The sequence below is a fragment of the Capra hircus genome, chromosome 5 (genome assembly GCF_001704415.2).
Source record: "Capra hircus breed San Clemente chromosome 5, ASM170441v1, whole genome shotgun sequence".
Classification (NCBI taxonomy): Eukaryota; Metazoa; Chordata; class Mammalia; order Artiodactyla; family Bovidae; genus Capra; species Capra hircus.
The window spans coordinates 100,369,548-100,435,149 of NC_030812.1; the positions used below are offsets into that span (position 1 = coordinate 100,369,548).

The window sequence follows — 65,602 nt, forward strand, 5'->3', positions numbered from 1 at the left end:
ATATATCATCTATATAATGAATAATAAGAAAATCAGGAAATTGTTTTTTCATAGGCTCAAGGGCTTTAGTTATGTAGTACTGACACATGGTGGGAGAATTTATCATTTTTTGAGGCAGTACAGTCTATTGATATCATTTATGAGGCCTGATGTGATTAGGAAGAGGGAGGGAGAAAGCGAATTTTTCTCAGTCTAAAGCGTGTAGAGGCATATTAAAAAAGCAATCTTGTAAACCAATAACAACAATGTGTCAGTCTTGAGGAATAGTGGTAGGTGATGGGATCTCTGGTTTTAATGTACCCATTGGTTTCATAGATGCACTAACTTTCCTAAGGTCTGTTAAGAGACACCATTTGTTGGATTTCTTTTTTATAACAAAAATTGAGTTCCAAGGAGAGTAAGATTTCTCAATATGTTTTAATTCTAATTGTGCTTCCCTGGTGGCTCAGAGGTTAAAGTGTCTGCCTGCAATGCGGAAGACCTGGGTTTGATCCCTGGGTTGGGAAGATCCCCTGGAGAAGGAAATGGCAACCCTCTCCAGTATTCTTGCCTTGAGAATCCCATGGACAGAAGAGCCTGGTGGGCTACAGTCCATGGGATCACAAAGAGTCAGATACAACTGAGTGACTTCACTCACTCACTCACTCACTCAAGTTCTTTAGCAGCCTGTAATTTTTCTTTTGTAAGGGGCCATTGCTCTGTCCAAATAGGCTTGTCATTCTTTCAAGTTATTTTAATAATTATTTTGTTTGTTAAATGAAACAAGGAAAAATGTGGAATGTATATCTAAGTTTGTCATTGTATAAGTAAATCCCTTTTTATTAGATTAAGGGGTGTATCTATCACATAAGGTTGTAATGTAGCAGGCTGGCCTTCTGGTCCCTCATAAGGATAAATTTGAATACTTTGATAAACTTCTTGTAGTTTGGTTTGAGAAACTCCTATAATTTGGCAAGAAATTTTCTGTATAGGCCAAGATTTGGGCCATAAGTGTTTTGAAATAATAGGGATGTCAGATCCAGTATCAAGGCGACCAGAAAATCTTTTATCATTAAGTTTGAAATTTATATTTGGTTGGGTATATTCAGATGCCAATGATGTTCATAAGGACTGTTTTGATCTGTATTACTTGATCCATCTGTCTGTATATCATGAGAGGAGTTAATAGCAGTATAAGGTAAAAGAAGTAATTGAGCAATTTTGTCCCCCTTTTTGAATTGCTGTAGAATCTGAGATGACATCATAATTTGAATTTTTCCTTTATAATCTGAATCAATTATTCCAAGGTGAACAGTAATTCCTTTAGAAGTCAAACTAGATCGGCCAAGTATAAGGCTGAAAGTTTGTGGAGGTAGGGGTCCAAAAAGTCCAGTAGGTGTTTTAGAAGGGATTGTTTGAGGGAAAAAGAGAAAATCATTTAGAGCTGATATATGGATGCCAGTACTGCTGGATGTTGAGGGTTTGAGGGAAAAGATGGAGTTTGTCCCTGATTTTTGTTGAAGGGGACCCGGGGAGTCCCCTGCTTGAAGTTTCCCGAAATAAGTTTTCTTTCAACATCATATTTAGATTGGCAATCTTTAGCCCAATTCATCTCTTTAAGGCAGAGATGGCAAAGTTTTGAAAACCTTTATTATTTTTATTTTTCTCTGTATGTTTCTTAGGGCAATCTCTTATATGGGTCTTATCCCCACATGTAAAATAGCCTTCATTTCTCTTTTTAAAAGCAGCAGCCATTGTTTCAGCTAACCTTTGCATTTTCTATGTCTTAGACCCCAGATTGTGGCAAGCCTTCAAATAATCAATAACAGTCCCGGTCTCACATATTGGAGTGATAGCTCTTTGACATTCTTGATTTGCATTCTCAAATGCAAGCTATTTTCCTAGTTGTATATTGGCTTCTTTTCCAATCACAGTATGGGAAATAGCAGTTTCTAGTCAAGCTAGAAAATCAGCATATGTTTCATTAGGTTCTTGTAATATCTTAGTGTAAGTACCTTTACGTTCTCCTTGAGGAGTAATTTGATCCCAGGCTTCAAGGGTAACTTCTATCAATTATTCATGCAACAAAGGAGGGCATAGTATTTGAGCTTCTATTGCCTCAAAGGACAGAGAAAGCTTCAGTCATAGATATCAAAAAGGGGGTAGAAAGAGTATTTATCTCATTAGTTTAAGTGGAGCCTTATATATTTTTCAATTAGTTGTTGAGACTAGGTAAAAAGAATACCTCAGTGTTGTAAAAGTTCTGTTAGGCCCTTTCTCAAGACATTCATCTGGTGGTAACTTTGGCACAACATTAGCCAGGGAGAACAGATTCCAGATAATGTCTCTGGGCAAGATATTTTGTTGTTGTGTAATCAGGGGTGCAAGTCTTGAGATACAAGTTCTTAGGCAAGATTTGTTACAATTATAATCATTAACATCAGTTCAGTTCAGTTCAGTCGCTTAGGTGAGTCCAACTCTTTGCGACCCCATGAATTGCAGCATGCCAGGCCTCCCTGTCCATCACCAACTCCCAGAGTTCACTCAGACTCACGTTCATCGAGTCAGTGATGCCATCCAGCCATTACATAGAGCCTAAGAAAAGCATTGCCATGAGTAAGACATTGTGCTGTATAATCATTAGTTCTGGACGGAAAGAAAGGTCAGTTTTCCAGCAAGATACATTGTTGCACAGGGCCTAAGGAACGCATGAGTGAGAATGTTTGTTTCCTCTTTATAGGGCCCTGGACTGTCTGCTTAAGTTTTGAGTCTTTCATTTTCTCCTGATTTTAGGAGAATATTGTTGTCAGGCGGAGAAGGCAATGGCACCCCACTCCAGTACTCTTGCCTGGAAAATCCCATGGGTGGAGAAGCCTGGTAGGCTGCAGTCCATGGGGTTGCGAAGAGTTGGACATGACTGAGTGACTTCACTTTCACTTTTCACTTTCATGCACTGGAGAAGGAAATGGCAACCCACTCCAGTGTTCTTGCTTGGAGAATCCCAGGGATGGGGAGCCTGGTGGGCTGCCATCTATGGGGTTGCACAGAGTCAGACACGACTGAAGCGACTTAGCAGCAGCAGCAGTAGCAGCATGGTTGTCAGGGAAAGGGGTGGAGAAATCATTCTGTAACCTCTTCCTGCTGGGAAGGGGCATAGGCCTTAAATTGTTGAGGCAATATATTCTCCTCATCTTTATATGGAGGGTTTCTGATCTAGGGGTCCTGAGTAATAGCTAGAGGAGGCAGTGGAAACTGCAGGAGCATGAATAATCATTTGTAACCTAAGCCATTTAGATATAAAAATCATTATATAGTTACAGATATAAAAAGCAAACAGCAAGAATAAGATGACTACAATTATTACAGTCAAGATAGTTTTCCACCATTTGGAGATAAGTCTCTATTTGCTGATGCGAAACCAAACCATCCCTGAACTTTATTAAAAAAAAATTTTTTTTTTATTTTTAAATTTTTATTTTCACTTTACAATACTGTATTGGTTGGATTCACGTCCCTGAACTTTAAACAAACGGTGAAGTAAACTAGAGAAACGATGGCGCTTTCCAGCCATTTGACCCATGTCTTAGTACTTACTGGCCTCAATAGGTCCCGAGTCACTCCGTCCAAAATGCCACGTGTACCAGGTCCCTGTTCGGGCGCCACCTGTTGGGGTCCTTTAATGGACCGGAACCTGGTGGTCTGGAGTTGATGATAAGAAAGCAAGAGAAAGAGGCTAGTATTCCCTGGGTTACAGAGAGAACCAATAAAGCCCTAGGACAGGGCTTGTACCACTCACGGAGGCACAGGGCGTCCTCTTGAAGAGGTCTTGAAAGTCTGGGCAGCAACGTGAGCTCGGCAGGTTTCTACGGTCCAGAGAATTAGCCAGAGGGAGAGAGAAAGAAAGAATGACACGAGGACCCAAGTCTCTAGTGGAACAAGGGTATTTTATTAGCAGAAATGCAGGCTTATATATCTTTTGTAAAATGATTACTCAGCCATTACAAAGCATGAAATTCCATCAATTGCAACAAAAGGGATTGTCTAATAGATACAAGGTCGCTGATGCTGAAAAGAGTCATTGAAGGGAGCTACTGAAAAGAATCCAAGCAGGTACCCTTTCCCATGATCTCAGTCCTGAGAACTGTGTGTGGCTCTGCTTGTTCCCAGAATAGGGACTGATAAGGAACAGAGAATCCTTGAGAAATGGCACACAAAGGAAGAAAAGTGCAACATATTGGATTCCTTAAATTTGAAAGTCCCCTGAACAATTCATATAACTAGGTCCTTCCCACACTCCCAGTGTTGCACCAGAATGGTGACAAGTGTAGAAAGAAGGTATTAAGAGCATTACAGATACTAGACCTTGTGACTCTGGGAATTTGAAGATGAAACAAACCATTCTTACATAGAACCCCGAGAAAACACTTTCTGCGACAAGCAGATAACTGTGTAAATGCCAAAATTAATATTTGATTTTATATCTTAGGGAGCAAACTCCCATGACGTGCATTCTTGAGAGTAGCTCCATAAGCTTTCTCTCTTTTTTTGCCTCATAGTCTTCTATTACAAGTTTTAGTATTGTCCCTTGAAATCACTGCTATAATTTGCTAAATCATTCCACTATCCTTAGACATTTAGATTTATTTCTATTACTATAAATTATAGAGCATTTAACATTTTATTTGTACTTATTTTTCCTTCTTTGGGGTTATGTTTGTGCTAATTTCTAAGGAATAGAAATGTTAAATCAAAAAGAATGTGCATTTTAGAGTTTATATACATGATCACACAATTTGTGATAAGTTGAAACTTGACTGTAGTTATTTTGATTTCCAGGCAAGTGGTTTTTATTTGTATCCAGTGGATACTGCACGTTCTTATTTATTGCCAGTATGTTTATTCCTATACCAGCTTTCTGGGGTGCTCTGCTTGGGAATGGGAAAATAGGTTAAGAGCATTAAAACAATATTAAAAATCTCTTTAGAAAAGTATTGGTGGTGGTTTAGTTGCTAAGTCGTGTCCGACTCCTGTGACCCCACAGACTGTAGCCCGCCAGGCTCCTCTGTCCATAGGATTCTCCAGGCAAGAATACTGGAGTGGATTGCCATTTCCTTCTCCAGGAGAAATACAAAAAGCATTACATTCTCATTACAGGAATTAGAGAAACTATCAGAGCATATAAAATAAAATAAAATCACTAATAATTTTATAACATGATGATCATCACTATTACTATTTTGACATATTTTTGCTTTTTTGTACTGACTTTACTACAAGTACTTCACTACTGCTGCTGCTGCTGCTAAGTCACTTCAGTCATGTCCGATTCTGTGCGACCCCATAGATGGCAGCCCACCAGGTTCCCCCATCCCTGGGATTCTCCAGGCAAGAACACTGGAGTGAGTTGCCATGTCTTTTTCCAATGCATGAAAGTGAAAAGTGAAAGTGAAGTTGCTCAGTCGTGTTCGACTCTTAGTGACCCCATGGACTGCAGCCCACCAGGCTCCTCCATCCATGGGATTTTCCAGGCAAAAGTACTGCAGTGGGGTGCCATTGCCTTCTCCGACAAGTAGTTCACTAAGAGTCTTTAAATATAAAGTACATTAAAATATTAAATTTAAGTTAATTTTTTGAACTGAATTGTGGTTGCGCATATACAATTTATCCAATTATGTTTGACACTTTTTTACACTTAGTGTAATATCTAAAATCAACATTTATTTCATTAAATATTCTTCTATAGTGCAAATGTATTTTTTATGTCACTAAAAAATCAAATGCTTTTGGATTTATTAGTCCAAATAGTTATCCTACAGAGCTCTCTCATTTTAAGCTATCTTCACTATGAATTTCTTTAAGAAGTTCAAAATATATCATGGATACTTACATCTACAGTATCATTTACCTAAAATTTAAATTTGAAAGTGAGGCCCAAATAAGCAGAATTATTTTCTCAATTACCAAATTAAAGGTTATCAAATAAAGGAGTCAAAACTAGAACTTAAATGCCTTACTTTATAGATTTTTGCCTGTCATGCTATCAATCTTACACTATCAGACTATGGGATAACTACCATTTTAAAATACAAAATTGGTGTGAAAAATCTGTTATTTTCCAAATGAAAAAAATATCATTCTTGGTATACATTGTATACAACATAGTTAATATGAAGTAATGTCCTATCCTTGAACAAATTATCAACCTAAACTGATCACTTTTCCAATTATGACAGGTTTCAAAGCACTTGTGAGGTGTCAGTTATTTTCATTTAAGTTTTATTTATCTCAATTTTGAATAAATAATACATCATATGGTTCAAAATTCAAAAAGTACAGAAGAAAAAATAAAAAGTCTTTCTCCCATCTCTGTCCCCATTGACCTGTTTCCCCTCCCCAAGGCAAGCAACCTTATCAGATGCATGTGTCTATTATCAGAAATGCCTATTAGCATACACTGTTTCACGACGACTGTTTTATTAACTGTTTTTCTTATCTATAGTCCTTGAAAAATCACTCCATATCTATAAAAAAAGCTTGTCTCTGTTTTTTTCTTATAAACTGCATATTGACTTTATGGCTACGTTAAAATGTGTTTGACTCATCTTTTATTGATAGACAGGTTGAATTTAGTCTTTTTCTCCTACAAATATTGTTGCTATGAGTGGCCTGAAAAATATGACGTTTTATACATGTGTGAGTGTCTGCAGGAAACATTTCTTGAAGAGAAATTGCTGAGTCAAAATGTAAATTAATGCCTTTGTGATTTTGGGACACAGCCAAACTGCTATCCAAAGAACTTGTTCCAATTTATAGTCTCACCACTAAAGCATGAGACTGTGCAAGCCACAGTTTCAAAACAAAAAGCATCTTTCACTGGATAAGTAAAATATGTTCCTTGATAAGTTAATGGTGGCCACTCTCAGCTTCAGAGCATGGCCCTGACAGATCTAGGAAAGGAAACTTTAAGGCCTGGATTGCAATTCCAACCAGGCCAAATTGCTTCCAGATCCCAGCTATCATTCCCTGACCTTTTCTCCTTCGACTTTTATTCTGACTCAGAATATTTGTTTGGATTCTATTTTTGCAGCTTCTTCCTCGAGATGCCCTTGCTCTTACCATGTGGCAATAGCTTTGGGGCTTCTGTCCACCATTCTAGCAAGTATGCTGCTATTGCAATGGATTCTGTACCGGGGTAAGTGCTAACTTAAACCAAAATTTGTGTATAAAAGCAATATAACGTTACGGAAACCTTGAAAAATAGTCCCAGCAAAATAAATCACCAACATACACAAGAGTATCTCCCAGGCATAGTCTTCTAGCTTTTGAGTACATGCATTTGTGTTAAGTATTTATTTTTAAATAAGGCGGGGTATGATTCTGATCACAATATGCTTATAAGTTTGCATATTGCTTTTTGGTTTGATATTGTGTCATAAACATTTTCCTACCTACTATCATATTTAGCATGAAAATCAAATTATAATTTTAATATTATGTTTAACTTTTCATATGAGATATACTGTAATTTAATTAAGCATATTCTAATTTTTCCCATTTTAGTGAGCTTTCCCATTTTCTAAAATGAACTTTCCTAGATTTAGTTCTACATCCTTATATATGATGATCCAGAGAGCCTTCGGTTTTTGTTTCACAATCCAGAGTTCTAACTTAGGTTTCTGTTATCTGAGCATGATTGTTAGTGACAGGCTATTGCTGTTGTTGTTTTGTCACTAAGTTGTGTCTGACTCTTTCTGAGACCCTGTGGGCTGTAGTCTGCCAGACTCCTCTGTCGATGGGATTTCCCAGGCAAGAATACTAGAGTGGATAACCATTCCCTTCTCCAGGGGATCTTCCAAATCCAGGGATAGAACCCAGGTCTCCTGCATTTCAGGTAGATTCTTTACTGAGCCATTAGAGAAGCCCCAAGTGACAGGTTCAGTTCAGTTCAGTTCAGTCGCTCAGTCGTGTCCGACTCTTTGCGACCCCATGAATCGCAGCACACCAGGCCTCCCTGTCCATCACCAACTCCCGGAGTTCACTCAGACTCATGTCCATCAAGTCCGTGATGCCATCCAGCCATCTCATCCTGGGTCGTCCCCTTCTCCTCCAGTCCCCAATCCCTCCCAGAATCAGAGTCTTTTCCAATGAGTCAACTCTTCACATGAGGTGGCCAAAGTACTGGAGTTTCAGCTTTAGCATCATTCCTTCCAAAGAAATCCCAGGGCTGATCTCCTTCAGAATGGACTGGTTGGATCTTCTTGCAGTCCAAGGGACTCTCAAGAGTCTTCTCCAACAGCAGAGTTCAAAAGCATCAATCCTTTGGCACTCAGCCTTCTTCACAGTCCAACTCTCAAATCCACAGACAGACTTTATTAATTGGGATCCTAAGGGTTCAGTCCTAGGACCTCTACATCAGATCCAAGTCCTACTTTTGACAGAAGGGGACTCCTAGGCAAGTCAGGAATTTTTCCTTCAGGAAGGTACCATCAGTTGTATGGAAAAAGCACAAATGATAAGGTGTCGACTTCATAGCTCAATCTCCAGAACCCTATGTTAGTCCCATGCCAGGCCTTCCTACAGAAAGTTTGTCTATATGTTGACTACTTTGCCCACATTTTAACTTCAAATCTGGAGTAGATATATAATCTACTCTTCAATTATGTATCCACACATATGCTCACTTGATATAATGGTTCATACTTGAGATTGTGAGATTGTGTTTATGGTGGGTTTATATAAATATGTCTTGTGGAAGTAGAAAATCAATAGAATTTTGGAATTTTCATCGAAATCACCGTGAAAGCTTATTCAGTTCCCTTTCATTTTCACAGATCTATAGCCCAACCAATTTAAAGGAATGAAAGTGTCTGAATATAAAAGAGCTCAGTGAGGAGAATGGCATGACTTTTCGCTTTAGCAGCTGATATCCTTCTCTGTCAGAAAATCTTTTTTAAATATCTAGAATGAATTCTTTTTTGGTGATGTATATCTTTTATCCAATTTCTAAGGAATTTTTACCGCATTTTGTGATTAAAAAAGAAACAAAACAAAACACCCAAACAGTCTTTCATTCTAGATAAGTTTGTTCTTTCTAGTTTCTGTCCTTTTCTTTTGCACTATTATGGAGTGTCAGACTGAGGTTGCATATTCTGAAAGATTCTGCCTGAGTTAAGCAATGTGCATTATGCAGTTACACAATGCATGCTCTGAGCCTATATAAATAGCACAGAGATGCATTCATGCAGATACACTATTATGTTACCTGTTGTGTACATGTCACACGTGCATACTGATGTCTAGCACCAGCAAGGGACTCTCCTCCCAGTCCTCAGCCAGCTTGTATCCATTTCCTTCCCTGCCCCTTCACATCCTTGCTTAACAGAATGTTCAGTAGTAGTAATAGAGTTGGACATTGTGAGGTATTTAATTTGAGACCGTGCATTGTGGTACATTTCTCTAAACCTTAATCTGAAAGGCAGAGGGCAGGAAAGACAGTTTATCCCCAATTTCATTGCCAAGACCAAGTGATCCGTAAACATGTGACCCAAACCTCTTCTTTTCCAGGCTCCAAGTTGCCCACTTGTGCCGGCTCTCCTCACTGCCCAGACCTCTGGATGGGGCATGGTGACCACTGTTATTACTTTTCAGTGGAAAAAAAGAGCTGGAATTCTAGCCCGGAATTCTAGCCTGGAATTCTGCTTAGCCAAAGATGCGCATCTCCTTATGTTTAAAGACAGCAAGGAAATGGTAAATGCAAACATTTAGTAAATGTAGGCAGTTTTGTTGGAGAATGCTGTTCATATGTATTGTGTATCCTCTTTAGAGGAGCAAAAGGAATGTTCTTTCCTTTCCCTCCCCCAACAACTCTCATTTATATACCTAGATGCTCCAATTGGTATGTACACGTGTGTGTGTGTGTGTGTGTGTGTGTGTGTGTGTGTGTGTATTGGAGGTGGCAGGATGGTGAGTATTACGGGGAAGAATTAGACCGTAAATACAGGGCTTCCATTGTGGCTCAGCTGGTAAAGAGTCCGCCTGCAATGCTGGAGACCTGGGTTCGATCCTTGGGTTGGGAAGATTCCCTGGAGAAGGGAAAGGCTACCCAATCCAGTATTCTGGCATGGAGAATTCCAGGGACTGTATAGTCCATGGGGTCTCAAAGACTCGACATGACTGAGTGACTTTCACTTTCACTTCACTTTCACAAATCTAATAAAAGAAAACATTAGATCCAGACACATATGAGTGTAACAGTAAAGAGGCACTTTACTCACTTTACAAGTTTCACGAGCTCTCTCTCACCAGTAAGAGCTGGTGGAACTTGGGATGGAGGGAAAGAGGTAGCTTGGGGACTTAATGCCTTCTTCATAATATTTTGCCTTCATTCATTTGAATTCAGAAAGGTCTAGACTAGGAATCAGTTGGGGTTGTGCTGAAGGCATGAGGAAGAAGCAGTTTCAGAAACTTGAGAAAGAAGGAAGGGAAGTGTGTGTGTGTGTGTGAGTGTGACTTTACACTCCTTGCAGAGTTGAACTGCTGGGCTCCTCTTCCTACTGGCCTCTCAGATCCTTCCTGTCCACCTAACTGTCAGGAAACGAGTTCTTTATGAATCCTGGAGTATCTCAAAGTAACACAAGGAGTTGACATCCTGAGGTTACCTGGTATGAAAATCAATCAAATTCTAACTAGTCAACTTAAATAATATTTGCAAAGAAAATAAGGAATCCTCCTTAGGTTTCTGTGCTAATTTCATACTAAGTTTTGTGTTTTGATATTGTTTTACATCTTTTTCTTGGGGTAAATCCACAGATAAGAGTTTATTAAGAATTCAACTATATTAAACATCCCTTGGGGGAAATTCTGACAGGCAATGAATTACTCTAAAGGAGTTGGAGAAAACATACGGTCTATAGAGTCTGTAATTTCCTATTTTAAGAGAAGACTAAAGCGTCTGGATTCCTGCTGTTTGTCAAAAGAATACTCATTCCTTTGAAATTCTGCATGCACTCTAACCTCAAATCAGTCCACTTTTGTGACTTTCTTTTCCTTTATCCTTCCATAAATTAGGTGACAGAATGCACTGGGGTGTATTCTTTAGACTTATTGAATTGTGGTTTTATGGCACCTAGTAATAATCTTGCTTTCTGGACGTTTTTGTAGCAACTCCTCTTCTCATTCTGATACAACTGCATCTGAGTTCTTAGGCTAAGTGAAATCAATAGCAGAAGTGAGCAGACAGCTTGAAATACTGTTGAGCAAACAATGATAAACAGAGTAGTGAATCATAATACAAGACAGTGCCTTGGAGAATTGCAGAGAGGCAGCTACCATAATTGCAGTGTGATAATGACGGCTTCAGCCCAGGATAGCTGGGAGGTGGGCGTGGTTCTGTTTCTCTGAGGTCCCCTGGAAGAATGGATGAGTGTTAAAGGGTTTCATCTTTCCATTCTTTCTCTACTTACTGTAAATCCTGATCTACTGCTAAGTAAGCTGAACAGAGTTAGACTGGCTGCATTTCCAGAACTGGTTTATTTCCTTTTAAGGACCCTTGATTCAGACCAGTCCTGAAAAGGATATTCTATGCTCTCAGTAGAATATCCCTGAGTGACTGCATAGCAACTACGGATAAATCTTACTTCTGACGTTCCTGTGGAATTTTGCTTGGTTCTCTGGCCTGATTCTTTTTCTTGCCCTTAGCTTTTGTAAGATCTTGTAAAACCAACTTGATTTATATCTAGTCTGACTTTGTTGTACTAGTGTCATTATTCTTTTATTCTCATGACAATATTTATATGTTATTTTAAGATAAATGCTTGCTTTTCCTAGGATTGCACATGATAAGTTGCTTCAGTCATGTCCTACTCTTTGGCACCCTAGGGACCGTAGCCTGCCAGGCTCCACTATCCATGGAATTCTTCAGGCAAGAATACTGAAGTAGGTTGCCATGCCTTCCTCCAGGGGATCTTCTCAACCCAGGGATCAGACCTTCATCTCTTGGGTCTCTTGGATTGGCAGGCAGATTCTTTACCGCTAGCACTACATAGGTCTAAACTGCTACCAAAAGAGATAAAGATCTATGAAAACCAAAGTTTTCTGACATTCCAGTGGTGGAGAATACTGCTAGGGAATTAGTTTGCTCTATGCTAGAGGCTCCAAGGCTATCAGAAATGTCCCTCTTACACTGGTAAATAGTTATCTTTCAGGAAGATATATAACTACAGTGCACCTCTTAGATCAGTTATAGATAGCAAATCTTATAATGAAAATAATAAAAATTGAAACTACTGTGTATTGAGCACCTGCTATGTGATAGGAATTCAATTCTATTTTATTATTAATCTTCACAGCATATCCTATGAAGTAGAATTCAATCTCTCCATTTCATTGAGTGAATAAAATTCAGAAGAGTTAGTGAGCAAGTCCAAGGCTACAAATCTGACAGAGCCAAACTTTCTTTTCAGAGCCAGATTTTAAACTCCATACCAACCCACCTTTAGAGTCTTACAGAAATACTGTGTTTGACAGCTTTCAGAATCTATCTTGTGCACACTGAAAAATGAAATCACTTTTCCAGTTGTTTGTTTTCTGGTTCCTTTTCTTTGATGTACATGTTTAAAATACTATTTGAATTTGAATCTGGGATGTATATTTTATGGCCCTTGGGATTTAAATATTTTTAAATAGTGAGGTGTTCACTTTTTTTTTTTGCTATCCTTAGAAATATTTACATGAAAATTATATGCTGAGAGTGTCATTTATTATCTTTTTTTTGTGCCTTGGACTTCAAGACTTATTTTATTTTTGAGAAAATAAAAGAAGTAAAGTTGAATTGTTCTATTATTTCCTCAGTGTTCTGTTTACCTTGTGGCAACTACTCTTTTTTGCTCTTCTTGCTCTTTGAATTTATCCTTAGATCTTTAGATATGTTAAAATTCTTAATTTTAGTTGTTATTTTTTTCTCCATATAGATAAGTTTATTTTGATTGTTAACTTTTGTTTCTTATAGTTTTTGGTGTGTTATTTTAAAATATATGTTGACTAAATAATTCCCTGTGGAAATACTTTGGTTTCTTTTTTTTAAAAAATTTTTATTTTTACTTAATTTTACTTTACAATACTGTATTGGTTTTGCCATACATTGACATGAATCCACCACGGGTGTACATGCGATCCCAAACATGAACCCCCCTCCCACCTCCCTCCCCACAGCATCCCTCTGGGTCATCCCCATGCACCAGCCCCAAGCATGCTGTATCCTGCATCAGACATAGACCGGTGATTCAATTCTTACATGATAGTATACATGTTTCAATGCCATTCTCCCAAATCATCCCACCCGCTCACTCTCCCTCTGAGTCCAAAGGTCCGCTATACACATCTGTGTCTTTTTTGCTGTCTTGCATACAGGGTCATCATTGCCATCTTTCTAAATTCCATATATATGTGTTAGTATACTGTATTGGTGTTTTTCTTTCTGGCTTACTTCACTCTGTATAATCGGCTCCAGTTTCATCCATCTCATCAGAACTGATTCAAATGTATTCTTTTTAATGGCTGAGCAATACTCCATTGTGTATATGTACCACAGCTTTCTTATCCATTCATCTGCTGATGGACATCTAGGTTGTTTCCATGTCCTGGCTATTATAAACAGTGCTGCGATGAACATTGGGGTACCTGTGTCTCTTTCAATTCTGGTTTCCTTGGTGTGTATGCCCAGCAGTGGGATTGCTGGGTCATATGGCAGTTCTATTTGCAGTTTTTTAAGGAATCTCCACACTGTTCTCCATAGTGGTTGTACTAGTTTGCATTCCCACCAACAGTGTAGGAGGGTTCCCTTTTCTCCACACCCTCTCCAGCATTTATTGCTTGCAGATTTTTGGATCACAGACATTCTGACTGGTGTGAAGTGGTACCTCATTGTGGTTTTGATTTGCATTTCTCTAATAGTGAGTGATGTTGAGCATCTTTTCATGTGTTTGTTAGCCATCCGTATGTCTTTGGAGAAATGTCTATTTAGTTCTTTGGCCCATTTTTTGATTGGGTCGTTTATTTTTCTGGAATTGAGTTGCATAAGTTACTTGTATATTTTTGAGATTAGTTGTTTGTCGGTTGTTTCATTTGCTATTATTTTCTCCCATTCCGAAGGCTGTCTTTTCACCTTGCTTATATTTTCCTTTGTTGTGCAGAAGCTTTTAATTTTAATTAGGTCCCATTTGTTTATTTTTGCTTTTATTTCCAGAATTCTGGGAGGTGGATCATAGAAGATCCTGCTGTGATTTATGTCTGAGAGTGTTTTGCCTATGTTCTCCTCTAGGAGTTTTATAGTTTCTGGTCTTACATTTAGATCTTTAATCCATTTTGAGTTTATTTTTGTGTGCGGTGGTAGAAAGTGATCTAGTTTCATTCTTTTACAAATGGTTGACCAGTTTTCCCAGCACCACTTGTTAAAGAGATTGTCTTTACTCCATTGTATATTCTTGCCTCCTTTGTCAAAGATAAGGTGTCCATATGTGTGTGGATTGATCTCTGGGCTTTCTATTTTGTTCCATTGATCTATATTTCTGTCTTTGTGCCAGTACCATACTGTCTTGATGACTGTGGCTTTGTAGTAGAGCCTGAGGTCAGGAAAGTTGATTCCTCCAGTTCCATTCTTCTTTCTCAAGATTGCTTTGGCTATTCGAGGTTTTTTGTATTTCCATACAAATCTTGAAATTATTTGTTCTAGTTCTGTGAAAAATATGGCTGGTAGCTTGATAGGGATTGCGTTGAATTTGTAAATTGCTTTGGGTAGTATACTCATTTTCACTATATTGATTCTTCCGATTCATGAACATGGTATATTTCTCCATCTATTAGTGTCCTCTTTGATTTCTTTCATCAGTGTTTTATAGTTTTCTATATATAGGTCTTAAGTTTCTTTGGGTAGATATATTCCTAAGTATTTTATTCTTTTCGTTGCAATGGTGAATGGAATTGTTTCCTTAATTTCTTTTTCTCCTTTCTCATTATTAGTGTATAGGAATGCAAGGGATTTCTGAGTGTTGATTTTATATCCTGCAACTTTACTATATTCATTGATTAGCTCTAGTAATTTTCTGGTGGAGTCTTTAGGGTTTTCTATGTAGAGCATCATGTCATCTGCAAACAGTGAGAGTTTTACTTCTTCTTTTCCCATTTGGATTCCTTTAATTTCTTTTTCTGCTCTGATTGCTGTGGCCAAAACTTCCAGAACCATGTTGAATAGTAGCGGTGAAAGTGGGCACCCTTGTCTTGTTCCTGACTTTAGGGGAAATGCTTTCAATTTTTCACCATTGAGGATAATGTTTGCTGTGGGTTTGTCATATATAGCTTTTATTATGTTGAGGTATGTTCCTTCTATTCCCGCTTTCTGGAGAGTTTTTATCATAAATGGATGCTAAATTTTGTCAAAGGCCTTCTCTGCATCTATTGAGATAATCATATGGTTTTTATTTTTCAATTTGTTAATGTGGTGAATTCCATTGATTGATTTGTGGATATTGAAGAATCCTTGCATCCCTGGGATAAAGCCCACTTGATCATGGTGTATGATCTTTTTAATGTGTTGTTGGATTCTGATTGCTAGAATTTTATTGAGGATTTTTGCATCTATGTTCATCAGTGATATTGGCCTGTAGTTTTCTTTTTTTGTAGTATATTTGTCAGGTTTTGGTGTTAGGGTGATGGTGGCCTCATAGAATGAGTTTGGAAGTTTACCTTCCTCTGCAATTTTCTGGAAGAGTTTCAGTAGGATAGGTGTTAGCTCTTCTCTAAATTTTTGGTAGAATTCAGCTGTGAAGCCATCTGGACCTGGGCTTTTGTTTGCTGGAAGATTTCTGATTACAGTTTCAATTTCTGTGCTTTTGATAGGTCTGTTAAGATTTTCTATTTCTTCCTGGTTCAGTTTTGGAAAATTGTACTTTTCTAAGAATTTGTCCATTTCTTCCACGTTGTCCATTTTATTGGCATATAATTGCTGATAGTAGTCTCTTATGATCCTTTGTATCTCTGTGTTGTCTGTTGTGATCTCTCCATTTTCATTCCTAATTTTATTGATTTTATTTTTCTCTCTTTGCTTCTTGATGAGTCTGGCTAATGGTTTGTCAATTTTATTTATCCTTTCAAAGAACCAGCTTTTGGTTTTGTTGATTTTTGCTATGGTCTCTTTTGTTTCTTAATTTTGTTTCCTAATTTTTAAGATATCTTTCCTTCTACTAACTCTGGGGTTCTCCAATTCTTCCTTTTCTAGTTGCTTTAGGTGTAGAGTTAGGTTATTTATTTGACTTTTTTCTTGTTTCTTGAGGTATGCCTGTAGTGCTATGAACTTTCCTCTTAGCACTGCTTTTATAGTGTCCCACAGGTTTTGGGCTGTTGTGTTTTCATTTTCATTAGTTTCTATGCATATTTTGATTTCTTTTTTGATTTCTTCTGTGATTTGTTGGTTATTCAGAAGTGTGTTGATCAACCTCCATATGTTGGAATTTTTAATAGTTTTTCTTCTGTAATTGAGATCTAATCTTAATGCATTATGGTCAGAAAAGATGGTTGGAACGATTTCGATTTTTTAAAAATTTATCACGGTTAGATTTATGGCCCAGGATGTGATCTATCCTGGAAAAGGTTGCATGAGCACTTGAGAAAAAGGTGAAATTCATTGTTTTGTGGTGAAATGTCCTATAGATATCAATTAGGTCTAACTGGTCTAATGTATCATTTAAAGTTTGCATTTCTTTGTTAATTTTCTGTTTAGTTCATCTGTCCATAGGTGTGAGTGAGGTATTAAAGTCTCCGACTATTATTGTGTTATTGTTAATTTCCCCTTTCATACTTGTTAGCATTTGTCTTACATATTGCGGTGTTCCTATATTGGGTGCATATATATTTATAATTGTTATATCTTCTTCTTGGATTGATCCTTTGATCATTATGTAGTGGCCTTCTTTATCTCTTTTCACAGCCTTTGTTTTAAAGTCTATTTTATCGGATATGAGTATTGCCACTCCTGCTTTCTTTTGGTCTCTATTTGCATGGAATATCTTTTTCCAGCCCTTCACTTTCAATCTGTATGTGTCCCTTGTTTTGAGGTGGGTCTCTTGTAAGCAGCATATAGAGGGGTCTTGTTTTTGTATCCATTTGGCCAATCTTTGTCTTTTGGTTGGCGCATTCAACCCATTTATGTTTAAGGTAATTATTGATAAGTATGATCTCGTTACCATTTACTTTATTGTTTTGGGTTCGGGTTTATACACCCTTTTTGTGTTTCCTGTCTAGAGAATATCTTAGAATTTGTTGGAGAGCTGGTTTGGTGGTGCTGAATTCTCTCAGCTTTTGCTTGTCTGTAAAGCTTTCGATTTCTCCTTCGTATTTGAATGAGATCCTTGCTGGGTACAGTAATCTGGGCTGTAGGTTATTTTCTTTCATCACTTTAAGTATGTCTTGCCATTCCCTCCTGGCCTGAAGAGTTTCTATTGAAAGATCAGCTGTTTTCCTTATGGGAATCCCCTTGTGTGTTATTTGTTGTTTTTCCCTTGCTGCTTTTAATATTTGTTCTTTGTGTTTGATCTTTGTTAATTTGATTAATATGTGTCTTGGGGTGTTTCACCTTGGGTTTATCCTATTTGGAACTCTCTGTGTTTCTTGGACTTGGGTGATTATTTCCTCCCCCATTTTAGGGAAGTTTTCAACTATTATCTCCTCAAGGATTTTCTCACGGTCTTTCTTTTTGTCTTCTTCTTCTGGGACTCCTATAATTCGAATGTTGGAGCGTTTCATGTTGTCCTGGAGGTCTCTGAGATTGTCCTCGTTTCTTTTAATTCGTTTTTCTTTTTTCCTCTCTGATTCATTTATTTCTACCATTCTATCTTCTATTTCACTAATCTTATCTTCTGCCTCCATTATTCTACTATTTATTGCCTCCCGAGTGTTTCTGATCTCATTTATTGCATTATTCATTATATATTGACTCTTTTTTATTTCTTCTAGGTCCTTGTTAAACCTTTCTTGCATCTTCTCAATCCTTGTCTCTAGGCTATTTATCTGTGATTCCATTTTGATTTCAAGATTTTGAATCATTTTCACTATCAATATTCGGAATTCTTTCTCAGATAGATTCCCTATCTCTTCCTCTTTTGTTTGGTTTGGTGGGCATTTTTCCTGTTCCTTAACCTGCTGAGTATTCCTCTGTCTCTTCATCTTTGTTATATTGCTGCGTTTGGGGTGACCTTTTAATATTCTGGTAATTTGTGGAGTTCTCTTTATTATGGAGCTTCCTCACTGTGGGTGGGGTTGTATCAGTGGCTTGTCAAGGTTTCCTGGTTAGGGAGGCTTGTGTTGGAGTTCTGGTGGGTGGAGCTGGGCTTCTTCTCTCTGGAGTACAGTGGAGTGACCAGTAATGGGTTATGAGACATCAAAGGTTTTGGAGTAGCTTTGAGCTGCCTGTATATTGAAGCTCAGGGGTGTGTTCCTGTGTTGCTGGAGAATTTGCGTGGTATGTCTTGCTGTGGAACTTGTTGGCCCTTGGGTGGAGCTTGGTTTCAGTGTAGGTATGGAGGTGTTTGATGAGCTCCTATTGATTAATGTTCCCTGAATTCAGGAGTTCTCTGATGTTCTCAAGCTTTGGACTTAAGCCTCCTGTTTCTGGTTTTCAGTTTTATTTTTACAGTAGCCTCTAGATTTCTCCATCTATATAGCACCGATGATAAAACATCTAGGTTAAAGATGAAAAGTTTCTCCACATTGAGGCACTCCCAGAGAGGTTCACTGAGTTACATGGAGAAGAGAAGAGAGAGGGGGTAGTTAGAGGTGACTGGAATGAGATGTGGTGAGATCAAAAGAGGAGAGAGCAAGCTAGCCAGTAGTCACTTCCTTATGTGCGCTCCATAGTCTGGACCGCTCAGAGGTATTTACGGAGTTATACAGGGAAGAGGAGAGGGAGAAGTAGACAGAGATGGCCAGGAGGATAAGAGAGAGAAATGAAAAGGAGCGAGACAAATCCTGCCAGTAACCTGTTCCTTAGGTGTTCTCCACCGTCTGGAACACACAGAGATTCACAGAGTTGGATAGAGAAGAGATGGGGGAGGAAAGAGACAGAGGCCACCTGGTCGAGAAAAAGGAGGGTCCAAAGGAGGAGAGAGTGGTCAAGCCAGTAATCTCGCTCTCAGGTAAAATTGGGTAGTGAAGTTTGGGTTTTTAAATGTACAAAATTGACAACAAAAACCAAAAAGCAAAGATTAAAAATCTAGAGTAGAGGTTGGAGTTTCAAAAATACAATATTAAAGAAAAGAAGCAGAAGGAAAAAAGAAAAAAGAAAAAAAAAGCCACAAGAATTATTAAAAAACTCCAACAACAATCACATAAAGACTCTATATGGTGTTTTCCTTAAAAAAAGAGTCTTTTTTTGAAAAGTAATAGTAGGTTATAGAAATAAAAATTAGAGGAGAAATAGAAGACTTAACAATTAAAAAAAAAGTTGGAAAAAAAAAAGCAAGGAAAAAAAAAAAGAGGGGGAAAAAAACCCCGGAATGATTGTAAAAATAGTAAAGATATATCTAGCCCTTCTCTGATGTTGTGGGCAGTGTGGGGTCACTTCCAAGGCAGTTCCCTCTATTTAACTTCTTTTTTGCTGGTTTTTTAGGCTCACTAGTTCAGTCGCGCTGTGGGGAGGGGGCGATGCTGCAAACAAATAGCACTGTCGTGTGCACACAGCGTCTCAGCCCCACTGGACCTGTCCCTTCTCGCGGTGCACAAACCGCTCCGGTTCTACGATGCTCAGCCGGGAACCATCTGAGGCCGGCCCTAGGCTGTGTGCACCTCCCCGGTCTAAGCCGCTCAGGTTCGGTGCTCAGGTAGCCCTCATAGGCTCAGATTTGGTTGGGACTGCGTTTTGTGCCCTTCCCAGGTCCGAGCAGCTCAGGAGTTTGGCGAGTGTGGTCGCTGAGACTTGTCGCCTTTTCTGTCTCTGCTGCTCAGCTCTCTGGGTGCATCGCTGGTGCACCCCGTGAGGCAGATGGTGGCTGACCAGCACCCCCAGAAGTCTTAGCAAAGAAACCTGCTTGCAGTTCTGTAGGCAGAGTCTCTCCGGGGCTGCAATTGCCCCTTTCCAGTCCTTACGGCTCTGGCTGCCTGTCCCCGGCGGGGGTTGGTCTGCAGCCGGCTATTTCCGTTCCATCCTTTGTTCTGTGCTCGGTCCTGGCGGTGTCTTATGTTTGAGCTTTTCGCGTGGTAGCTATCCCACAGTCTGGTTTGCTAGCCCAAGTTAGATCGTTCTGGTTGTGCGTGGGGCGTGCCTGCCTGATTCTTACAAAGCTCTGCAGCCCGTGCCTCCCGCGCGTCCCTGCCCTGCCCCCACTTCCTAGTGGCAGATGCAGGCGTCTGTGCTGCTTTTCCGCTGGGGGAGTTACTGTTGGGCTTGTAATCTGTTGGTTTTAAATATTTATTTATTTTTCCTTCCTGTTATGTTGCCCTCTGTGTTTCCAAGGCTCGCCACAGACTCGGCAGGGAGAGTGTTTCCTGGTGTTTGGAAACCTCTCTTCTTAAAATTCCCTTCCTGGGACGGGCTTCCCTTCCCAGGACGGAGCTCCCTCCCCACCTCCTTTGTCTCTCTTTTCATCTTTTATATTTTTTCCTACCTGTTTTTGAAGACAATGGTCTGCTTTTCTGGTTGCCTGATGTCCTCTGCCAGCCTACAGAAGTTGTTTTGTGGAGTTTGCTCAGCGTTGAAATGTTCTTTTGAGGAATTTGTGAGGGAGAAAGTGGTCTTCCCATCCTATTCCTCTGCCATCTTAGGACCGCCCTCCCCCCAAAAAAACTTTGGTTTCTTTACACCTATCCTGATGCTCCTCGCTGGATAACATCTTTGTTCTTCATTATCATAATTTGAGATTATATCTTCAGACTTTATTTCTTTAACAACCTCTAGTTCAACTTGAACCATCATCCCTGTTAGAGCTTATGACTTTGGGATTGTCCCTATCTTCTCCCTGAAATTTCAACATTGGCTTTTCTTATATTTAGGGTTTGAAAGTGAAAGTGAAGTCACTCAGTCATGTCTGACTCTTTGCGACCCCATGGACTGTCCACGGGGTTTTCCAGGCAAGAGTACTGGGTTGCCATTTCCTTCTCAGGGAATCTTCCTGACCCAGGGATTGAACCCAGGTCTCCCCCATTGTGGACAGATGCTTTACCCTCTGAGCCAACAGGGAAGCCATCTAATTATATCCAAGGTTTCCTTCTGTGACTACAAACACTATGAAAACATGGTCACTTTCCCCCATAATATAAAGTAAATTCAGGTAATGAAAAGAGATTCATTTCTTTCAGACAGACATGAGTTTGTTTTTACTAAATTGCTTACTAGCTATGTGAGCTTCAGCAAGTTTCTTAACCTCTTTGACTCTCAATTTCCTCATGTACCAAGTGGAGAAATTTTTTTTCCAGAATTGTTACAAGTATTAAGTGAGAAAATCTATGTGAAATTTTTTTTAACATAAGAGGTGTCACTTCATTTTAGATTTTCTTCTTTCCACTTTAATTCCCCGTGACACTTGAAATAAAGCCAGAGTCGAAATAACTTTTGTTTTTTCCTTTCTGTCTCCCAGGGTGTGAAATTTCAGTAAAATATGTATCACAAAGTAAATTATGATTTGTTGAATCGAGTTTTTCCCTTTTGAGGAAATCTGAAATGATATGTTAGAAGATAGAACTAAATGGCTGGAAGTAGATGGTAGATGATAGGAGAATTGTTTTACTTGAGGTCTTTGTAGTCTGGTAATGTGTGTGTGTTTGTTACCCTTTCTTCATAACCAGATAAAGCAACCATTATGAACTTCACCCCAAAACATACCTTTGGTAGGTAGGTTAGGATACTTCTCACTCTTTTTTTTTTTTTTAAACTTAAAAAGTTGTGGTAAAGCATGAATAACATACAACTTACTATTTTGACAATTTTCAAGTATACAATTAGGGTCACAAAGAGTTGGACACGACTGAGCGACTAAACTGAACTGAACTGAAGTGTATTCACATCATTGTGCAACTGTGACTGCTGTTCATCTCCAGAACCTTTTTCATCACCCCAAACAGAAACTCCACATGCATTAAACAGCAACTCCTCATAACCCCGCCCACCCAGCCCCTGGTGACTACTAATCTATTCTTTCTGTCTGAATTTTCCTCTTATGTCCTTTTGTATCTGGCTTATTTCATTTCACTGGCTTCTTCTGTTTGGCATGTTTCCAAGGTACATCTGTGCTGTAGCAGGTATCAGATTGGAAACACGTGTACACTCATGGTGGATTCATGTTGATGTATGGCAAAACCAATACAGTATTGTAAAATAAAATAAAAAAAAATAGAAAAAAAGGCTGAATAATATTCCATTATATGGATAGGGCCACATTTTGTTTATCCATTCACCTGTTGATGGACAGTGTTTTACTATTTTTTTTCTTTCATAATTGAAATTGTACTGATGATTTTGAGGATCAGTATTTTGTTGTGTTGTTCAGTCGATAAGTCGTGTCTGACTCTTTATGACGCCATGGACGGTAGCCTGCCAACCTTCCCTGTCCTTTACTGTCTCCCAGAGCTTGCTCAAACTTGTGTGCATTGAGTCAGTGATGCCATCCAGTCATCTCATCTGTCATCCCCTTCTCCTGCCTTCAGTCTTTCCCAGCATCAGGGTCTTTTCAGCTCTTTGCATCAGGTGGCCAAAGTATTGGAGCTTCAGCTTCAGCACCAGTCCTTCCAATGAATATTCAGGGTTGATTTTCTTTAGGATTTACTGGTATACAGAAGTTTAAATTTGTGTATAATTCTTAACATTTGTACCAAAAATAAAAAAAAAACCCATGTAATTGCGATTCATTTCTGAACAATTATCCAAGTTACTCTCCAGTTTAAAATGTGAAGGCAAACTTGTCTTAACAGTATGTTAAAGTATGAATGCCTTCAAGTGTTCATACAGTTATATCATATGTCCCACAGATTCACAATTTGAAAATTCATTAGTAGTGTATATGACATTAATCTTTCACAGCAGATGAAGAAAGTTACTAGGAAAACGGGACTACCTGAACAAAGATGTTACAGAGTACACAAAATTCTGACAGGGAGAGCGGAGATCAAGGCATGGTTTTTCTTTAAGAAACAATTTCATCAAAACCAACATGGGAATAAAAGTAATTCAAAGTGTCCAAGACATGTTAAACACACAACTGACTCCAAATTGCCATTTAGTGTGCTTTGTATTGGAGGATGTAAAATCTACCCCCTCTATGCAATGTTAAGCTGACACCCAAGACAATCAAAGCCTCTGTATTCAATATCCCTCTATTTTCTGGTTGTACAAACCAACCAACCAGTAAATGATTTCACCTCTTAAAGAAAAGCAGTTAGCACTTAAAAAATGGAATAAGGTTGAATTTCCTCCTTCTTAAAAATGTTTCCAGAGCTACTCACAGTTTTGCATTTACAAAGTAGTTGATAAACGTATTGCCCTGTATTGTGCAAGAAGGGAGACAGGAACCACTAAGACAGGGCGGTGACTTGAATCAGATCTGGCTTCTTTTGTCTCCTGCTTCATCAGAGGCTGGGTTCTCCTCTCTCTTAGTTTCTGTTTTCTGCAGGTAAATCTTGTCTCTTGGTTAGCCTGTTTCCCTCGTTCTCCTTTTTCCCCTTTTGTTTGTGGGGTGTTTTTTTTTTTGATTTGAAATTTTATCCTTTCCTGCCGCCATTTTTTGGCTTCCACTCTGATTTCCTCTTTTTTGCAGGAGCAGGTTAGCCGAGAACCTCATCTCTTGGGCTCCTCCTTTGCTGCTCCCTGGGTGGAGCCGACCTCCCTCCTGGGCGTTGCAGGGAGCAAGAACGTGCCCGTTGCTGTGGGCAGGTGCGCCCTGGAGACTTAGGGAAGCGGGAGTGCGGGTCCTCCTGCCACCCCAGTTGGTGGGACCCCAGTGTTTCACTCTTTTAAAGAGAGTGCTCGGTTTCCCGAGCAAGGCTCACTAACTTTTAGTATTGTGCACGTACACAAAATTATAGGGGAAATTCTTGTCAATACTAAATTCTAGTAATTTTGTACCCTGTCAAGCTTCCCTTAAATCTCTTAAGGTATCTGCATGTTTTTATATGCTAGTAGTCAACGCTTCGGAGAACGCAATGGCAACCCACTCCAGTACTCTTGCCTGGAAAATCCTGGGGGCGGAGGAGCCTGGTAGGCTGCAGTCCATGGGGTTGCTAAGAGTTGGACACCACTGAGCGACTTCACTTTCACTTTTCATTCTCATGCATTGGAGATGAAAATGGCAACCCACTCCAGTGTTCTTGCCTGGAGAATCCCAGGGATAGGGGAGCCTGGTGGGCTGCCATCTATGGGGTCACACAGAGTCAGACACGACTGAAGCGACTTAGCAGCAGCAGCAGTCAACGCTTACATTCTGTAGGATATATTTGAAAAATCTGGAAACATAGGATAAAGTTATTTTTAAATAGTACGTTTGTTATACTTTCAAGTAATATGCCCAATATGTCTTTACTCAGCCTTCCAGACACATTTTCAAGTGAAATACCTCTAAACTGAAAACAATAGATCTAATTAATTTTAGATTTTATGGGTGCTCTGTATTGTAATTTTTTTCTAATTAATACCTATAGGTATTGTTTTAAGTACTTCACCTGAAAAAAGTGTCTGGGGGATTGAAGAAAAAAATGTAAGTGATATTATTTGAAGACATAACATACATATTATTTAAAATTACATATTTACCTTCTGTAAATATCTAGGCTTTTTGGATACCATATGTTCATGTTTTTGCTTTTGTCACATAGAGTTATTATATTCCTTTTTCCACATGTTAAATGATTTCAGATACTTACCTTAAAAATTCTGTATTATTCTATTTTAGCTTAACTGTTTTCGTATTTCTAAAAAAAATCTTATTTCCAAATTTTAAGCAGCTACAAACATTTATATGAATAATTTTCTTGAAGTTAGTTGTTTAGTATATAGTCCCTGAAATTAAGTTTGCCAATCAAAGATATATCCAATTTAGCTTTGGTATATTAGTAGTTTATCTCCACACGGACTGAAATATCTTAGTTATATCCTGTAAACCATGTTCATATCGGAAGTGTAAGGAGTATGTTCTATACCTTAGCAGTATTTTAACTACAGGTTTAAAATATTGCCTGCAAAAGCATGTGTGTGTGTGTGTAAGACATAAATATTGACCTTAAAAATAAAATGAAAAGGAAAGAAAAAAAGTATCTGATTTCATTTGTTTGTGTTCTGTCTTCATCTTGCTTTTAGGTTTTGTACTTCTTCCTCTCTAAGGTATAACCAAACATTACTAGTTCTAAAGTGACATTGCACCTCATTGCTCTAGTTCATACCTTTTTGCAAGATAAGCCTTCTGAGGTCACACCCTTGCAATAAACACTCTTGTTTATGTTTTTATGCTGTAACGCATACACATCATTCATGAGTCCATAGAACCCTATAGATAATCGCACTCTGGTTCCAAAAGCTTCTTTCAAGTGGGATGTTGATTTTCAAGTGAGAGTGATCCAGTAAACATTTGCCCTGTCCAGCCTCATCAGGGAGAAGTAGTAAGCTGGCAGAATCATGTGACTTAGACTTGTACCGATCTTGAGAGTAGTGATCAAGTGTAGGATTGTAGTTTGTGAGTATTATCGAATCCCAGCTCTTCAGACTCTGATTGAGGTCTGTGTTTATATCTATTTATTTATTTAATAAATGAAGTCTATTCATTTCTGTGTTTCGTTAGCTGTCATTCCTCCCATGGAAATGTGAAGAAGAAAGAGATGGACAGTTTTTCTTATAATCCCATTGGAAGAATGAGGCTAAACTCACTTTTTTCTTAATTTAAATAATCATTTTAAGCAAATTGTTTAAGTAATGCACAAAAGGTTTCCAGCTAATCTGGAAATTAGGATGTCATTTCAGTCCCTGGTGGCTCAGAGGTTAAAGCGTCTGCCTCCAATGCAGGAGACCTGGGTTCGATCCCTGGGACGGGAAGATCCCCTGGAGAAGGAAATGGCAATCCACTCCAGTATTCTTGCCTGGAGAATCCCATGGACGGAGAAGTCCATGGGGTCGCAAAGAGTCGGACACGACTGAGCGACTTCACCTTACCTTACCTTACCCTTCCTTTACACTTCAGACTCTGTCCCCCAACCAGCATACACAATTAAGTACTTGCTGGGAATATAGGGCCATATCCAAGGTGGTAGTTTACTTGTTGCTAAATATATTTATTACACGAGTACCAAATCCTATACAAAATTAATCTTCTGGGGTTTAACCTTTATTCATTTGATTTCATTTTATTTCTAGAGACAATTCCATTAGGATATAAACTCCTTCGTTTGCTGGTCAGACTCAACAGAGCAAAGAATCTTATTTCTGTTCTAGTGGGTAGCTTGGGACATGTAAAGAGTATAACCAACTTAATCTTACCATCAGCTTTTTCCCTAAGAACTGTGTTTAGTTTTTCTTGCCATATGCAAGATTGGTGAGGACTTGGAGAATGGGAGTTTAGTGGGGAAAAAACAACACCACAAATACATTGTTGCAAGTTTAATAATAACATATATGTTAAATGATGATGTGAAATATGAGTGTGTGCACAGCAGTATTTAGCTTTTCTTCTTTCAAAGTTATCTGAATATGTATTTATCTGATATTTATCTGAATACCTATTTGGTGCTCCATCTAATCAAGGAAGAATTTGCATTGGAAGGTAGAGATGTAATAGCTATCTTATCTGTCATGATCTAAGAATGTAATTATAAACATGAAGTTCAATTCTAGGAAGTATTGCACTCTGCAACCAACACATCTCTAGAATGAAGGTTTGAAAGAGAGAGTAGTTATTTGGAGTAGGAGGTGTTTCAGTCTGCTAGGACTGCTATAAACCAAAGACAAGGTGGGGGAGCTTAGGCCACAGACATTTCTTTCTCAGAGTTCTGAAGGCCAAGTCCAGGATCAAGATGCTGGTAGACTTGGTTTCTGGTGAGAAACTTCTTTCTGGCTTGCAGACAGCTGCCCTCTCATGTGGTGGTGAGAGACTGCATGCTAAGTCGCATCAGTCATGTTTGACTTTTTGTTATCTATGGACTGTAGCCTGCCAGGCTCCTCTGTCTATGGGATTCTCCAGACAAGAATACTGGAGTGGGTTGCCATGCCCTCCTCCAGTGGATCTTCCTGATCCAGGGATTAAACCCACATATCTTATGTCTTATGTCATTGGCAGGTGGATTCTTTACCACTAAGCCACCTGGGAAGCCTTCTCCTCTTCTTTAAGAGCACTAATCCCATTTTTGGGACTTCCCTGGTGGCTCAGACGGTAGTCCGTCTACAATGTCAGAGACCTGGGTTTGATCCCTGGGTTGGGAAGATTCCCTGGAGAAGGAAATGGCAACCCACTCCAGTACTCTTGCCTTCAAAATCCTATGGACGGAGGAGCTTGGTGCAGGCTACTATCCATGGGGTCGCAAAGAGTACTTCACTTTCACTTTAATCCCATTTTTAGTGTGGGTTCCACCCTGAAGACCTCATCTAAACCTAATTACTGCCCAAAGGCTACTTCCAAATGCCATCACTTTGTGATATTAGAGCTTCAACATAGCAATCTTGGGAAGGAGGGGACACAAATATACAGTTCATAAATAACAGTAATGAGAGAAGGTGTAAGGAATAATTACCATGACTCTACATCTCTTTTTAAACTTTCTGCATTTTTTCTCACCTTTTTTCATCTTCTGCAACCTCTCATTTAGATCCAGCTCCAAAATCTCCTCAGTCAGGAATTTTACTGGATTGGTCTGAGAAACAGTTCTGGCTGGAGATGGGAAGATGGATCAGCTTTTAATGTCTCAAGGTAAGAGGCTTCAAAAGAGTGCAGAGAGAGAGAAGAGAAAAGAAAAGGGGAAAAGAAATTATATGTCTGGGGAAATAGACTAAGGATAATGGATGGAGAGGAGAAGAAAGAAAAAGGAAACAAGAAAGGAAATCAATAGTTGATAAGGGCAAGAAAAAAAGAAAGGACATTTTAAAGAGGATAACGAGTAATTTTTATTCTCCAGTTTTGGGAGCTGAGAGAAGTGAGGTCTGAATGGGAGAAAGAATTTGCTCATTTTTTATCTTTTCACACCTTAGAACTTCCTTTACTCTGCACGTCACCTTAAGTGATTGATTTTTCTGGTTCCTTACAGAATTACTTCAAACAGCTGGGTACAGAGTTGTGGTACCATCAGCAAAAGTGGTCTCTTTGCCTCTAGCTGTGAAGTTCCTCTTCCGTGGGTCTGTAAGAAGGTCAGATGTCGATGAATGTTCCTTCTATCCTGTGGCTCCCTAAAAAGAGGGAGATGACCTCTTGTGAGTACACCTTTAGTGAGTGCTGCCTTTCTAGCAAATAAGTTAGATGTGAGATTAATGCCACTTCCCTGGAACTGATGGCTTCTTGCTTGACTCTTTGAGAGAACTTATATGTTATCTTAACACTTTAAAGAGTGTAGGCAAATTTGTGAAATAGATAAGTTTTTAGTATCCCTCTCTCTAGGGACTAAGGTTGTTGGCTTAGTCATCCCCAATCATCTCTGCCAAAAATGTACTTTTAAAATGCTATATTCTGAGCTGAGCTGATGAAATCTGTGCAAATGTGCTATTGCTAGTGTATACAGGGTTTTTCTGTGTGCTAGTGGGTTGACATGCTACTTCTCCCTGATAATATATTTTCATCCTAACAGTGTCTCTTTGCAGGTAAAACTTGAAATAAGTTGTGGAAGGTGAATGAGAGAGAGCAGGGTGGTGCTTTGTGTCTTGGCTCTTCAGACTTCATAAAGAATTGACCTTGACTGAATTTAGTTTTTTCAAAAATGCATAGTTGTGGTTGAATAAACCAGTGTGTGACTATATTTTCCTTGTTATGACTGTGATTTGCACATTAATTTCACAATGTGAAATGTGGGCAGTCTGGTAAGGCATTATTTTAGAGGAAAATTTACAGAAGGAGTGTATGTGGATTGATCTCCCAACTTTTTTACAAATGACTAAAAAATAATAAAAACATTATTTATCCTTAATAGGGTTGGGCATAGATGAGAAAGCAAGGTCTTATTTAGAGATAGAGGAGGGATTAGTAGGACATAATGACAAATAAGATTAGAGGGAAAGAAGGCACAGCATTGTCAATAGAATCTTAGAAATAAAACAACTTCTTATTGTAGGTCAATAAAGCAAAGAGAAAGAAAAGATACAGGAGGGAATGATGAGGAGATTGTGATTCTGTACTGTTCCTGACTGTGGAAAATTCTGAAAGAGATGGGAATACCAGACCACCTAACCTGCCTCTTGGGAAATCTGTATGCAGGTCAGGAAGCAACAGTTAGAACTGGACATGGAACAACAGATTGGTTCCAAATAGGAAAAGGAGTATGTCAAGGCTGTATATTGTCACCTTGCTTATTTAACTTATATGCAGAGTACATCATGAGAACTGCTGGGTTGAAAGAAACACAAGCTGGAATCAAGATTGCTGGGAGAAATATCAATAACCTCAGATATGCAGACGACACCACCCTTATGGCAGAAAGGGAAGAGGAACTAAAAAGCCTCTTGTTGAAAGTGAAAGGGGAGAGTGAAAAAGTTGTCTTAAAGCTCAACATTCAGAAAACGAAGATCATGGCATCTGGTCCCATCACTTCATGGGAAATAGATGGGGAAACAGTGGAAACAGTATCAGACTTTATTTTTTTGGGCTCCAAAATCACTGCAGATGGTGACTGCAGCCATGAAATTAAAAGACGCTTACTCCTTGGAAGGAAAGTTATGATCAACCTAGATAGCACATTCAAAAGCAGAGACATTACTTTGCCGACTAAGTTCCGCCTAGTCAAGGCTATGGTTTTTCCTGTGGTCATGTATGGATGTGAGTGGACTGTGAAGAAGGCTGAGCACTGAAGAATTGATGCTTTTGAAGTGTGGTGTTGGAGAAGACTCTTGAGAGTCCCTTGGACTGCAAGGCGATCCAACCAGTCCATTTTGAAGGAGATCAGCCCTGGGATTTCTTTGGAAGGAATGATGCTAAAGCTGAAGCTCCAGTACTCTGGCCACCTCATGCGAAGAGTTGACTCATTGGAAAAAACTCTGATGCTGGGAGGGATTGGGAGCAGAAGGAGAAGGGGACGACTGAGGATGAGATGGTTGGATGGCATCACAGACTCGATGGACGTGAGTCTGAGTGAACTCCAGGAGTTGGTGATGGACAGGGAGGCCTGGCGTGCTGCGATTCATGGGGTCGCAAAGAGTCGGACATGACTGAGTGACTGAAATGACTGAACTGACTGAACTGAACTGATGACTATGGATTGTGGTTTTTATTTAAATTTCCCTTTTATATTATTGTTAAGACAAAGACTATATCGAATCCAACCTTGTAAAACACCTAAAATAGTGCTTACTTGTATCAGTGAATATTCAATGCTTGAATAAAAAAAAAATCGAATTTAAAATGTCTTATTCTAGTTGTTTCTATTAGCTCATGGGTTTATTAGAGGCATTGAACAAGAAACATGGTATATCTGAATCCTACCTTAAACCTACCCATTTGAGCAGTACAGTTCAGTTCAGTCACTCAGTTGTGTTCGACTCTTTGGGACCCCATGAACTGTAGCATGCCAGGCCTCCCTGTCCGTCACCAAATCCTGGAGTCCATCTAAACCCTTGTCCATTGAGTCAGTGATGCCATCCAGCCATCTCATCCTCTGTCGTCCCCTTCTCTTCCTGCTCCCAATCCTTCCAGCATTAGAGTCTTTTCCAATGAGTCAACTCTTCACATGAGGTGGCCAAAGTATTGGAGTTTCTGCTTCAACATCAGTCCTTCCAATGAACACCCACTACTGATTTCCTTTAGGATGGACTGGTTGGATCTCCTTGCAGTCCAAAGGTCTCTCAGGAGTTTTCTCCAACACCACAGTTCAAAAGCATCAATCCTTCGGCACTCAGCTTTCTTCACATTCCAACTCTCACATCCATACATGACTACTGGAAAAACCATAGCCTTGACTAGACTGACCTTTGTTGGCAAAGTAATGTCTCTGCTTTTTAATATGTTGTCTAGGTTGGTCATAACTTTCCTCCAAGGAGTAAGCATCTTTCAATTTCATGGCTGCAGTCATCATATGCAGTGATTTTGGAGCCCCCCAAAATAAACTTAGCCACTGTTTCCACTGTTTCCCCATCTATTTCCCATGAAGTGATGGGACCAGATGCCATGATCTTAGTTTTCTGAATGTTGAGCTTCAAGCCAACTTTCTCACTCTCCTCCCTCACTTTCATCAAAAGGTTCTTTAGTTCGTCTTCCCTTTCTGCCATAAGGATGGTGTCATCTGCATATCTTAGGTTATTGATATTTCTCCCAGCAATCTTGATTCAAGATTGTGTTTCATCCAACACGGCATTTCTCATGATGTACTCTGCATATAAGTTAAATAAGCAGGGTGCCAATATACAGCCCTGACATACTCCTTTTCCTATTTGGAATCAGTCTGTTGTTCCATGTCCAGTTCTAACTGTTGCTTCCTGACCTGCATACAAGTTTTTCAAGAGACAGGTCAGGTGGTATGGTATTCTCATCTCTTTCAGAATTTTCCACAGTTTATTGTGATCCACACAGTCAAAGGCTTTGGCATAGTCAATAAAGCAGAAATAGATGTTTTTCTGGAACTCTCTTGTTTTTTCAATGATCCAGCAGATGTTGGCAATTTGATCTCTGCTTCCTTTGTCTTTTCTAAAACCAGCTTGTATATCTGGAAGTTCACGGTTCACATATTGCTGAGACTTGGCTTGGAGATTTTTGAGCATTACTTCATTTGAGCAGAGGACTAGTTTAATCTAGATATGGTTAACAGTACATACATATACTAATATATTTGGAAACAGCACCCTTTATTCAGCATTAAACACACACTGCCTCTTGAAAAGTTATGACCAACCTAGATAGCATATTCAAAAGCAGAGACATTTCTTTGATGACTAAGGTCCGTCTAGTCAAGGCTATGGTTTTTCCTGTGGTCATGTATGGATGTGAGAATTGGACCATGAAGAAGGCTGAGCACCAAAGAATTGATGCTTTTGAACTGTGGTGTTGGAGAAGACTCTTGAGAGTCCCTTGGACTGCAAAGAGATCCAACCAGTCCATTTTGAAGGAGATCAGCCCTGAGATTTGTTTGGCAGGAATGATGCTAAAGCTGAAACTCCAGAACTTTGGCCACCTCATGCAAAGAGTTGACTCATTGGAAAAGACTTTGACGCTTGGAAGGATTGGGGGCAGAAGAAGGGGAAAACCGAGGATGAGATGGCTTGATGGCATCACTGACTCAATGGATGGGAGTCTGAGTGACCTCCGGGTTTGGTGATGAACAGGGAGGCCTGGTGTGCTGCGATTCATGGGGTCGCAAAGAGTCGGACATGACTGAGCAACTGAACTAAACTGAAACACACACTTTGTAGAGACCTCAGGAAAAAAATAGAAACTATTTAATTATCTATCAATATTAAAATGATTAAATAAATAACCACCTTACTTCCTTTATTTTTTATCCTGTAGAACAAACTTTTAAAAATGAAAATCTTTTTATCTTTTACCTGTACAACTGTAAAACAATAACAATTAAGACACAAGGAATCTAGTCTGCACCCTCTGACACCACTGTTGAGCTCTAATGTTGGTGAGGTGGTTTGGCCTTGACAGTGCATTCGAGGGTCACTGGATGGGGCTTTTCTGAGCTCATCCCAGGTGAAAGACTAGTTTGGTTCTGTTGCTCTGGAGAAGGAGAGTTAGCACTAGATTTGTAGTCCCACTTGAGCTTTGAGTGAACTGCTTAATGCATCTTCTCTTTTTTCCCCCTTTTAGATCTACTTTCAAAAGTTGCATTTTCTGAAGCTTTCTTTCCAACGCAGGGAATGTGAGTTTGATCATTGGTTGAGGAACTACGATCCCACGTGTCCCATTGCTAGAGCCCGCATGCTACAACTAAGACCTGATGCAGCCAAACAAAACAAAACAAAACAAAACAAAACAAACTTTTAAAAATGTTGCACTTTCTCTGCCCCCTCAAAACAAGTCCTACCTGTCTTCAAAAGGGTCACATCTTTGGTCACACGGACATAGGGTCAGTGACCTCACTGAACACATTCCAAAGTTTGTCATGGATGCCAAGACTGCTCTTAGACTTTTCTTGTCTTAGCTACAGTGATGTCCCAAGCTGTTATATATGTGCTGTCTCTCCAAAATGGGCTAGAATGTGCTCTCTAGATCCCCAGTAAAGAACTAAAAGTTTTTCTCCCCTTGTGAAGTGAGTGAAGTCACTCAGTCGTGTCTGACTCTTTGCAACCCCCATGGACTGTAGCCTACCAGGCTCCTCTGTCCATGGGGTTTTCCTGACAAGAGTGCTGGAGTGGGTTGCCATTTCCTTCTCCAGGGGATCTTCCAACCCAGGGATTGAACCCAGGTCTCCCCCATTGTCGGCAGACACTTTACCCTCTGAGCCACCAGGGAAGCCAGTTTTTCATGACTTGCAAGGCCCTGCATGACTTGTAAGCCACTATTTGCATCTAAATGCTGCTAGCTGTGACAGGTATGAAATGCTCAAATGCTTTCCTGAAGACTGTTAGTTACACTGGTTCCTTGTATGTGTGTGTGTGCTCAGTTGCTCAGTTGTGTCCACCTCTTTTGTAACCCCATGGACTGGAGCCCCAGGGCTCCTCTGTCTGCGGGTTTCTCCAGGCAAGAATACTGGAGTGGGTAGCCATTTCCTTCCTCGGGGGATCTTCCCGACCCAGGGATTGAACCTGTGTCTCCCACATTACAGGTGGATTCTTTACCCCTGAGCCACTGGGGTTCCTTCTATATATTTTTCCTTAGGAAATGCCTTGTCCCCTCTTGAGAGCCGCGGGAAGGCAGTGGGAAAAGCACTGATGCTGGAATCAATAAGACCAGCTTTTTAAGGGTTTTTTTTGTTGTAGACCATTTTAAAAATTATTATTGAATTTGTTACAATATTGCTTCTGTTTTACATTTGATTTTCTGGCTGTCAGGCATGTGGGATTCTTAGCTTCCTGATCAGAGACTGAACCTGCACCCTCTGCAATGAAAGGTGAAATCTTAACCTCTGGATTGCCAGGGACATCCCCAAGAGCAACTTTTCCTCAAATCCTTCTTCAAATAATTGCTGTGTGACTTTAGGCAAAAATGCTTAACTTCTCTGAGCTTATATTGAGGCATACTATATGATTGTTCTGTCCAAAACAGCCAGTCTCCCAGCTCTCTGTGACATCCGCTTGTTTAGTTTCTTCAAAGCTCTTGTCACAGTCTTATTTTCTTTATGTGTTACTTCTATCAAATTAGTATTTACCATGTTTTGAAGATGTACATGTGCACAGTATAAAATTTAAAAGTTGCAAGACATAGCCCTGAAAAGAATCTCTACTCCACCTCTGATTGCCAGCTCACCAGTTTCTTGCCCTGGAGAAAAATACTGTTGCCTTACATTCTTTCTCAGATATACATTGTTCACAAGCAAGCATTTATGTACACGAGTGCACACACACACACATGGGCTTCCCAGATGGCTCAGTAGTAAGGAATCTGTTTGCTAAAGCAAAAGATGCAGGAAACACGGATTCATTCCCTGGGTTGGGAAGATCCCCTGGAGTAGTAAATGGCAGCCTTCTTCAGTATTCTTGCCTGGAAAATTCCATGAACAGAAGAACCTAGCAGACTACAGTCTATGGGGTTACAAAGAGTCAGACATGACTGAGCATGTACGCGCAAACACACACACACCTCAATTTGTAGCATAGTATACACACTGTTCTGAAGTGTACTTCCTACCCCCAATTAACAATATATCTTGAATTTATGTTCATATACTCATTAGAACTGCCTTATTCTTTTTAATGGCAGGAAAGAATTCTATTTTATGAATTTAGCAATTTATGTAACTGGTCTCCTATTAATGGAAGTTTAGATAATTTCCTTTCTTTTGCCTTTAAAACAATGCTGTGATGACTATATTTCTACAGATGTAATTTCTTGCTTTTTGAGTATTTGTAGTCTTCACCAATTGCTCTACATAAATCTGCAGATTTGTACTCCCTCCAGCAATGCATGAAAAGTTCATTTTTCTTTACATCTTTACCAGTGCAGTTTTTCATCAAACATTTTGATCTTTGCTAATTAGAGAGATGAAAAACAGTTTCTCATTGTGGTTTTAATTTGTATTTCTCTTATTAAGAATTATCTTTTCACATGCTTACAAGTCATTTGTATTTCCTTTACTGTGAACTGACAGTTATAGCCTATATCATTTTTTAAAAAGAGATTGGGTGATTGATCTTTTCTTAACTAATGTGTGAGAAAAAGTTCTTTATATACTGAATAAATAAACCAATTGTGTGTAATACAGGCTGAAAGTATTTTGTCTTAGTTTGTAATTTTTCTGTTTATGTCCTTTGAAATCCTTTATTCTCCATTCTAAGATTAAATTAGTTAAAGGAAAATATAAAACAACTGACCTCCAGTGAAAGGCATGATCATAGAAACACCAGAAATTAATTGGAATTGGCATTGTTGTGTCAAGAAGGATGGAAAATTAATGCATTTGCTAGAGAAACAGGGAAATGAGTGCAGTAGTTACATGTGTGAAGGCTCATCCAGGAGGTTTTATGAATCTGTAATATACAGCACTATATATTTTCACTGACAGACTTGGGGACTTAAGAAATATCTCTAGACTAAGAACAGAGTCAGTAGTGGAAAATGCTGTTGAGAGCTGAGAGCAACCTGGGAATATTCTTTGAAGACACAAAATTCTAGATAGAAGCTCACCTATGAATAATTGATTTTTTTTGAGAGTGCAAGAACTTCCCCATTGATGAGAGAAATAGAATATCAGAGAGAGACTTTCTTCCTGTGGTCTCAGAATTTTGGCTGAAACCTAAAGCTGAGAATAGTAGGTGATGAAAAGTCCTATTTTCCAAAGACAGTCCTTGGACACACCCCATAGGACTTTCTAAATGGGTCTGGGGACAGTTACCCACAGCACATATAATGAAAAATTCAAAACCAATTACAGAGGCAAATTTTTTGAGGGAATCTGCGGATGATGAGATTGCTGGCATGTTTCCCCTCCTTCAGCCCAGGCCAAGTTGGGGAGGAACTAGGACGGCCTCTGCTTGCTGGAGGTTGACACAGTCCTTCCCAGTCTGTATGGCTCAGCTCTGGAAATTTGCAGACCCAGGGCTGACTGGAGAGCAAGACAGTGCTTGTAAGAACTCGACCTAAGTGCCCTGTTGTGGATGGCATAGACACTTCCATCTGAATGTTGCCTGGAGAGGTTTGGTGGCGGGAAACTAGCTGAAATTGCCTCTCATGCCAGGGTAAGGAGGGGCAGGTGCAGTCAATGCCAGTTCAATTTCACCATTTGTTCAGTGGGTATAGGAGCACCCCAGGCCCAGAGGAAACAGAAGAAGTTAATGGGGTTTGAGTTGTCTACAAAGGGGACCCCAGGAGAAAGAGGTCCTGTGGAATGTATGGCCATGAGTGAAGAGGCCCTCCAGAGAGCATATCACCTGTATCAGGAAATGGTGCAGGGTAGAAATTCCTCAGGGGTGTGTCTAGCTGTGTGTGGGATCTCCTGAAACCCACTAGTATCTGGGGATCATATCAGTCCAGGTTCAACAAAAGAAGCAAAACCAGTAGGAAATACATTTAAAAGTATATGTATTACAAGGAATTGGTTCAGGCAATTGTGGGGCCAAGTAGGCAAGTCCAAAACTCAAAGGGCAGGCTATCAGGAAGGGCAGACTGGGGGGCACTGCTGTCCCCAGGAGCAATTTCTTCTTCGTCAGGGAAACTTGAATTCTGCTCTTAAGGCCTGTCAACTGATTGAATTGATCCCGCTTAGATTATGGTAATGTCCCTTGCTTAAAGTCAGCTGGTCATAGACCATACACACATGTGTGCCTGTGTGCTGAGTCACTTCAGTTGTGTCCAACTTTTTGCGGCTCTATGGACTATAGCCCGGCAGGCTCCTCTGTCCATGGAATTCTCCAGGCAAAAATACTGGAGTGGGTTGCCATGCCCTCCACCAGGGGATCTTCCTGACTCAGGGATCAAACTCAGGGATGTCTCCAGGATCTCCTGCATTGCCAGGGGGTTCTATAACACTAATGCCACCTGGGAAGCACACCTTCACAGCAACATCTAGACTAGTGCGATGGACTTCCCTGGCAGTCCAGTGGTTAAGATTGCGCTTCCAGTGTTGGGGGTGACGATTTAAACCCTGGTCGGGGAACCAAGATCCCACATACTGCAGGGTGCCACCCCCTCCCCCCCAAAAAACAACAAAAAAACCAGTGTTTGATTGAATGACTGGGGACTGTTGCCTAGCTGAGATGACACATCACAGGACCACCACAGGTATCAGTCACACAAAGTGATAGCTAGCTAACAGAGCACCAGTAAAAAAGACTTTGTTCTTCCAATCCCCAACTCCAGAGGCCAGAGGGCTGCCTCACTTCCCCACCGCTGGTTTGTGAAAACAAGACTCAGAAGCCAGAGGAATGTAGCCAGAAATTTTATAAGATTGAAATTTTGTTTTAAACTGAATTAAACTTTTGGTATCAATTTGTGTACTCAGACATTGAGGAATGACAGAAAGATTTTATTTGGTTTCTGCACATGTATAAACTTAGGTTTTTTTAAAAATTAAAATTCATTTTTTTTCTATCACATGACTTTGAGCAAACTCAGGGAGATAATGAAGGAAAGGCAAGCCTGGCATGCTGCAGGTCATGGGGTCACAAAGAGTTAAAGACGATTTAGAGATTGAACAGCAACCCAATCCTTTCCTTCCTTCCTTCTCTTTCCCATCCACTTTAAAAAGATGGTGTTGAGGAGTTTACTTTCAGGGCAGCAATGGAGAAGCAGACATAGAGAACAGACCTATGGACACAGGGGTGGGGGTGGGGCGCAGAGGAGAGGAAGGAGAGGATGAGATGTATGGAGAGAGTAACATGGAAATTTACAATACCACATGTGAAATAGATAGCCAATGGGAATTTGCTGTATGACTCAGGGAACTCAAGCAGGGGCTCTGTGAGAATCTAGAAGGGCGGGATGGGAGGGAGGTGGGAGGGAGGTTCAAAAGGGAGGGGACATGGGTGTACCTATGGATGATTCTTGTTGATGTGTAGCAGAAAATGGCAAAATTCTGCAAAGGAATTATCCTTAAATTAAAAAACAAACTAAAAATATAATGAACTAGCTTATCTGAACAAGTTCAGTTTACATACCCAGATTTCGGATTTTTAATAAAACAAACAAACATGTGACGATCTCTTGTGATTTTAACTGCCCTCTTGTGGTCAAAGTCGATGATTGTCCTGCTCTAAGAATTGCTAAAGTACTCTGTCCAAGGTCACTCAGAGGGTATTGAGTTAAAGACTGCTCTTTCAGGTTTTTGTCTGTTTTTATTTTTAAATGATCAATCATGGGTAGAATCTGTTATCCAATCACTTCTTGTTTCTAGAAAAATTCTCGTGTCATTTTGACTATACTCAGATCCCCAAATAGTTCATTTGTGGTGAATCATTCCCTTTGTCACCAGACATTTTCAAACAGAAATCTAGGATCATTTGATTAGTCAGCCTGCTTGTACCCTGCATTCAGGTCACTGCCAGTTATCGACCCTAGCCCTAGAATGACAGTGAGTGAATAAGAACAAAAAGCATAACATTAAGTGGCAAGGAAAGTAAAGTATCAGCAGTAACACGTGTCAGTAATGAAGAAAAGAACAAAAGAGGATAAAACAGAAACACATCATATTTTTAATAGAAAGGTGACAACTGATTACAGAAAATTAAGCTTTCCAAAAATTAAGAGAGAAAGGAGAAGATGCAGGTAGAATCAAGTGCTAATCTTGGTATCATTTTGGAATGGTTCATAGTCACATATACTATGTAATTTCACTGTATGGCACAGGGACTTTTCTGGTGGTCCACTGGTTAAGACTCTGTGCTCCCGATGCAGAGAGCCCAGGTTTGATTCCTGGCTGGGGAACTAAGATCCCACATGTCATTTGGCATGGCCAAAAGGTAAAAAAAAAAGTGCATCTAGTAGATGGCACAGAATTATCATAAAGCCCCTGATGTAGTGCTAGGTCCCCAGGCTGTTTCTGTCCTTAATAAACAAATGTCATCTAATCCCCTACCCCATTTGGAAAGACAAAAGCCATGCTATCCATTTTCCTGTCTAAGTGCCTTCTGTGTTGGGTTATCCAAGTCAGGAGATCTTAGTGTTCTCCAGAGAACACTAGATTAGAAATCAAGAGCTTTTTCACTATTTGCCTGAAATGTAGCAATGAGGTATTTGGAATGTTAGCTAGCTCTTCTGTTCTGTGCCTCCCTCCCAGGCCTAGATCCGGCATTCAATATTCCTAAAACTTACTTTCATTAGAGGGTATTTCATTTGAATCACTTTTTATATTCTGTGTCCTTTTGTATATCACGTGACTGCTGCCAATGCAGCATTTCCTAAAAGAGTGCCTCACCATTGCGACTTAGCAGCAGCAGCAGCAGCACCATTGTCTCTGAGATGGTTGCCAAGCTGACAACCATTTGGTCGGTCTTCAAGCTAACACTTTTTTGACCTGACTAGGAGTTGTCACAGGAGGATTTCAAACAACAATCAGAATTCCAGTTCCTTTTTCAAATGACTCACTGACTAAAACACTGGGAGATTAAAGCTGTTTAATGGGAAGGTCAATGGGAAAGCAGCCAAGTTCATACATGAAGAAGGAATGTTGACTGCCTGACAGCTATTGTGTAAAACGTCATGTCAGACTTGTTTCCAAAGATGGCTGCCCGTCTCCCATCGCACATGATCTTTAAAAACAAAGAAGCAAATGCCTTCATTGCGTATAGCTGATGAACCATGCACTACACCTATTTGAAGTGTATGTAATAATAAACCACAGGTTCTTTTGTCCTTGTCACTCCCCCATCAAGAACTAGAGTCCATTTTCCCTAGTCTTCATTCTGGACTGAATATTTATTGCACTCACCTTTCTTTGTCTCCTCATCATTTATTGAGTTTGTGTATAGATGTCTTGTAAGTTCAGATTTCTTTAGCAACTAGGGATTCCCTGGTGGTCCAATCGTTTGGCCTTGTGCTTTCCCTGCAGGAGCCTGAATTCAATCTGCAGTTAGGGAACTAAAATCCTGCAAGCCATGTAGCATGGCCCCCAAAACCTCACAAAGAACCCCACCCCCCAAAAAAAACCCCACCAGATTTCTTCAGGATCTATACTTGAAGAGTCGTACTTAAGGAGCTTCACCCACAAACCGTATTCACACCTGATTTTGATGCTGAGATCCTAGTGCATCCGTAATAAGGTGAGAATTTCTGGGGAGAGGCTAAAAATATTTTCTATGTGGGGGAAAAAGTGATTTTGTAATCAAATGGCAGATTTAGGAAATGTTTCCAAAGGTGGCTACAACAATTCCTTCATCTACATGGTCTTCTGTAACGTGATCTTACTACTCCTTCACGACAGAGTCTGTTTCACTTTCTCTTGAATACAAGCTGGACCCTGTGATGCTCTTGATCAATGGAATGTAATAAAAGTGATTCTATGTGACTTCTGGGGTTGTTCATTAGTAATGTTTCGGTTTCTGCTTTGTTTCTTGGGAGCACTGAATTGCCCTGTAACAGGTCCAGGAACCCTGTTGGAGAAGACACAAGGAGGAGCCCTGAGCTACATGGAGAGGGGGTAGACCCCAGCTGTCTAAGAATCCCAGTGGAGCCTTTGGAAAAGTCCAGTCCCAGGTCCTATCAGCCTGCAGTTTCATGAGAGACCCCTGGCAGGACCATCTGAAGAACCCCCTGGAGAAGCTCAGTCAATCCATGAAACTAAAATACAATAAAATTGTTGCTTTTTAAGCTTATTGAATTTTGGAGTGATTTGTTATGCAACAATACATAAATAAAGTAGAAATTATCCACTGTAGGATGTATCCCAATTTCAGAGGTGTTAAGGTGTGAAAAACGTGACCCGCCCATATGCAAGGGCACACACACACACACATGCGCGTGCACACCACACACATGCGCGTGCACACACACACACACACAATCACTACTCCCAGAATGCAATTCTGTGGACCGGTAAGGACAATCTGTGTGCTAGTTACCTTGCTTTGTTATCTTCTTACTATAAATTTCCGTGATTATTTTATTCCTCTCCTTCTCTCTTCCCTTGACTTTTAATTTGTTTGCCAAATTTTTTACAATTAATACAGCAGCAGTACTCATATTTTTTTAACCTCTGCTGCCACCCTGTGGTTATCTTTCATTACTGTACGTGAAAAGAGGGCATCTTAGGGCTTCTGCTAAGGTATCAGATCAGGCAAAGTGTAGCGGAAGCACATTAAAAAAAGAAAAGAAAAGAAAAACTGGCAGAACATCCAAGACGGTCTTTTCACTATAATGCTCAGGATCGGAGGCACGAATCTAGTATATGCTATATATGTGCCTCCAATGTATCAGTATTTATGCTTTAAAATCCTTTCAGTTTATGTCTAACCTTATGTAGTAATTCCCAATTCCTTATCTGAGTTCAAACTAAGATGCATAATTAATCACATTAATTGTTGATACTGCCTTGCCATGACTGTCAATTATGGCTTTTAATGGACTTAGGAAAAGAAGTGAATAGAAAGCTGAACCTATTGATGGTAGACCCATACATTAAAATATCTTTGTAGACTTTCATGTTGGTCAAGAACTTGTCAGACTGGTGCAAAAGAATTTTGGCTTTCTTTAAGTGGCAAAAATGAAAGAATCACTTTTAAGAAGTAGAATATATTCACAGCTCATTTTCCATGAGAATAAGAACTATTAATCTCCTTGTCACCTATGTTTACCTCTCTCACCCCTTTCTCTTGCTTGTTACTATCTCAAATTAAATCTGATTATGCTACTAAGAAGAACTAAGGAGCCTCTTGATGAAAGTGAAAGAAGAAAGTGAAAAAGTTGGCTTAAAACTCAACATTCAGAAAACTAAGAACATGGCATCTGGTCCCATCACTTCACGGCAAATAGATGGGCAAACAATGGAAACAGTGACAGATTTTATTTTTTTGGACTCCAAAATCACTGCAGATAGTGACTGAAGCTATGAAATTCAAAGATGCTTACTCCTTGGAAGAAAAGTTATGACCAAACTAGACAGCATATTAAAAAGCAAAGACATGACTTGGCCAACAAAGCTCCATCTAGTCAAAGCTATGGTTTCTAGTAGTCATGTATGGATGTGAGAGTTGGACTATGAAGAAAGCTGAGTGCCAAAAAATTGATGCTTTTGAACTTTGGTGTTGGAGAAGACTCTTAAGTGTTCCTTGGACAGTAAGGAGATCCAACCAGTTCATCCTAAAGGAAATCAGTCCTGAATATTCATTGGAAGGACTGATGCTGAAGCAGAAACTCCAATACTTTGGCCACCTGATGTGAAGAGCTGACTCATTGGAAAAGACCCTGATGCTGGGAAAGATTGAAGGAGGGGAGAAGAAGGGGATGACAGAGGATGAGATGGTTGGTTGGCATCACTGACTCAATGGACATGAGTTTGATTAGACTCCGGGAGTTGGTGATGGACAGGGAGGCCTGGCGTGCTGTGATTCATGGGGTCACAAAGAGTTGGACACGACTGAGTGACTGAACTGAACTGAACTGATGTTACTATCCTTTTCTAAAAAGTATATTTTGCTATGTCGGATCTTCGTTGCTATGCTTGGGCTTTAGTTATGGTAAGCGGGGGCTACTCTCTAGTTGAATTGTGAGGGCTTCTCATTGTGGTAGCTTTTCTTGTTGCAGAGCACAGGCTCTAGCGTGCTTGGGTTTCAGTAGTTGTGGCATGTGGGCTCAGTAGTTGCAGCTCACAGGCTCCAGAGCACAGGCTCATTAGTTGTGGCCTTCTAGCATGTGGGATCTTCCCTGACCAGGGATTGAACCGGTGTCCCATGCACTGCAAGGTGGATTCTTAACCACTGGACAACCAGGAAAGCCCTACTATTCTGTTTTTAAAAGATTTCATTGGCTTCCTATTACAGGAACATCCTTGGTAAATCAACCTCAACTGATCTGTCAAGCTTCACTTTTAATTACTCCCATGGGGCCTTCGTCTGACTCTGTTCCCCATGGACTGTATCCCACCAGGCTCCTCGGTCCATGAGATTTTCCAGGTGAGAGCACTGGACTAGGTTGCCATTTCCTTATCCAGGGTATCTTCCCCGACCCAGGGACCAAACATGCATCTCTTGGATCTCCTGCACTGGCAGGTGGATGCTTTACCACTAGAGCCATCTATGAACACTGCCTTTTGATTGAATGTTGATTCAACCTGGTCTAACTAACTCTCAATGCAGAATAAAACTGAAAGCTGCTTTCACCATCTGTCCTAGGTCTTACACATTCTAAGAGCATCAAGAATCAGAGATCAGTCAACAGGATTTTCTCTATTCCGTTCTTCCCCACCAAATGCAATGCTAGTGGTTTTCTGTTACGTAATTGTAGTGCTTCTAACACATTGCATGAAGTTGAGATTCCCTATTAAGTCCTATGTCCATTTGGTGGGGGTGGTGGCTGGGAGGATTCTACAAATCTGGGCTCTAGGCTGGTGCAGCTCTCTTGTGACCGGGGCATATAACAGAGGGATAATAGTATCTTGTATAAGAGTGCCTGTGTGCATGGCCAGATCCAGTCTGAGGGCAGAGGTACTGCTCCTTCCATTGTCGTCATTCAGACAAAGAATCTTGGATCTTGTGATATTATAAGGACTAGTAGTTCTTATAGAATACTTGTTCTTTCAGAATACTAATGGGCTTCTCTCTTAAAAAAATTTTTTTAAAAAATTTACATAATTTTGAAGGTTACTTTCCATTTATTGCTATTAAAAAATATTGGCTATATTTCCCAGGGTTGTACAACGCATCCTTGAGCCTATCTTACACCCACCTAATAGTTTGTGCCTCTCACGTCCCCATGCCTCTCTGACCCCTCCCCCTTCTCTCTCCTCACTGGTAGCCACTAGTTTGTTCTCTATGTCTGTGTCTGCTTCTTTTTTGTTATAGTCATTAGTTTGTTGTATTTTTTAGATTCCACATATATGTGTGACATTATATAGTATTTGTCTATCTCTCTCTGATTGCCATTATGTTATCTTGAATAGTCTGAAGTTCTGCTGGAATGAAGCTATTTTGAATTATTCCAAGTTTTATATTATGTTATCACATCACCGAGAATGTCATTATTTGTTCATTAGAAATATAGGGTACAGTGCAAGGCAGTAAGTGAGCCTGGAGTAAATTTGCATGAAAAGAAGAAGGAATCAATGATAGATACTCTCTAGAAATATATATTTATTGAGAGTTTAGCACACTTGTTTAGCATCTGTATTGCAGACAGCAAACAATCCTTTTAAAGAGTCCTGGTTCTGACGATTCCAGCAAAGCCTTGTCTATAGATAATGGGCTTCAAATATTTCCTAGTTCTGCGTCTGTAAAGGGAAAAAGTAAACAGGATGATTTAGGGCTTGACAGGTGTGAATGCACTTCTAATTGGATATGAATGACAGGTCTTGATAAAGGAAGCCAAACTGGCTGTGACTGAGATTGGGATTCATCAAATATCCACTGTATAAAAAATACAGACTCTTCTGGTAAAGAAATTAGAAAGAAATCTTTCAGAGAGTTAGCACTCTTCTCCCCTAGTGTATCCTTCTGTTTTATTATGTGGCATGAGGAATCTGAGATCAAGTGAAAAAAGATATAGATGATTCTGTATTTAGGAGGACTGGCTTTCAGAACAAAATAAAGACGACACTTGGAACACAGACTGCTTACCCGTGTTACAGGGAGTTCTGTACTCAGCAAAAGCTGGTTCATCTGAAAGACACGATGGGGGAAAAGCTTGATAAACGGGAGCTTCAGTGGGACAGGTTTTCATGGAAAGGTTTTCACAGATCAGAACTGCACACTTGACTGAAGCAGGAATTGTATCATTGCAGAAGTACCAGCTAATTGGGGAAATAGACAAAAATGTCGAGGGATTTCCTCTCTTGATATCATTGAAGGGATCCCCTTCTCTGGGGGAAAAGTGAAGGGCTGCCCACACTGCAGTTGTTCAAACAAAGTACAGGATGCGGCTAAATGTGGCATGAGTCCTGTCAGTTCTGCTTTGATATTTGCTTCTTTCTCCCTTCATGATATTTTCTCATCCTTCTTTCGAAGTCTGCAACATTCAGCAAGTTCCTCTCCACTAATCAGAATAGTACTCACCTCTATCTTCCAACTAAATTTTTATTTTTTTATTCTTTTTTTTTAATGCTGGAGAAATATCTGAAAGTATATTTATTTCAGATCACCAGCATTATATCATTAGTTTTAAAAAATGTTTTCTTTCTTTTTTTTTTTTTACTTTACAATATTGTATTGATTCTGCCACACATCAACATGAATCCGCCATGGGCATATACGTGTTCCCCATCCTGAGCCCCCCTCCCACCTCCCTCCCCGTACCATCCCTCCGAGTCAGCCAAGTGCACCAGCCCCGAGCATCCTGTATCGAACCTGGACTGGTGATTCGTTTCTTATATGATATTATACATGTTTCAGCGCCATCCCCCCAAGTCGTCCCACCCTCTCCCTCTCCCATAGAGTCCAAAAGACTGTTCTTTACATCTGTGTCTCTTTTGCTGTCTTGCATACAGGGTTATCGTTACCATATTTCCAAAGTCCATATATATGCGTTAGTATACTGTATTGGTGATTTTCTTTCTAGATTACTTCACTCTGTATAATAGCCTCCAGTTTCATCCACCTCATTAGAACTGACTCAAATGTATTCTTTTTAATGGCTGAGTAATACTCCATTGTGTATATGTACCACAGCTTTCTTATCCATTCATCTGCTGATGGACATCTAGGTTGTTTCCATGTCCTGGCTATTATAAACAGTGCTGCGATGAACACTGGGGTACACATGTCTATTTCAATTCTGGTTTCTTTGGTGTGTATGCCCAGCAGTGGGATTGTTGGGTCATAATGCAGTTCTATTTCCAGTTTTTTAAGGAATCTCCACACTGTTCTCCATAGTGGCTGTACTAGTTTACTAGTTTGCATTCCCACCAACAGTGTAAGAGGATTCCCTTTTCTCCACACCCTCTCCAGCATTTATTGCTTGTAGACTTGTAGATAGCAGCCATTCTGACTGGCATGAAATGGTACCTCACTGTGGTTTTGATTTGCATTTCTCTGATAATGAGTGATGTTGAGCATCTTTTCATGTGTTTGTTAGCCATCTGTATGTCTTCTTTGGAGAAATGTCTGTTTAGTTCTTTGGCCCATTTTTTGATTGGGTCGTTTATTTTTCTGGAATCAAGCTGCAGGAGTTGCTTGTATATTTTTGAGATTAGTTGTTTGTCACTTGCTTCATTTGCTATTATTTTCTCCCATTCTTAAGGCTGTCTTTCCACCTTGCTTATAGTTTCCTTAGTTGTGCAGAAGCTTATAATTTTAATTAGGCCCCATTTGTTTATTTTTGCTCTTATTTCCAATATTCTGGGAGGTGGGTCATAGAGGATCCTGCTATGATTTATGTCAGAGAGTGTTTTGCCTATGTTCTCCACTAGGAGTTTTATAGTTTCTGGTCTTACATTTAGATCTTTAATCCATTTTGAGTTTATTTTTGTGTATGGTGTTAGAAAGTGTTCTAGTTTCATTCTTTTACAAGTGGTTGACCAGTTTTCCCAGCACCACTTGTTAAGGAGATTGTCTTTTCTCCATTGTATATTCTTGCCTCCTTTGTCAAAGATAAGGTGTCCATAGGTGCGTGGATTTATCTCTGGGCTTTCTATTTTGTTCCATCGATCTATATTTCTGTCTTTGTGCCAGTACCATACTGTCTTGATGACTGGCTTTGTAGTAGAGCCTGAAGTCAGGCAGGTTGATTCCTCCAGTTCCATTCTTCTTTCTCAAGAGTGCTTTGCCATGCAAATTGTGAAATTATTTGTTCTAGATCTGTGAAAAATACTGTTGGTAGCTTGATAGGGATTGCATTAAATCTATAGATTGCTTTGGCTAGTGTACTCATTTTTACTATATTGATTCTTCCAATCCATGAACATGGTATATTTCTCCATCTATTAGTGTCCTCTTTGATAACTTTCACCAGTGTTTTATAGTTTTCTAAATATAGGTCTTTTGTTTCTTTAGGTAGATATATTCCGAAGTATTTTATTCTTTTCGTTGCAATGGTGAATGGAATTGTTTCCTTAATTTCTCTTCCTATTTTCTCATTATTAGTGTATAGGAATGCAAGGGATTTCTGTGTGTTGATTTTATATCCTGCAACTTTACTGTATTTGTTGATTAGCTCTAGTAATTTTCTGGTGGAGTCTTTAGGGTTTTCTATGTAGAGGATCATGTCATCTGCAAACAGCGAGAGTTTTACTTCTTTTCCAATTTGGATTCGTTTTATTTATTTTTATGCTCTGATTGCTGTGGCCCAAACTTCCAAAACTATGTTAAACAGTAGTGGTGAAAGTGGGCACCCTTGTCTTGTTCCTGACTTTAGGGGAAATGCTTTCAATTTTTCACCACTGAGGATAATATTTGCTGTGGGTTTGTCATATATAGCTTTTATTATGTTGAGGTATGTTCCTTCTATTCCTGCTTTCTGGAGTGCTTTTATCATAAATGGATGTTGAATTTTGTCAAAGGCTTTCTTTGCATCTATTGAGATAATCGTATGGCTTTTATTTTTCAATTTGTTAATGTGGTGAATTACATTGATTGATTTGCAGATATTGAAGAATCCTTGCACCCCTGGGATAAAGCCCACTTGGTCATGGTGTATGATCATTTTAATGTGTTGTTGGATTCTCATTGCTAGAATTTTGTTAAGGATTTTTGCATCTATGTTCATCAGTGATATTGGCCTGCAGTTTTCTTTTTTTGTGTGGCATCTTTGTCAGGTTTTGGTATTAGAGTGATGGTGGCCTCATAGAATGAGTTTGGAAGTTTACCTTCCTCTGCAATTTTCTGGAAGAGTTTCAGTAGGATAGGTGTTAGCTCTTCTCTAAATTTTTAATAGAATTCAGCTGTGAAGCCATCTGGACCTGGGCTTTTGTTTGCTGGAAGATTTCTGATTACAGTTTCAATTTCTGTGCTTGTGATAGGTCTGTTAAGATTTTCTATTTCTTCCTGGTTCAGTTTTGGAAAGTTGTACTTTTCTAAGAATTTGTCCATTTCTTCCACGTTGTCCATTTTATTGGCATATAATTGCTGATAGTAGTCTCTTATGATCCTTTGTATTTCTGTGTTGTCTGTTGTGATCTCTCCATTTTCATTTCTAATTTTATTGATTTTATTTTTCTCCCTTTGTTTCTTGATGAGTCTGGCTAATGGTTTGTCAATTTTATTTATCCTTTCAAAGAACCAGCTTTTGGTTTTGTTGATTTTTGCTATGGTCTCATTTGTTTCTTTTGCGTTTATTTCTGCCCTAATTTTTAAGATTTCTTTCCTTCTACTAATCCTGAGGTTCTTCATTTCTTCCTTTTCTAGTTGCTTTAGGTGTCGAGTTAGGTTATTTATTTGACTTTTTTCTTGTTTCTTGAGGTATGCCTGTAGTGCTATGAACTTTCCCCTTAGCACTGCTTTTACAGTGTCCCACAGGTTTTGGGTTGTTGTGCTTTCATTTTCATTCGTTTCTATCATATTTTGATTTCTTCTGTGTTTTGTTGGTTATTCAGAAGCGCGTTGTTCAGCCTCCATATGTTGCAATTTTTAATAGTTTTTCTCCTATAATTGAGATCTAATGTTACTGCATTGTGGTCAGAAAAGATACTTGGAATGATTTCAATTTTTTTTGAATTTACCAAGGCTAGACTATGACCCAGGATGTGATCTATCCTGGAGAAGGTTCCATGTGCACTTGAGAAAAAGGTGAAATTCATTGTTTTGGGGTGAAATGTCCTATAGATATCAACTAGGTCTAACTGGTCTGTTGTATCATTTAAAGTTTTGTTTCCTTGTTAATTTTCTGTTTAGTTGATCTATCCATAGGTGCGAATGGGGTACTAAAGTCTCCGACTATTATTGTGTTATTGTTAATTTCCCCTTTCATACTTGTTAGCATTTGTTTTACATATTGCTGTGCTCCTATGTTGGGTGCATACATATTTATAATTGTTATATCTTCTTCTTGGATTGATCCTTTGATCATTATGTAGTGGCCTTCTTTATCTCTTTTCACAGCCTTTGTTTTAAAGTCTATTTTATCTGATATGAATATTACTACTCTTGCTTTCTTTTGGTCTCTATTTGCATGGAATATCTTTTTCCAGCCCTTCACTTTCAGTCTGTATGTGTCCCTTGTTTTGAGGTGGGTCTCTTGTAGACAACATATATAGGGGTCTTGTTTCTGTATTCATTCAGCCAGTCTTTGTCTTTTGGTTGGGGCATTCAACCCATTTATGTTTAAGGTAATTATTGATAAGTATGATCTGGTTGCCATTTACTTTATTGTTTTGGATTTGAGTTTATACACCCTTTTTGCATTTTCTGTCTAGAGAATATCCTTTAGCATTTGTTGGAGAGCTGGTTTGGTGGTGCTGAGTTATCTCAGCTTCTGTTTGTCCATGAAGCTTTTGATTTCTTCTTCATATCTGAATGAGATCTTTGCTGGGTACAGTAATCTGGGCTGTAGGTTATTGTCTTTCATCACTTTAAGTATGTCTTGCCATTCCCTCCTGGCCTGAAGAGTTTCTATTGAAAGATCAGCTGTTATCCTTATGGGAATCCCCTTGTGTGTTATTTGTTGTTTTTCCCTTGCTGCTTTTAATATTTGTTCTTTGTGTTTGATCTTTGTTAATTTGATTAATATGTGTCTTGGGGTATTTTGCCTTGGGTTTATCCTGTCTGGGACTCTCTGGGTTTGTTGGACTTGGGTAATTATTTCCTTCCCCATTTTAGGGAAGTTTTAAACTATTACCTCCTCAAGTATTTTCTCATGGTCTTTCTTTTTGTCTTCTTCTTCTGGGACTCCTATGATTCGAATGTTGGGGCATTTAATATTGTCCTGGAGGTCTCTGAGATTGTCCTAATTTCTTTTAATTCATTTTTTCCCCTCTCTGATTCACTTATTTCTACTATTCTATCTTCTATTTCACTATTCCTATTTTCTGCCTCCATTATTCTACTATTTGTTGCCTCCAGAGTGTTTTTGATCTCATTTATTTCATTATTCATTATATATTGACTCTTTTTTTATTTCTTCTAGGTCCTTGTTAAACCTTTCTTGCATCTTCTCAATCCTTGTCTCCAGGCTATTTATCTGTGATTCCATTTTTATTTCAAGATTTTGGATCATTTTCACTATCGTTATTCAGAATTCTTTCTCAGGTAGATTCCCCATCTCTTCCTCTTTTGTTTGATTTGGTGGGAATTTATCCTGTTCCTTTACCTGCTGGGTATTCCACAGTCTCTTCATCTTGTTTATATTGCTGTGTTTGGGATGGCCTTTCTATATTCTGGCAGTTTGTGGAGTTCTGTTTATTGTGGAGTTTCCTCACTGTGGGTGGGGTTGTATGGGTGGCTTGTCAAGTTTTCCTGGTTAGGGAAGCTTGTGTCAGTGTTCTGGTGGGTGGAGCTGGGTTTCTTCTCTCTAGAGTGCAATGAAGTGTTCAGTAATGAGTTATAAGATGTCAGTGGGTTTGGAGTAACTTTGGGCAGCCTGTATATTGAAGCTCAGGGCTGTGTTCTTGTGTTGCTGGATAATTTGCATGGTATGTCTTGCTCTGGAACTTGTTGGCTCTTGGGTTGTGCTTGGTTTCAGTGTAGGTATGTAGGTGTTTAAAAGACACTCCTTGGAAGAAAAGTTATGACCAACCTAGATAGCATATTCAAAAGCAGAGACATTACTTTGCCAACTAAGGTCCATCTAGTCGAGGCTATGGTTTTTCCTGTGGTCATGTATGGATGTGAGAGTTGGACTGTGAAGAAGACTGAGTGCCTAAGAGTTGATGCTTTTGAACTGTGGTGTTGGAGAAGACTCTTGAGAGTCCCTTGGACTGCAAGGAGATGCAACCAGTCCATTCTGAAGGAGATCAGCCCTGGGATTTCTTTGGAAGGAATGATGCTAAAGCTGAAACTGTAGTACTTTGGCCACCTCATGCAAAGAGTTGACTCATTGGAAAAGACTCTGATGCTGAGAGGGATTGGGGGCAGGAGATGAGAAGATGATGAGAAGACAGAAGATGAGATGGCTGGATGGCATCACTGACTCGATGGACATGAGTCTGAGTGAACTCCAGGAGTTGGTGATGAACAGGGAGGCCTGGCGTGCTGCGATTTATGGGGTTGCAAAGAGTCAGACACGACTGAGTGACTGAACTGAACTGAACTGAACTGAATTGGTGGAGGTGTTTGATGAGCTCCTGTTGATTAACGTTTCCTAGAGTCAGGAGTTCTCTGGTGCTTTCAGAATTTGGACTTAAGTCTCCTGCTACTGGTTTTCAGTCTTATTTTTACAGTAGTCTCAATACTTCTCCAGCTATACAGCACCGTTGATAAAACATCTAGGTTTAAGATGAAAAGTTTCTCCATAGTTAGGGACACCCAGGGAGGTTCACAATTACATGGAGAATAGAGGGAGGAGGGAGTTAGAGGTGACCTGAATGAGATGAGGTGGCATCAAAAGAGGAGACAGCAAGCTAGCCGGTAATCACTTCCTTATGTGCACTCCACAGTCTGGACTGCTCAGAGATGTTCACGGAGTTATACAGAGAAGAGAAGAGGGAGGAAGCCGACAGAGGTGGCCAGGAGGATAAAGGGGAGAATCAAAAGGAGAGAGACAGATCCATCCAGTAATCAGTTCCCTAAGTGTTCTCCACCATCTGGAACACACAAAGAGATTCACAGAATTGGGTAGAGAAGAGAAGGGGGGAGGAGACAGAGGTGACCTGGTGGAGAAAAAGAAGAGTCCAAAGGGGGAGAGAGAAGTCAAGCCAGTAATCTTGCTCCCAAGTAAAAATGAGTACTGATAATTGGGTTCTTAAAGGTACAAAATTGACAACAAATACTAAAAAGCAAAGATTAAAAATCTAGAGTAGAGGTTGGATTTTCAAAAATACAATATTAAAGAAAAGAAGGAAAAAAAAGTCACAAAAATTATAACCAAAAAATATATATGAAGTTTGCTTAAAAAATAGGGTCTCTTTTTTTTTGCAAAGTAATAGTAGGTTATAAAAATGAAAATTAAAGGAGTAATAGAGGACTTAAAAATTAAAAAAATTAAAAAAAGAATGATAGTAAAAATATATCTAGGACTTTCTCTGGTATTGTTGTAGGCAGTGTGGGGTCAGGTCATTTTTGGATAGTTCCTTGGTCTGGCTTATATTTCTCAAGATCTATAGGCCCCTTCTTATGTAGTTGGTACTAACGACAGGGTTTTAATCTATTTCACCTGTCACTTCCAAGGTGGTTCCCTCTGTTTTAGCTTCTTCTGTTTGCTGGTCTCTTCAGTGTCTGGTTTCTGTCCTGACACAAGGGGGCGGTGGTGGACACTTTTTTAGGCTCACTTGTTCAGTTGCGCTGTGGGGAGGGAGGGACGCTGCAAACAAATAACACTGGCATGTGCTCGCAGTGTCTCGGGCACACTGGGCCTGCCCCCGCTCACGGCGCGTGTACCCTCCCTGCCCACACTGCTCAGGCTCTAGGTTGCTCTGTGGGGAACCGTCCGAGGCTGGCCCTGGGCTGCATGCACCTCCTAGGTCTAAGCCGCCCAGGTTCAGGCACTCAGGCAGTCCTCAGAGGCGCAGACTCGGTTGGACCCGCGTTTGTGCCTTTCCCAGATCCGAGCAGCTCTGGTGATGAGGTGTTTGGTGAGTGTGGTCGCTGCGACTTATCGCCTCTCTCGTCCCTGCCACTCGGTTTTCTGGGTGTACAACAGGTGCCCCTTCTCAGGCGGATGTTGACCGTCCAGAACCCCAAGGAGTCTTAGTTAGCAAAGTAGCCTGCTTGCAGTTTGGTAGATAATGTCTCTCTGGGGCTGCGATTGCCCCCTTCTGGCTCTGGCTGCCTGTCACCAGAGGGGGATGGTCTGCAGTGGGCTAGCTCTGTTCAGTCCTCTGTTTTGTGAGCAGGCCTGGCGGTGTCTTAGGGTAGGGCTTTTCGCATGGTAGTTATCTCACAGTCTGGTTTGCTAGCCCAAGTTAGTTCCCTCAGATTGCCCTCGGGGCATTCAGGCCCAGTCCTTACTCTAAGCAATGCAGCCCGCTACTCCCTGCCCAGCCCCCGCTTGCTAGTGGTGGGTGCAGGCATCTGCGCTGCTTCTCTACTGGGAGAGTTACTGTTGGGCACGTAATCTGTGGGTTTTAATTTTTTATTTATTTTTCCTACCGATTATGTTGCCCTTTGTGGTTCCAAGGCTCAACACAGACTCAGCAGTGAGAGTGTTTCTTGGTGTTTGGAAACTTCTCTCTTTGTAAGACTCCTTTCCCAGGATGGAACTCTGTCCCTACCTCTTTTGTCTCTTTTTTTGTCTTTTATATTTTTTCCTACCTCCTTTTGAAGACACTGGGCTGCTTTTCTGGGTGCCTGATGTCCTCTGCTGGCATTCAGAAGTTGTTTTGTGGAATTTACTCAGCGTTTAAATGTTCTTTTGATAAATTTGTGGGGGAGAAAGTAGTCTCCCCATCCTTCCTCCACCATTTTAGGACTGTCCCTCTATTTTCTTTTATTCTTAAATTTTTATTTAAAAAATTTTTGCAATACCACATGGCAGGCAGGATCTTAGGTCCAAGAGCAGGAATAGAACCCAAGCCCCCTTCAGTGGAAGTGTAGTCTTAACCACTGGACTGCCAGGGAAGTCCCCCACTTTTTTTTTTTTTTTGGATTGGTCTTCATTGACCATTCAAGGTTGTTCTCTTCCTATCTCTAATTTTCTCCTATAAATACCTGTATAATTCTCCCACCTTTTATTAATTACTTTGCATTATTCAAGTATCTTTTAAAGAAGATTTATATATCTCCTTATCTGTAAACATTTCTTCATAAAATTCTTAGTCTGTTGGAAATCATTGCATGATTGGCAGACTTATGTTGTAGCTAGTTTTTATAGTAGTTTTATAGGCCAAGGTAGCAGGAATAAGGTAATAGAATATGTCAAAACCAAGAATTACCTATATATGTCTGTCACACTCTAATTCCTTTATTATGGATTGAGGTAACTTAGGGTCCTTGCTGTTGTTGTTTAGTCGCTAAGTTGTGTCTGACTCTTTGCAACCCTATGGACTGTAGCCCAGCAGGCTCCTCTGTCCATGGATAATACCAGACAAGAGTACTGGAGCAGGTTGTCACTTCCTTCTCTAACTTAGGGTCTTAGTCCTCTGTTACTCACCAGTCTTATAGTAATCGTAGACTTTCATGATAGCAGGTTGCAGGTTTCCTACAGGGATGTCTTGTAGAACACAGAAGGAAAAGCTCAGTGTCTGATTGGTACCTGAAAAAAGACAGGGAGGATAATCCAGAATCAAGGAGTCCTCACCTCTTTTTCTTTAGCTACATTCAGTCTTCATCCTTTGAGGAACAGTCCTGTTGGTGGTGGTGTTTAATCTCAAGGCAGCTGTGCTCCCTCACTGCTCTTGTAGGAGGACGGTGATGAAGATTTTAGAGTAGGAACCCGAGGAGTTAGAGAAGAGATCCTTAGAGTAATGAAACTTTGCCTGACTTTTAAACAATTGAAACAATTCAGGGACTTCCCTGGTGGTCTGACAGCTAAGATTCCACACTCTCAATGCAGGGTGCCCACGTTCCATTCCTGACCAGGGACCTAGATCCCACACACTGCAACTGAGTTTGCATGCTGCAACTAAAGATTCTGCATGCTGCAAGGAAGATGGAAGATCCTGAGTGCTGCAACTAAGACATGGTTCGGTTCAGTTCAGTCGATCAGTCGTGTGCGACTCTGCGACCCCATGAATCGCAGCACGCAAGGCCTCCCTGTTCATCACCAACTCCTGGAGTTCACTCAGACTCATGTCCATCGAGTCAGTGATGCCATCCAGCCATCTCATCCTTGGTCGTCCCCTTCTCCTCCTGCCCCCAATCCCTCCCAGCATCAGAGTCTTTTCCAATCAGTCATCTATTCACATGAGGTGACCAAAGTACTGGAGTTTCAGCTTTAGCATCATTCCTTCCAAACAAATCTCAGGGCTGATCTCCTTCAGAATGGACTGGTTGGATCTCCTTGCAGTCCAAGGGACTCTCAAGAGTCTTCTCCAACACCACAGTTCAGAAGCATCAATTCTTCGGTGCTCAGCCTTCTTCACAGTCCACTCACATCCATACATGACCACAGGAAAAACCATAGCCTTGACTAGACGGACCTTAGTTGGCAAAGTAATGTCTCTGCTTTTGAATATACTATCTAGGATGGTCATAACTTTTCTTCCAAGGAGTAAGCGTCTTTTAATTTCATAGCTACAGTCACCATCTGCAGTGATTTTGGAGCCCAAAAAAATAAAGTCTGACACTGTTTCCACTGTTTCCCCATCTATTTCCCATGAACTGATGGGAACGGATGCCATGATCTTCGTTTTCTGAATGTTGAGCTTTAGGCCAGCTTTTTCACTCTCCACTTTCACTTTCATCAAGAGGGTTTTTAGTTCCTCTTCACTTTCTGCCATAAGGGTGACGTCATCTGCATATCTGAGGTTATTGATATTTCTCCTGGCAATCTTGATTCCAGCTTGTGTTTCTTCCAGTCCAGCGTTTCTCATGATGTACTCTGCATAGAAGTTAAATAAGCAGAGTGACAATATACAGCCTTGACGTACTCCTTTCCTGATTTGGAACCAGTCTGTTGTTCCATGCCCAGTTCTAACAGTTTTTTTCTGACCTGCATACAGATTTCTCAAGAGGCAGGTCAGGTGGTCTGGTATTCCCATCTCTTTCAGAATTTTCCACAGTTTCTTGTGATCCACACAGTCAAAGGCTTTGGCATAGTCAATAAAGCAGAAATAGATGTTTTTCTGGAACTCTCTTGCTTTTTCCATGATCCAGTGGATGTTGGCAACTTGATCTCTGCTTCCTCTGCCTTTTCTAAAACCAGCTTCAACATCAGGAAGTTCACAGTTCACGTATTGCTGAAGCCTGGCTTCGAGAATTTTAAGCATTACTTTACTAGCATGTGAGATGAGTGCAATTGTGCAGTAGTTGGAGCATTCTTTGGCATTGTCTTTCTTTGGGATTGGAATGAAAACTGACATTTTGCAGTCCTGCGGCCACTGCTGAGTTTTCCAAATTTGCTGGCATATTGAGTGCAACGCTTTCACAACATCATCTTTCAGAATTTGAAACAACTCAACTGGAATTGCATCACCTCCACTAGCTTTGTTCGTAGCGATGCTTTCTAAGGCCCACTTGACTTCACATTCCAGGATGTCTGGCTCTAGGTGAGTGATCACATCATCATGATTATCTGGGTCGTGAAGATCTTTTTTGTACAGTTCTTCTGTGTATTCTTGCCACTTCTTCTTAATATCTTCTGTTTCTGTTAGGTCCAGACCATTTCTGTCCTTGATCGAGTTCATCTTTGCATGAAATGTTCCCTTGGTATCTCTAATTTTCTTGAAGAGATCTCTAGTCTTTCCCATTCTGTTGCTTACCTCTATTTCTTTGCATTGATCACTGAAGAAGGCTTTCTTGTCTCTTCTTGCTATTCTCTGGAACTCTGCATTCAGATGCCTATATCTTTCCTTTTCTCCTTTGTTTTTTGCCTCTCTTCTTTTCACAGCTATTTGTAAGCCCTCCCCAGACAACCATTTTGCTTTTTTGCATTTTTTTTCCATGGGGATGGTCTTGATCCCTGTCTCCTGTACAATGTCATGAACCTCAGTCCATAGTTCATCAGGCACTCTATCTATCAGATCTAGGCCCTTAAATCTATTTCTCAGTTCCACTGTATAATCATAAAGGATTTGATTTAGGTCATACCTGAATGATCTAGCGGTTTTCCCTAGTTTCTTCAATTTAAGTCTGAATTTGGCAATAAGGAGTTCATGATCTGAGCCACAGTCAGCTCCTGGTCTTGTTTTTTTTTTTTTTTTTTTGCCAGTATAGAGCTTCTCCATCTTTGGCTGCAAAGAATATAATCAATCTGATTTTGGTGTTGACCATCTGGTGATGTCCATGTGTAGAGTCTTCTCTTGTGTTGTTGGAAGAGGGTGTTTGCTATGACCAGGGCATTTTCTTGGCAAGACTCTATTAGTCTTTGCCCTGCTTCATTTCACATTCCAAGGCCAAATTTGCCTGTTACTCCAGGTGTTTCTTGTGTTCTTACTTTAGCATTCCAGTCCCCTATAATGAAAAGGACATCTTTTTTGGGTGTAGTTCTAAAAGGTCTTGTAGGTCTTCATAAAACTATTCAACTTCAGCTTCTTCAGCGTTACTGGTTGGGGCATAGACTTGGATAACTGTGATACTGAATGGTTTGCCTTGGAGATGAACAGAGATCATGCTGTCATTTTTGAGATTGCATCCAAGTACTGCATTTCGGACTCTTTTGTTGACCATGATGGCTACAGCCAAATAAATAAATATTTAGAAAAAAATGGTCCATGTTTCTCCATAATGTCCAATATATGGTTCTGCTCGGAGTGAGAGAGAATTTTTTCTTTTTAATTAAAAAAATTCTTTTCTTGGCTATGCCATTCAGAGTACGGGATCTTAGTTCCCTGATCAGGACAAACCCACATCATCTCATTGGAAGCTCAGAATCCTAACCACTGGACTGCCAGGAAGTACCCAGAAATTCTTTTTACTGGTCGACTGACTCTATCCATATTAGTATTTATAAATATTTAGAAAATATTTTTCAAAGTATAAACATTCACGTACAAAATCAGAGTGGTTTCTTGTGTTGCTAATGAAATTGATTACATTATGATGAAAGTAACTATGATTAACACTTCTGGACTGACAACATATCTCTCTGTCTATATCTATCTATGTATGTATCTATCTACGTACCTATCTATCTATTTACCAATATCTAATTTTTGGTATATATTTATGTTAAAGTGAGGTTGACATAATCATTGGCCAACTCCTGGGAACACTTCCTACTCTTGATCAGCAACTTTCAACTAAGCTTCTAGATGATCGAGCCTGTTTGAGGAAAAGTGTGTCTAGAACTCACAGAGATTTACATTCGACAGCTGAGTAAACATGTGACTTTGGTAAGTTTCTTCATTTATAAAATAGAAATAGTAAAACCTATCTTCCTAGAATTGTTATGGAGACTGAATGTCTACCTGAAGCAGACAGAAATACTCATATTCCCACTTTAGTACAAGTCCACATTCTCTGAAATGCTCATATTCCCCCACCCCCCATGCTTTTGACACTCCAAATTCCAGGGAAGACTGCAGTGAGGAAAGAGACTTTATAATATTATCTAATGGAACTGAAAGAATGTGCTTTTCAAGGAGGCTTCCATTATCGCTTTTCTCATATCAGGTACCTCCCAGGTGAAGAGACCCAAGTAAGAGGAATGTCCACCTACCTGTGTCTAGCAAGGCTGCAGGGCTCTTACCTGTTCCACGTAAATCAGGGCATTGTTGTTGCTCACTTCTATCCTGCTCACGTGGTGCGAGTTATCAAGGCTGAGGCAAATGAGAGAAATCACCAGTGTTCCTGAATAAATGAAGCCCTTGGGGTACTACTGGCTTCCCTGATAGCTCAGTTGGTAAAGAATCTGTTTGCAATGCAGGAGCCCCCAGTTCAATTCCTGGGTCTGGAAGATCCACTGGAGAAGGGATAGGCTACCCACTCCAGTATTCTTGGCTTCCCTTGTGGCTCAACTAGTAAAGAATCTGCTTGCAATGCAGTATACCTGGGTTCGATCCCTGAGTTGGGAAGATCCCCTGGAAAAGGGAAAATCTACCCGCTCCAGTATTCTGTCCTGGAGAATTCCATGGACTGTATAGTCAGACACAACTGAGCGACTTTCACTTTGGGGTACTAAAGGACAAGCAGACTGTGTGAAGTCTATACAAAGAAGAAGCTGGTATTAAATTCCTTGAGATGGGATTTGCAGATGCTTATCCAGTAGAATGGAAACATATATGGGAAATTGTGACTACCAATATATCAGGAGCAAGATTGAGTCTTTATATGACTCCGTAATAGATATCTTTGGCTTTGGTTTGAAGGTAAGGGAGAAGTATTCTCAAATTGGGTAGCTGTTCATCTGAGATTATGTATGAAGGTGTCTTTTTATTTCTAAAGTTGCGTCTAATAATAGTTTACATTTATTCAAACACAGCTCTGAGCATTCATCATGGCTTTATCTTGTTCAGTCCTCCTCACAACTCTATGAGGCAGACACTTGTTATCCCCATTTTACAGAAGAGAAGACTGAGGCACAGCAAAGTGAAGTGTCTTGCCCAAAGTCACACAGTAAATAATCAAATGAGGACTTGAGCCCAGGAAGTCTGGCCCCAGAGTTTATGTTCTTAGCTGCTAGGGTGCTCTGCTTTCTGCATGAAAAATTTACTCCTGGGTGTGGAGCTGAAGGTATCTTTATTTATTCTAACACTGATCTCAGCTTTTTCTGAATTCCCACAGTATTTAAAAGCTATACCAATCATTTGGTACTTAATTATATCTTGCCCTGAAATATTGATGGTTCCAGTTACCCATTTCTAAATATTCTTAAGTAGAATGTAGGCCCAATTAATTCAGACATCTGCTGGGAGCCAGTGTGAGGAACTCTGCCCTTGGCAAAGGTCATGAGGAAGGAGGCTTGGCATTACGCAAAGGCAGGATCGAGCCTCAGGAAACCCCCTGTTCCCGAGCATCTACCCCCCAAACCAGGGTCTGCCTACTTTACTGTTTTATGCTCTCACCTATACCCCTGACTTTACGTGGAGCTGACCCCCATTACCTCTCTCTGAGAAGGAGTTAACTTATAGCTCCAAGTCAATAAAAATTCCTGGGCGTGACAAGAGTGTTTCAACTTACGAACTCCTCTGAAGGTTATCTATCCTGCCTGTACAGGTTCATCCGGCCTCATGCGATTGTTTACAGCCTCCCAATTGTGAAAGGCATGAGATGTTTTAGACTTACTAAAGGCAGATACTTTTGGGAAGTTAGAAATTATTAGTATACTGGGTTAGTTAAGAATTATATTGGTGAAGGGTTTTTCATTTGTTGTGCCAATAATTGCTAATTCCCTGCCCTGGGTGTGACAAAGGTGTCTCATGTCAAACCTCTCAGACTAGCTTGTGTGACGGGATTATCCATACTCCTGCCACATGATTGTTTACTACCTCTCAACCATAAACAGCACAGAGAGCTTGGAGTATTTTGAAAATCTTAATTAGCATAGGGCTCTTCTCATTGTTGAGTCAATGATTGCCGCCAGGCCTCCATATCCTTAGGCACCTGGGAATATATTAATGTATTTAGAATATAGAAAAGGAAATATAGTAGTTTTTGATGTTAGCAATACTAAACTTTTTGAGTTAATGAATTTTCTCTTTTGTTATAGATCACTGTACTTTGTTATAGATCACTGTGTCTTTGCTATGTAAAAATGTAACTTTATCACTATCTTAAGACTAAATAGATCTTAAGGGGACATTGGTGAAGGGTTTTCATTTGTTGGGCTGATGTTTGCTGCTAAATCTCCATATTCCCTGCCCTTATAATGAATATAACTAGCATAAAGGAGAAATAAGTATTAACCTTTAAGATTAATTATGTTAACCTTAGGTTAATTAAATTCCTTTCATAGTTGTAACCCACTACACCCTCACCCTATAGGAATGCAACTTTATCTGCTACCTTCAGAGGGTGGCACCTGGTTTAAGAAAATCACCCTTGGAAAAAATAAGTTTTTTGGTTATCAGAAAGATAGGATCATAAAATGTCAGCAGGCCTCATGGCCATAAGATGATGTAAAACCCCTAAGAACTTTTTTTATACATTTATGTGAAATACCTGATTTTGATAAAGGTCAGGTCTGCTGACCCCCGCGTGACTCTGTATTCATCCCTATGTATAACAAAAGGTATATAAGCAAACCTAAAAAATAAAGAAATCAGATCAGTTTCTGGAAAGACTGATTCCCCCATGTCATTCTTTCCCCTTCTGGCTGAATTCCCATCTGGAATGTGGGTACTCACCAAGCCTGCTAATTTTGCCTGGGCTTCTAAGATCGGACCGGGGAGGCCTCAGTGCCTCCTCTCCTTCAGGAGAATGGAAAGACGCCTGTGGCCTACGTAGGTGGTGATTGGTATTCCACGTAAACCAAGTTATTCAGCCTCTTTTTCTCCACTAATTTTCCTACTGCACTATCCGTTTCTAATCTCTCTCTATATCTGTAATTAAATAAGTTTTTTCCTAGGACACCTACTTTGTCTCCCCTTTAAATTACCCTGGATCCACCAGGGCTGGACCCCGGCAGACATCTTTCATATATTTCTTGTGTTTGTACCAAATTAATTCAATGTGTTTAATTAGGATCAATGTTGCTTTGATACATACAGGGCAATATTATGAGGATACTGTTGGTGTGATCCTAAGCTAGCAATACAGAAATTTCAAATACCTAGAATCTGCTTACCTTTTTCACTATTGGCTTCAGGGGAATGAAACCAGGTATCATCTTTACATCAACAATTACCATGTTGGAGACCGGACAGATCCCTGTGTGGCTACAGACACAAGAAAGGGAAGAAACAGGCTTCATTATATTTGAATCTTACCCTTCTTTAAGGTCCAACATAAGCCTTGGCATTTTTTTAATTTTTAAATTTTATATATTTATTTTTGGCTGTGTGTGTGAGATGAGTGCAATTGTGTGGTAGTTAGAGCATGCTTTGACATTGCCTTTCTTTGGTTTTGGAATGAAAACTGACCTTTTCCAGTCCTGTGGCCACTGCTGAGTTTTCCAAATTTGCTATCACATTGAGGGCAGCACTTTCACAGCATCGTCTTTCAGGATTTGAAATAGCTCAACTGGAATTCCATCACCTCTACTAGCTTTGTTCATAATGATGCTTTCTGAGGTCCACTTGACTTCACATTCCAGGATGTCTGGCTCTAGGTGAGTGATCACAACATGGTGATTATCTTGGTCATGAAGATCTTTTTTGTACAGTTCTTCTGTGTATTCCTGCCACCTCTTCTGCTTCTGTTAGGTCCATAAAAATTCTGTCCTTTATCAAGCCCATCTTTGCATGAAATGTTCCCTTGATATCTCTAATTTTCTTGAAGAGATCTCAAGTCTTTCCCATTCTGTTGCTTTCCTCTATTTCTTTGCACTGATCACTGAGGAAGGCTTTCTTATCTCTCCTTGCTATTCTTTGGAACTCTGCATTTAGATGCCTATATCTTTCCTTTTCTCCTTTGCTTTTCATTTCTCTTCTTTTCACAGCTATTTGTAAGGCCTCCCCAGACAGCCATTTTGCTTTTTTGCATTTCTTTTCCATGGGGATGGTCTTGATCCTTGTCTCCTGTACAATGTCACGAACCTCAGTCCATAGTTCATCAGGCACTCTATCTATCAGATCTAGGCCCTTAAATCTATTTCTCACTTCCACTGTATAATCATAAGGGATTTGATTTAGATCATACCTGAATTGTCTAGTGGTTTTCCCTACTTTCTTCAATTTAAGTCTGAATTTGGCAATAAGGAGTTCATGATATGAGCCAAAGTTAGCTCCTGGTCTTGTTTTTGCTGACTGTATAGCATTTCTCCATCTTTGGCTATAGAGAATATAATCAATCTGATTTTGGTGTTGACCATCTGGTGATGTCCATGTGTAGAGTCTTCTCTTGTGTTGTTGGAAGAGGGTGTTTGCTATGACCAGTGCATTTTCTTGGCAAAACTGTATTAGTCTTTGCCCTGCTTCATTGCATATTCCAAGGCCAAATTTGCCCATTACTCCAGGTGCTTCTTAACTTCCTACTTTAGCATTCCAGTCCCCTATAATGAAAAGGACATCTTTTTTGGGTGTTAGTTCTAAAAGGTCTTGTAGGTCTTCATAGAACCATTTAACTTCAGCTTCTTCAGTGTTACTGGTTGGAGCATAGATTTGGATTACTGTGATACTGAATGGTTTGCCTTGGAGATGAACAGAGTCATTCTGTCATTTTTGAGATTTCATCCAAGTACTGCATTTCGGACTCTTTTGTTGACCTTGATGGCTACTCCATTTCTTCTGAGGGATTCTTGCCCGCAGTAGTAGATATAATGGTCATCTGCGTTAAATTCACCCATTCCAGTCCATTTTAGTTTGCTGATTCCTAGAATGTCGACATTCACTCTTGCCATCTCCTGTTTGACCACTTCCAATTTGCCTTGATTCATGGACCTGACATTCCAGGTTCCTATGCAATATTGCTCTTTACAGCATCGGACCTTGCTTCTAACACCAGTCACATCCACAACTGGTATTGTTTTTGCTTTGGCTTCATCCCTTCATTCTTTCTAGAGTTATTTCTCCACTGATCTCCAGTAGCATATTGGGCACCTAATGACCTGGGGAGTTCCTCTTTTAGTATACTATCATTTTGCCTTTTCATACTGTTCACGGGGTTCTCAAGGCAAGAATACTGAGGTAGTTTGCCATTCCCTTCTCCAGTGGACCACATTCTGTCAGAACTCTCCACCATGACCTGCTCATCTTGGGTCACCCCACAGGGCATGGCTTAGTTTCATTGAGTTAAACAAGGCTGTGGTCGTAGTGTGATTAGATTGCCTAGTTTTCTGTGATTATGGTTTCGGTGTGTCTGCCCTCTGATGTCCTTTGCAACACCTACCGTCTTACTTGGGTTTCTCTTACGTTGGACGTGGGGTACCACTTCATGGCTGCTCCAGCGAAGCACAGCCACTGCTCCTTACCTTGGACGAGGGGTATCTCCTCACCACCGCCCCTCCTGACCTTGAACATGGAGTAGCTCTTCTAGGCCCTCCTGTGCCCGTGCAACCACCGGTCCTTGGACGTGGGGTTGCTCCTCTCGGCTGCTGCCCTTGACTTTGGATGTGGGGTAGCTCCTCTTGGCTGCTCCTGTGCTGTTGCAGCTTGGCAATCTCGGCTGTTGCCCCTGACCTCGGAAGTTGGGTACGTGGGTGGCTGTGACAGCACACAAGCGTGGACAGCAGTCACATGATTAGAGGATTGGAACTTTTAGGCTCAACTCCTCCTCCTACTACTCATCCCTAGGGAGTGGAGAGTGGGTCAGGGTTGAGTTAATCACCAGCGGTTAATGATTTAAATAAGCCAAGCATATGTAATGGGCTTCCAGAAGATCCCATGGACAGAGGACCCTGGCAAGCTACAGTCCATAGCTTAGCAAAGAGTCAGACACGGATGAAGCAACTTAATACGCAAGTCTGCGTGATGGGACTGCTACAAAAATCCTAAAGAAAGGGATTGAAAGGACTTCTAGGTTGGTCACCACCCGGAGATGTGAGGGTAGGGGTGGGGGGTAGGATACTATGCCAGGGGAGAGTTTGTAAGCAGTGTACCCTTTGTAGAAGCCTCGCTCTGGTCATCTCCTACGTTTGGATATTCCTGTTTGCTTTCCTAGTTCTGTGAGCCATTCCAGCAAATTATCAAAGAGGGGGTCGTGGGAACCCCTAAAGCATGGCTGAAGTACAGGAGGCCTAGACTAGCGACTGGCATTGGAAGTAAGGGGCAGTTTTGTGGGGTGGAGCCATTAACCTGTGAGGTGTGTGCTTCTCCAGGTGGTCCCTGCTGGAAGTGTTGAGGGAGAGGAAGATGATCTTCCCTTTAGGATATAATATTTGGAAGTAAAATTGGGAGAGTGTCAAGAAAGGAGGAAAAGAGATGCCAGCTGGTGGAGTGGGCAATGGCAATCCACTCCAGTACACTTGCCTGGAAAATCCCATGGACAGAGGAGCTTGATAGGCTGCAGTCCATGAGGTCATGAAGAGTCGGACACGACTGAGTGACTTCACTTTCCCTCTTCACTTTCATGCATTGGAGAAGGAAATAGCAACCCACTCCAGTGTTCTTGCCTGGAGAATCCCAGGGACGGGGGAGCCTGGTGGGCTGCCATCTATGGGGTTGCACAGAGTCGGACACGACTGAAGTGACTTAGCAGCAGCAGCAGCAGTGAGAACAGAAAGACTTGGATGAGCCTTTCTTGTTTGTCCATCATGTTTTAGGTGATCCACCCCATGGTTCAGTTCAGGGATCTGCTTCTGGGATTCCAGGCTTTCCAGAGCTTTTGTCATTGAACATAAACTAAGGTTTTGGTTTCTGAGCAAAAGATGGTGTGGTACAAAGTGAGCTTTAGAGAGAACTCTAGTTCTCTAGCAAACGGATTAGGACATTAGAGATTATTATGGGAACTGTTTTAGACTCTTCTTATTTCCTGCAGACTCAAAATCATAACAGATATCCTTTTCCTCATTTTCCTTCCTCA

The 65,602-nt window shown here is 40.2% G+C and overlaps 1 pseudogene; it reads left to right on the top strand.

Annotated features, from left to right (window-relative positions):
- On the top strand, positions 5,855–28,387 carry LOC102181010 (annotated as a pseudogene).